Source organism: Crocodylus siamensis, chromosome 1, assembly GCF_052110815.1.
Source record: "Crocodylus siamensis isolate JL-2025a chromosome 1, ASM5211081v1, whole genome shotgun sequence".
Lineage (NCBI taxonomy): Eukaryota > Metazoa > Chordata > Crocodylia > Crocodylidae > Crocodylus > Crocodylus siamensis.
The window spans coordinates 341,606,612-341,678,700 of NC_143395.1; the positions used below are offsets into that span (position 1 = coordinate 341,606,612).

Consider the following 72,089-nt stretch of genomic DNA (forward strand, 5'->3'; position numbering starts at 1 on the left):
GAAGATGTTGAACAGTATGGGTCCCAGGACAGAGCCTTGAGGGACCCCACTGGTCACAGGGCACCACGATAAGTGACTGCCATCAATCACAACCCTCTGGGTCCGACCAGAGAGCCAATTTCCCAGCCAGTGCATCATGGTGGAGCCAAGGCCACAACTGGCCAGTTTGGCCAAGAGGTGATCATGGGATACCAGATCAAAAGCTTTTGATATGACATCAACCTCTTCTCCCTTGTCCAGGTGATAGGTCACCTGGTCATAGAAGGAAATGAGATTGGTCAAACAAGACCTACCCGCAACAAACCCATGCTGGCTATCCCTTAGAATGCTAGCCTGGGCCAGTCCCTCAAGGATGGCCTCCTTAATAAACTTTTCTAAGATATTCCCCAGGATAGAAGTCAGGCTAATGGGCCTGTAGTTAGCCGGATCCACTCTCCTCCCTTTCTTGAAGATTGGCACCACATTGGCCTTCTTCCAGTCTTCGGGCACTACACCAGAGCGCCAGGAGTTTTCAAAGATCCATGCCAGGGGCTGGGCTATGACGCTCGCCAGCTCCTTGAGTACCCTGGGGTGCAGATTGTCAGGGCTGGCTGACTTGAAGGTATCCAGCTTCTCAAGGTGTTCCTTCACGAGGTCAGCATTGATGGAGGGTAGGGGATCCCCCTTACCCAGATTTCCCTGTCCCATAGCAGGCATGGGCATCCCATGTGACTGATGAAAGACTGACGCAAAGTACCTATTTAATAGGTTGGCTTTTTCCTGGGCGTCAGTTGTCAGTTGCCCCATCTGGTTTAGCAGGGGTCCAACGTTGCCCTTGCTTTTCCTCCGGCTCCCCACATATCTGAAAAAGGACTTTTTGTTGTCCTTGATGCCTGTAGCTAGTTGGAGTTCAGTTGCAGCCTTAGCTTTCCTGGTTTGGTCCCTGCAGGACCGGACCAGCGCGGAGTAATCCTCCTTGGAGGTGAATCCCGTCCTCCATCCTTTGTAGGCTTTCCTTTTTAGCCACAGGAGGTCCGCTAGGTCCCTGGAGAGCCAGGGGGGCTGCTGTGCCTTTTTGCTGCCTTTCCTCTGTGTTGGGATAGATTTAGCTTGTGCATTGAGGATCGCTTCCTTGAGAAGCAACCACTCTTCTTGAACTCCCATCTCCCTGGGGTCATGGTCCCTGAGGGCCTGACTGACTAGTCTCTTGAGCTTGTCAAAGTCAGCTTTTCTGAAGTCAAGGACTTCTGTGTTGCTGACTGACTTGCCAGCTTTACGGCGGATGGTGAAGGTGATCAGCTCGTGGTCACTGTCACCCAGCTTCCCATCGATCACTAGGTCGCTGATTAGGTCGTCCCCCGTAGCCAGTACCAGGTCGAGCAGCGCTTTGCCTCTCGTTGGCCCATAGACTTCTTGAGTCAGGTGCATCTCTGACCTGCCTTCTGCTTGATTTCAGACTAACATGGCCAACTACCTGTCTCTGCTCACAGATTATGCTAGCAATATATCATGCATTAATGATATAATTAGCAACATACTTGACTTATTATATAATATCAGTTGCTGAGACAATGATTTTCATCTGTTTTACAAAGGGGTAGGCCCAAGCTGCAGTTTCACTTTAGATCATATCTATACTTCTCCTAAGGTCAGGGCTGCTGGGGTTGTAGACATGGGATCATCTCTAATTGTGGTATTTTCTTGTGTGTGTAAAAATTACAGCCTGGCCTGTCTCTCCACTACCTACTACTCAGAGAACCCAAATGTTTTCCCGGAAAATTGTGGTAATCAATAGCTCGCTACTACTTAATTGCAATATAGTAGGTATAGAAATGACTCTGTATGTTGTGCTGGCTTGTTATGAGCCTGAGAAAGATGTGAATAAGAATGCCCTTCATTCAAAAGCTTGTCTAGCTCTACCCCAACTACATAGTTGGTCCAATAAATATTTGGAATCCAATAAATCTAAGAATTCTTGCTCTTTGCATAATTTTTTGGACCATCATGGCTACAGCATCACTTTTACACTACTGTATGTATTTCTTAGATAATTGTGCTATGGGAACCTTTACATTCCTATCAGTGCAACTAGAGAGGTACGATTTCTTTTGACAAAATTTTATGTCATGAGTCACAGCAAGGTTACTGAATAATAATTCCCTTTCTACATACTCTTACTTCCCCAGACCATAACTGGAAGTTCTGGATCATTTCCTCTGAAGAGGCTGTTTTTTCTCTGTGAGATTCAGAATCAGGACTCTGATCCAATACTCCTTGAAGACAATGGGACTTTTTTCATTCAGTAGAATGAGGACTGGTGTGGATCCTAAGGATGGTATTAATCCTTGCAGGATTTGGTGAGTGACTGTTTTCTTTCTTAACATGAATCTTTCTCTTTCACAGCCATACCAACACTGGGGCTCCTCTGTGATCTCCAGACTTTTCCCTCTCCCCAGTAGCTCTCAGAGCACTTGTTTATTTTAAATATATTCCCTGGTATTGGTTGGAAAAAAAGGAGGAGTTGCAAAAGCAAGCTGAGGAAACCTTTGGAAACATTTAATTTTAAATAAAAAGGAGAAAGTTTCTATAATAGCTACTTGGAACATCAGAGTAATTTGCTGATTTCCGTGTTTTTAGAGTAGTATAGAATAAATTGTTAGGAGTTATAATAGTTAAAGAACAGCGTTACCAGTCATCTTAGATTTCAGGACTGAGCACATATGAGTCAACTTTCTGTGTTAGGGTTGGGAAAGAGCCAGCATGGTGAGAAAGGGAGGCAGAAGTGGAGGGGAAAGCAGGGTGGGAGTGGGAGAGGGAATGGCAATCAGGAGCTGGCAATTGCTTGAACAGCTTTAGGTAAATTGAAAGTAAGATATTAATATAACTTATCCTTTTAAAGTTGTGTGGTCAAATAGTCCACTATTTATGTGAACATATATGATTGATTTGATCAAATCCAAGCTCTAGGACTAAGGCCAGAATTAAATCCAGAATCCATAACATTCCTGGAAGTTAGCACAATCAACCTGAGAATTACAGGATCAATTGATGACAGGGCTCACTTAAGTTTTGGGAGGCTTAAATCAATTATCCTTTCAGAAATACTTGGTTTATGTTCTCATTTCTACCAAGCCAGCAAGTCACCTATAGTTATGACAAATGATTGTATTTGCAAATAACAAGCAAATTGGAATAAATGATTTGAGAATCTGTAGAAAGGTCTCCTGCCAAAAGGTGTTAATTATTTGTTTGTCATTACAGCAGAGTAACTAATATATGTTACAAATCCTGTAACAGATACTGAGTGGAGATGAAGGCACTAGTTTTATGTTAAGGGAAATTTGCTGCCACAGACCTCGCCCAGTTGCCTCATATCTTAAAACTACAGTACCTTGCCTCCACTAGATTTTTCTGAAGGACAGTTACTGCATAATAGTTATTTTAAAGTAAAAAAACATACCTTTCTTGCTGGATATATGTACAGCTTGTTCCTGTAAATATCAGACTGTCCTAACAATCTTCCATTTTCATCATCAGTGTAGTGAATGTCAGGAGAATATTTGCAGTTATTGCAAACTTTCTGTGGAGATGGTAAACAGTGACCAATTTCTTTTACATGCCTGACACCCTAATTGCATGTGAAAAATTAGCAGTTTGCTACCCACAGAACTGTAGCATTTTCTAAAGGTCGCTTTTGGCAGGGAGTGTTAGTAAAGAAATAGAAAACAAGAAGAAAAAACATTAGCAGGCATTGATACCCAAGCACCTTGGAGAGGTTTGGTTGATCATTTAAGTGCACCCAATTCCTCTGCACTGAAGAGGTGAGAAACAAACAAGGAGATATACTAGAAAAAGTTCACAAGAAAACAATGTTTAATTTGGAAATCTAAATAAAAAAAAATTAATAAGGTATTTCTATATATAACTAACTAGTGGATTTTTTAGGTTAGAGATTTGGAATATGGGCTAACCTGCTTTGACTGTATCATTAAAGTTTGTGTATCACCTTTGCAAAGGGCAGGTCCAACAGAATTAATGACCAGTTGGGTCTAATGGCCCTTGCCTGTGCCTCAGGCCATCAGCTCTCCCAGCTATCCACTAATCTTGAAGAAATGTCCTGTGCTTTGATTGTTACTATTTTAAAAAAGGACATTGGCTTTGACAGTTTAAGCATATTATATTCTATTTATTGCAGGTCTTTTATACTGTCCTGTTCTGTATCACTTTTTGTTGGCATTTCCTGTTTGACATGATGGACAGCATGGCAGAGATTGACCCAACAAAAACTAATGCAATCGAACATGCTGGAAATAAGCACATATGTGCTTTTTGTCCATTCCCCACTTGGAAAAAATGATAATGAACAACAGTTGACTTAAAGTGCCAGCAGATTTCAAGCCTAACACAGTAGAAAATACTTCGGCTGTGAGTTGGTACGTGTCTGCAAGTAGCACCACGTTTCAGCAAGTTTGGTGCATGTCTGGCCATCTCTTCCATGAGATGAAGCACTAAAAATACACATCCCCCATATTATTGTCCTGTCTAACAGTTGTGACATGCATGAAGAGAGGCTAGTCCTTTCTATACTTTCCTGCAGGGAATTGATTCCAGTGGTTCTTGACCCTTTTCAGATTGAAGGCTTGTCAGGGGCTCTAATAGGAAGCCAGCAGGGCTAGTGGCTTAGTTGGCCAAACCCTCCAGGGTCTGTAAATGGCAGCCCCATGTTAGATAATGAACTAGATGAGCACTGTAAGGGCCTCCTGACTGTCTGCTGATGATAGAAATCTCCTTATTTAAGCCCACCTGTAGGAACAGGCTACAGGCCAGCAAACAGTTCTATCTGAAAGTCTGCTGTAGTAAGCCTCCTCGGATCTTGTGCTTTTTGATCTTTCTTGCTTCTGACCCTGCTTGGCTCCACTTCTGGACTCTGACTTTTGGAAATTCCTTTCTCCTGTGACTCCTGAACCATGACTTAGCCTGTGACTTGGATTTTGCTTCTGGAATTCCAGCTAGGGGAGTCCTCAGAGGAGCAGCTATGGGATGCTGATATGGGCATAGGGCACCAGGCAAGGGAGTTAGTGCTTACCTCCTCACAGAGTGGCCAGGCACTGTAGCACCCTTAAGAGCATCTCATAGCGTCTCATAGGGTGCTGCACCATGGTTGTGATTTGTTGCAGTATTAAAATAGTTCTGCAGATTTGAACAACTTCGTTGTTTATTGCACTCTTGTCTTCCTTTTCTGTGTTAAAGTCAACAAGCAAGGGAAGGATCTTTGAGAACAGTATTATTTTTATAGTGCCTATGTGGGCAGGAGGTATTTTAGCATGAGCAGTGCTGTCTTCACTCTGTGGAAAAGTGATACGTTTTGCGGTTATCTGGGTAATGGCTATGGATTTGAAACTGAGTTATAGGTTTAAAACCCCTTGCAGCATTAGATATTTTCTGACACCAGTTATGATGTCTATGGTGAACAGCTACTTTTGTTCTATAGAATTCAAAGTATAGATTTGCAGGCATTCTGGTATTATTTTTTATTATTTACTTGCTTGATTCTATTGCAATACAATCGTAGACTGGAGACTTTGCCTAGCCAATATTATTCTTACAGCATTGCTATGTAACAGCTTATAAAAGAATTGTTTCTAAGAATATAGGATGCTGGTTTCATAGTAGTTTGGGGTCAGAAGGAACCTGAACAGATCATCTAGTCTGACCCCCCGCTACTGGCAGGAGCGCATGCTGGGATCACATGACCCCAGACAGGTGTTCATCCAACCTCTTTCTGAATTTACCTAAGGTAGGAGTGAGGACTGCTTCCCTAGGAAGTTGGTTCCAGATCCTAACCACCCTAACAGTGGAATAGTGCCTCCTATCTCTAACCTGAATCTATTCTCCAGCAGCTTCTGAACATTGTTCCTCATCACCCCAGGTGCTGCTGGGGGGAATAGGGCCCTTCCTATTTGCTGCTGATCTCCCCTAACAAGTTTGAAGGCAGCCACCAAATCCCACCTCAGCCTCTGCTTGCTGAGGCTGAACAGGTTCAGGTCCCTCAGCCTCTCCTTATAGGGCCCGCCATATTGCCCTCCAACCAAGCGGGTGGCCCTTCTCTAGACCCTCTCCATGTTGTCCACTTCCTTCTTGAAGTGCAGTGCCCAGAACTGGACACAGTACTCCAGCTGCGACCTGACCAATGTCGCGTAGAGGGCAACTATCGCCTCTCCGGACTGGCTTGAGATGCATCTTTGGCTGCACGACAAGGTGTGGTTGGCTTTGCTGGCTGTGGTCTGGCATTGGCAGCTCATGTTCATCCTGGAGTCAATAATGACTCCAGGATCCCTTTCTGCCTCTGGGCTCAAAAGGGGGGAGCTCCCCAGCTTATATGTATGCTGTGGATTCCTTCTCCCAGGTGCAGCACCCTGCATTTATCTACATTGAGCCCCATCCTGTTACCATCTGCCCACTTCTGTAGTCTGTCTAAATCTTATTGCAGCCTCTCTTCCTTTGAGCATGCCTACCTCTCTCCACATCTTGGTGTCATTAGCAAACGTGGACAAAGTGTTTTCCAGCCTCTCATCCAAGTCGCTGGTAACTCCTGTAGTTTTGTTTTGTAAAAGTAATGTGGTTAGGCACAGCAATAGTTGACATTAAGTTTGAATATATGGAAAATGGTTCTAAATTGAAAGCATAGGGTAGGGGATTCATCTTTGTTTGAATTTCTGAGAAGCAGCAGCAGTACCAGGAAGAGTACTCTTTGATGCCGAATCACCTGAGAATGGACTGACCATCTGATGGAAAGAGTTGTTGATTAGCAGGGATCCTGGTTTTCTTTGATTAAAAAAAAAAGTCCCCAATCTTTGGATTTAAAAAAGTAACCCAAAATAGTGGTGTTTCATTTTGATCAAGGAAAAATGTGGATTTTGGGTTACTTTTTATAATTAAAAATTGGGGATTTTTTTTTATCAGAGAAAATCAGGATCTCTGTTGATTAGTCAGGGTAATCATGTAGATCATTTAGTTATCTAGATCCCACGCTCACTCAGGTAGTAAGAGAGTAGTTGTATAAACCAAGAAGGTTGAACTTAAACCCATATGGGACAGCAATAAAAGAGATGGTCCAGGATCCAATCACAGTAAAGCTAGGGACAGACATTACATATAAACCAGATTAAGCGATCAGAAACTGGTTTAAACCTGTAACAGAACAGAAGTTCAGTGCACATAAACCAGTTTGAGAATGGGTGAAACTGGTTTGAGACAAACTTGGTTGAATGTAGTAGTGTACGACTTAACTGATATGGCTCAAACCAGCTTATGCAATGTCTGCCCCAGACCCCTTGCTGGATTATGATAAACCAGACACTCCCAACATCCTGGCATGCTGTCTAGGCTGGCTGGCGCTCTCTGCTCCACAGCAGGGCTGGCCCCTTCCCTCTGCTCCCTTGCTGCAGCTCCAGAGACTGCTGGCTGCTTCTCCCTCCCCTTTGCCTTGCTGAGGAGGTGTATGTGTAATAGCTAGCAGACCACATCCTGGCTATGGTCCGTGTTGAATCAACAGGTAGAATCTACAAGTAGCTGGTAATGTCCCTCTGTTGTTCTTTTAATTGGGTGATGAACACTGTTATCAATTCCCTGTTGGGCTAATCACAGCATCCTGCTGGAGCCTGAGCACACCCCCCTCATCTCCGTGCTGCGGAAGGAAGGGTGGGCTGCTCTAGTGCCCCCCAGCTTCTATCCTGAGCCACTGCAGGCACGTGCCTGTATTTCTGGGATGTCTGTCTTTTACAAAACTGATTTAGTCTAACCACATTAGACTAACCTGCAAAGATTAAATCACTTCAGGATTAGGCTTTTTGAATGTCCCTAGCCTAGCCTAAGTGCTATTCAAATACAGAAGTAAAAGATGTTCTTATCTTAAGAAGCCTGCTTTATAATATTTGGGTACCTCTAGCAAACAGAGTAAAGATTTTGCAAAACATATAGGATAAAGCTTAGTGTCATTCACTTTCCAAAAATATATCTGAAGAACAGATTTGTCAGGGAAGGTATCTCAACAGTTTTTTCAGCAGTGGTATAAGCTTGTTTCTCATAGTATGGCAGTTTTAGATCTAGATCTAGAATGTCATAAATATTCTAAATCATCATAACAGTTGGTCCTGTGTTCAACAAGCCTGAGTGTAATGACACGTGTTGCATAGGCTGTTTGGTGAGGCACTTGATTTGGTCCAGTGTTTTGTCTGAATAGAAATTGGCAATAGACATGCCATATCCTCAAGGCAAATAAGAGAAGGACCTTTAAAAAAAGAGGGGAAAAATGAAAAGAAAACCTCATTTAAAATATTACTAAATCACTTGTTGAGTGAGGACAAAATATTTCTTTATCCTACTGTCTCTTCTGTGTTATACAATAGAAAACAAACTAAAAATACAAACAGAAATCCCCCCCAAACAAAACAAAAACCCATTGGTTTTGTATATGTCAACAGTATAATAAAGCTGAATTTATTTCAAATGACCTTTTTTCCTCAAAGGGATTTTTTTACAGCCACTACTGAAGACTGTAAAATACTATAGTTCACTTGCCCCTTTTGACTCAAGTGGCTAATCAGAATTTGGGGACTTTTGGTTATTTTAGTTAGGAGGGGGAGTGGAGTTGGTGATGGAGTCAGGTTTGTTAATGCAGTTTTGTTTACACTCAAGAACACACTGGACACATGTACCCAAAATGTTTACTGCAGAGTTTTCTAGTTAGTTCCACAGTAAATGTCTTGGCGTCTACACATGTGGCCCTATTAGGCCACAGGAAACTAATAAACTCTGTAGCACATTAATACTTGTAAATACAAGTACTATCTGCTGCAGAGATTTTTCATGCACTGCAATGCATGTATACGCTGTTGGAGCTGAGTGGGGCACAAGCACCCTCTTACCCCAGCCAAGCCCTCTGCAGCACATTGAGCCAAGTTGGAGTAGCCCCAAGCTGGCAGGCTGACTCCCTGGGCCCACTGCCAGCTGTGGCTACTCTGTGGTCCCAGGCACCCATAAAGACACAGTGCCTGAAGCAATAAAGTCCAGTGTAATACATGCCAAAGTTAATTGCTGTGCATTAATATACATGCACCCACTGTGTCCTGTATTCTTGAGAACAGGAACAATCAAACAACCAGGGATGATTTCCCTGCATATTGGTCCAAGCTTAATTCAGTGGTCACCCTGGGTCAAGGGCGAAACCCAGATCAGAGGGGGGGAAATGGGGGTGGTCAGGGTTCAGAAGCCAAAGCTGAGGGTCACAGTACCAGATATCAGTACCAGATGTCAGTATGAGATATTGCACCAGGGGTTAAAATGGGTCTGTAGTCAAGGCCAGGCCAGAGGTGAGAAGTCAGGGATTGCATGCAACAGGGAAGTGCAGGAGCAAGGCACAAGGGTCAAAAGCTGGAGCACAAGGCAGGAATGTCCAAGGCAAGAACAAGGCTGGAGCAAGGCAGGAATATTCAAGGCAGAGGTAAGACAGGAGCAAGACAAGTGGGTCCCAAGTAACAAGGCTACAAACACTATTTTCAGGACAAGACCCCATTGGAAGTGGAAGGGTTACCAAATGCTTGATCAGCCTTTAAAATCTGTGTCCTATTTTGATCACCTCATGTATCTAAGCACTTCACTTTGGTTAAATTATTTGTCTTTAAAGCTAATTGGCTTATTCTTTTGTTGCAAGATGCCCTACATCTTCTACCAGTAAGTCCCCACTCCTCTGTTGCACTGTACTTGAAACATAACTGTAGTCTTGATAAAATACGAACAGCAGCTGCTAAATCAAAGCCAGTAAGAGACTCCTTGGTATATTAGAAGCCCTCTGGTTGTGACTTCTGAATATCATCCTGACTGCTTGCTGCACAGATTACATTACCTGTGTTATTAATGAGATTGCACACAGGTATACTACCTCTTCCCAGGCTTGAAGGCTGAATTTCATTTGAGGCACCAATCTCCACAGTAGACAGGAGATCCATTTTGCCGGCTTCTTCCAGGGCTGATACTGCTGTTCAGCCTGTGTAGATCTCTTTATGCTCTATTTCAAAATACTGTCTTTACCTCTCTAAACTGAATGGTCTTTCCTGCATGCAAGTGTTGTGTTATGTGTACCCACCTTCACCTTTTTTGGGGATGGAGACTTGTGCCCATGTTGGGTTGGGGGTTGGTATTAATTGAACTGCTTGCTTCCATAAAGGAACATAATAGCCTTTAGCAAGTATCTCAGATGAACGGCTGTAGTTAACTTGGCTAGTTTGAGCAAGGTGCAACCCAATTCACAACAGTGTTTTCTTAGGACCCAATTTTACATTTCCTTCTCTTAGTGAAGTTATGGACTTGTCCCAATCCCTGTGTAAAGGGTAGAATGTAATTGTTGCAGAAACAGACCAGGGGCAGCCTTCATAGATTCATAGATGTTAGGGTCTGGGAGGGACCTTACACGGTCATCAGGTCCAGCCCCTCTGCCCTTGGGCAGAAAAGACTGCTGGGGTCAGATGATCCCAGCAGGGTGGGCATCAAGACACTTTTTGAAAATCTGCAGGGTAGGTGACTGTACCACCTCTGAGGGGAGACTGTTCTAGACCCTTGGCACTCGAATTGTAAAGAAGTTTTTCCTAATATCCAATCTGAAGCAATCTTCAATCAGTTTGTGCTCATTGTTTCTTGTCTTCCCCTGGGGTGCCTTGGTGAACAGATGTTCCCCCAGGCCCTGATGTACACCCCTAATATACTAATAGGCTGCCACCAAGTCTCCTCCAAGTCTTCTCTTCTCCAGGCTGAACAGTCCCATGTCTTTCAGCCTCTCCTTGTATGACCTGCTCTCCAGACCTCTAATCATGTGTGTGGCCCTCCCTTAGACTCTCTGAAGCTTTTCCACATCCTTCCTGCAGTGCAGTGCCCAGAACTGGACACAGCATTCCAACTGAGGTCTCACCAAGGTTGAGTAGAGTTGGGAGTATGACATCCTTAGTCTTGCTTGAAATGCATCAGTAGATGCATGCTAGTGTTTGATTTGCTCTGCCAGCTACAGCATTGCATTGGTGGCTCATGTTCATTCTGTGGTCTGTCACAACCCCCAGGTTTCTCTCGGTTGTGATGCTGGCAAGTGTAGCACTGCCAAGCCTGTAAGTGTGTTGCGGATTATTTCTCCTCAGATGGAGCACTTTACATTTCTCTGTGTTTAACATCATCAGGTTATGATCTGTCCACCTTGGAAGCCTGTCCAGCTCAGCCTGTATTGCTAACCTGTCCTTGAGCGTGACTGCACTCCCCCATAATTTGGTGCCATCCGCAAACTTTGCCAGTACACTTTTAATACCCAAATTCAAATAATTGATGAACATGTTGAAAAGCATTGGTCCAAGTACTGAACTGAGGGAAGCCACTGATTACCTTCTGACATGTTGATTCATTTCTGTCTATTCATACTCTCAGCTCAGTCCTTGTAGAGCAGAGGAGGGAAAATATCTTTGTCAGCCCTATAAATGGTGTAGTACCTTCCACTGGTATGTTGGTGGAGCTGTGATAACTTTCCCCTGAGATGATCAGAACATTGGTTATGTTAGCAGACACAGTTCAAGGGCTGCTTAGCCATATGCTGCTAGCCAGAATGCACTCTGACAATGTTAGGATAAGAACCTGGCCAATTGGTTGGTAACTTATTTTATACCCGCTCGTTGAAATCACATGGTGTACTGCTTAGTATAAAAATTGACTCACAGCCCTTAGATTTTTTTCACTTGATAATTAATATAAGATGGTTAATTAATCTCTCCCCACCCCATATATATCAGTTTAGGTGTCAGCAAACTCCTCGTAGCTACAGGACAAAGCTAACAAATACAATAAGGACAAGGCGACTCAGTAACAGTAAGAATGCCAAAAGAAGAAAGTTTCATTACCATTGCATACAATTTACTGTCTACATTTTATCATCCTTCTGTGTGATCCATGGATGTAAGATAAGTTCCTAAGATAAATGACATTGGCAGTCAAAGTGCTAATATTTAAACAAAACCAGAGATATCCAAATGTTTGAGAGAATCAAGGTTCTCTGGAAATTGCTGTTTGATTTTTGGCAAGCATTCTTGAAATTCATGTTGGATCCATAGCATTCACGTTGGATCCATAGCATTCTGAATTCATTGTATGTATTCACCGTAGTCCTAAGGTAACATTTCCAAAAGCACCTATCATTTATCTCTGGAAAAAAGCTTAGGTGTAGCAACACTTAGCAGCTCCACACCAAACTTTTAGTTGTCCATCTTGGAGAGGAATACAAAAATCCAAGTTTGCTCTAAAATGTTCAGGGGTATTTAGTCATATAGAATGAAGCTTTACAACTGCCCATACACTGAGCTTTACATGTAAAATGGCCAGTAGGATATGCAAAATAAATGTTGGTTTTTTTTTTCTGAAATACTGCTTCTCTTACAGATGTGACACTGGGATTGAGACAATCCCCCCTTGGGTGGGGGTGAATCTAGGCGACTGCCCTGGGTCCCATTCTTTGGGGGGCCCAGCATACAGTATTGTATAGGCCCTGGCGACAGAGCCATTGGCACATGCCAGGGGTGCCACCAGTCCGTGTGGCCACCGTGAACCACAAGTTTTGCTCTTTGGCCACTGCCCCCCTGCCCCGGTCTGCATGCCCCAGTCTGCATGCCCCGGTTTTGCTCTTTGGCCACTGCCCCCCTGCCCCGGTTCACACCCCCCCACCCCTGCACAGGCTGGTATGCCCTGGGCCCCGCACACCCCCAGGGTTGGCTCTGCATTCGGATATCTGAAATCCACTCCTGCATTCAGGTTCCAAAGTGTCATTCCTTTGGGTATAGAAAACAGGCTTTCTCTTTTCCTTTAAAACACAACTGGAGGCGATGTCTCGTTTGCCCACCTTTTATGTAATAGTCTTAGTAAGTGATTAGAACCTTACCAAGGAAGTGGGAGAGCTGGGTTGTAAGTCCTTCTCAGCCTCAGGGAATTCAAATCCGTATATTCCACCTCTCCTGTCAGTCCATGGATGGATGCACTCCTTTCCCCTGCCTGTTGAAGTTGGGCCATTGGGAAGCAGAAAGTGCAAAATTCATGGGGTCATGGAGACAACAAGCAAGAGGAAACCTGACTGAAGCCCAGTGATGAGAGCACTCCCTGCAGATAAGTCCCAGGTTTTTCCCAACACTTTTATACATTTCATCCAGTGACTCTTTAATGCAAAACATATAAGGAGTCTTGGAAGCAGCTACTAGTCTCTCCTGTTGGAACTATTTCACTGTGTATCAATCATAAAATATATTATTATTATTTATATTTCCAGGGAAGTGTGGGTAAAAAGCCCCAACTTCTATCAGTTTTAGCACTTTTGAATGTTTCCTCCAGATTGTAAATTCTGCTTTTCCTGTGTGAGTATCTATATGAAAACTGAACTTCCATTCCCCCTTCTGAATAATTAAAATCACAATTTTAGTTCAGAATTAAAGCAAATATTACCCATTCATTCATGCATTTTCATAATAGATCCAAGAATGTAGTTCTAGCTACACTGCTGGCTTTAACAGCATACTGGCCAGGGTTGGATAGGGAAGCTGTTTTGGCCTGTGTCTCAGTGACCTCCCATGATGAGATATTGGAATGCCTCTTTTTAGCCAGTGCACACAGCAGTGCCAGATTCAAATGAGACAAAGTGTCTGTATAAAATGGGAAAAGTAGAAGTGTGTGTCAAAATCTGTGGGAAGGCAATTTCATGATGTATAACAGAAAATAGAGCCAGGAGACAAATGTATAGGAAGCAGCTAGACTGATATACTATAATGCTTTTCAACCTAGACTCTCTACAGATTGCACAGAGGGATCACTGAACTTACTGATGTAATTCAAGTAATCTTGGAACACAAGGTGGTAGCTGTTAAATTGGCCCAGTAATATATACAGGGCAGGATGTTAGAATGAATAAGTTGGTTCAACAACAGCAACAAAAACAGCCTGAGAGTCAGTAAGCATTCCTGCTCAAGGATTTTTTCTTGTGATTTTAAAATACACTGGTTTTAACAAGCTTAATCCTTCCTTTTAAAAAGGAATTCAAAAAAGCATTTTATATAAATAGAAAATGAACCGGAAGAAAAAAAGAAAGGAACAGCCATTTGAAACAAAGTTTGACTATTGGGTCCTAAAAGCATTCCTTAATTGTCTAGCTTCCATGGAGGTTTTCTCTAAAAGCCTGACCAAAGTTTTAACATGTGGGCTCAAGCAACTACCACGGTAAAGCTAAGATCCAGGCTGGGGCCTGTGAATACTATTTTAAAATTAATAATACATAATAATAACAACAGCCCTGCTTCATTACTATGCCTCATGCATGATACAGCCCTCAGAGTCAACTCCATCATGCTTGAAAACCAGATAGGGTACTTTTGTCTTTTTGCACACATTTCAGCACAAGAAATAAATATCATATTTAGCTATAGATATGGAGAAGAAAATCAATTAGGTTGAATTCTTCCTTAGCCTGTGCTATGGTATTGGGCTCAGTGTTAGATTAGAAAGAATAGTCCTAACTATTTAACCAGCAGTCCAACTTATTCCAGTACCCCTAGTCTTCTTTAGGGATTCTCCTATGCACATGTTACAAAGCCTGACCACGTTTAGCTAAGGGGAACTGACTGTTGGCGTCAACTGCAAAATTTTCACTGGAACTTCCTTTATCAAAACATGCCATTTTGATAAAGCTGACTTATTTCACAGAAATTTATCCACTTTGACAAAGTTTTCCTGAAGTCCAGAATAAAATTTCTGGTCAGAACAGAAAGAACAAAATCTGCAGAACAGATCAGTCTTGTGAGAGGCTTAGGTTCTTATCACTGCTTTGCATGAGTTAAGGTCTAGAATGCCACCAGATTTTGCCACATCCTATATGAATGGCTTAACCACCAGATTAAAGAATCAGTTTCTGTTTCGGAATAACTCCACTAGGAGAGATTGGAAGAGAAAAGTAAACATCTATACCCTTCTGGGGTCTTCAAAATGAATAAAGATTTGAAACCCCCTTTTCTTCCTTGCCAAGTAGAACTCTTATTTTTTATCCAGCCATAGTGATACACATCTGAAGGGATGGCAAGCCTGGAGACGGGTCTGTCAACCGATAAATATCAGTAGACAGATAAATCTTGTACACATGCCCTCTGTATGTGCCACCACATGGAGAGGTCTTATCTTTGTTGTCAACTAAAGGCAGGGTGCACGCAAAGCTTAATTGGCTCATAAAGGAGATTACTTCTAATGAAGGGATGGAGATTGGAACAAACTTAGTGTCTGTGTACTTAGACAGCCCAGTATCAAACTAGTGATTAATTCTTACTACTAAATAGTTCTTTTTTTTCTCTCCTGCATTTGATTTGGGCTGGTCAGTTCAGTGACTTCTGGAAAAGAATTGTGCAACATAGGTGTCCAAAAAACAGGGCCATTTGACATTAATTGAAAGATGCTTTGAGGTGATGGCTGCATTAGAAATGCCTGTTTAGCTCAGATCACATGCAGGCCTCAACCTTTAGGTCTGGCATTACCCAGCAGTTAGTGGCTGTGGGTGCAGACAGAAGTCACAATTTTCTCTTGATCTGTTCACAGAAAGTGGTCTATAGCCATGACCAAACACAAGTGCATGGCTGCAAACAGCTTTAAAAATGGCTGATTGCATGAAAATCTGGACCCTCACTGCATGAGGGGTCAAATGAAGATGTTTCATAGCATCTTCTCTAACTTCTGTCTGTGCTGCCACTCAGCTTTGATCTGTTTTCAGAATGGGAGAGGGGAAAGGGAGTGGAGGAAATTTGGTCTGGGACTTTTTTATCCCTTGTTAGAGGGTGAGATGGGTGAAATGGAGCCCCTCAGCGTGGCTCCACTTCACCCACCCCACCCTCAAATGCTGTCTGGGGAACCCCTAGAATGAGCTCTCTCTTCTCCCTTTCCCCATCCTGCTTTGAAAGAGGGACAGGCTGGGAGAGAGGAGGAGCCATTGCTTGGGGAAACTGGCTGCAAGCTGGCAGCCAGCAGCTAGGTTCCCCTCCCCCCAGGACCAACATTGAACTTCTGTTTGGTCCAGAGGATCATTGTAATTTAGAACGCTTCCTGCAAAGCATTCTCAGTTACAGCAGGTAACTGCACTTCTGTCTGTGCCCTGTGTATTAACACGTGCTGTTAATGTGCAGCAATAAACTACAGTGCATATTGTGCTGGAGTTTATTGCTCCTGGACACTGTGTTTGAACATGTGCCTGGGGACAGCAGCACGTTGAGCTGGGTCAGAGCAGTCCTGGCTGGCAGGAGGCATAGGGGGTCAGCCCGCCAGCCTGGGGCTGCTCCACCCTGGCTTAGAGTGTTGTGGAGGTGCTGGCTGGGGCATGAGAGTGCTTCAGTATGGGGCTAGGTGGCAGGCAGCCCCTGTATTAAAGTACCCTTATGTCTCAGCTAACCCCATCAGCATCCATATGTGCAGTGCTGTGGAGTAAAAAATTCTGCTATAGGATAGTACGTGTATTTACCAGTACTAACCTGTGATGGAGTTAATTAGTTTACTCCATCCTAATAACACTTCATGTGAAGATTCTGAGATGTTTCCTGAAGAATTAATTAAACATCTCTTCAGTAAATGTCTCATGTAGACATGCCCAGGGAGTCTTAAATTTGCTATTGGCCTGCAACCATCACTTCATTAATTATGAAGAAATACTCTCCTTATTAATTAACAGTTAAGTAATTACTCCTGTTTTTAATTTTGACTTAGGAAGTATCTTAACTAAAGCAGATTTCTTATGTCTCTTGTATCTCATTTGAAAGCTGAGCTATGATTCTGCTGGAAGAGTGAGTCAGATCATTGTAAAAAGGACATCAGTTTAATAGACATCTGTAACAAAACTAATGTTGTCTAAAAACCATTGTACCTGCAGGTTATTTTTCTTCTGTTTTTGGTGTAAAATATGTTAAGCAGGCACAGAAAGGCTCACTGTCAGTGGAAAGTAAAATGGAAATGTTAGGCAAAAGATAAAAAAGGCCTGACCCTTTATTAGTTTCATTTAGTGATGCTACACTGTAGCAATTCTTTTCCAATTTGCATTCATTTCCCAATTCAAGTTGCAATCCTTCTGCATGCAGTGTATGATTGTTCTTTATAATAGGTACCACACTGGAACAGCCCATAAACCTTAAGAAAAGTGAAATCTGATTGTTTTGTAGGAAGCTAAAACCATGTCATTATTTCAGATACTTTTTTTTCCTTCTGCTGAAGTCATTATATATACCAAAGCATCATTTTATCTCATCTCACCAATCAGATAGCTGCTGCACTGGCAACACTTTGACTATGAAAAAGAAGAGGAGAACATTTTTTAAGATTCAGTAAGCAACATGTATAATCTAATCACAGAAAAAGAAAATGATATTAAACCTTGAAAAAATGCAGGCCAATGTGTCTGTGAGAAAATAGTATTTACCATGTATAACCATCAGAATCTTATGAGGAAGGAAAAAACATTTATTCACAACATAATTAGTTCCAAGAGCATCTTCAAAAAGGCATTAAGGTAATATTGTCCAGTTGACAGGCTTCTTGACCGTATGTCAATAGACCTAGTTTCTATTCCTAACTCTGTTACTTACCTAGTCCATGACGTTGAGCTAATCACTCCACTTTTCTGTGCCTTTTTTATTTGTATCGTTTATTTGCCTTTTGTTTGCAGGGGTAGATCCTCAGGTGGCGTAAAGTGTGACAGCACCTTGAAATTCATAAGCTTTTTGGGGGGTGATTCCACTTCACTATATTTGGGATCAAGACCATCCCAAATCAATACAAATAGTAGTATAAAGGAGAAAAAATATGAGAAATAAGACCTTTGAAATTAGTTAGCGAGAAAAATAATGTATTTGTTTTTAGTCTGTAAAAGCAGATACTGTACTGTGTTGTTAAATTACCAGATTCTCTGGGTTGTAATAGGGTGGTTCAGCATAGGATATTTGGGGAGGAAATACTCCATGAAAGAGTCATATTCTTGTAACCCTCTGGTAGATGTGTGTTAGAGGCCCTTACCTGTCCTTATGTATAGGGATATGGTTTGTTTGAGTCTCCCACTTCGAAGCTGGATGCTGAAGCCATACACAGCCATTTTTTGGGTTCTGGGGTCTCCCATGTTCAGTGCTGATGTGTCATCCAGGAGGCAGCTATCACACTATGATAATGTTTGAAACGCTGTTCTAGGAAATGGTTGGGAAGGTAGTTCAGCATGGAAATAGTGAAACCCCTTTTTCCCAGATGTGGCCCTAAAATGAGTGACAGAATACAGTACCACAGAAATAGAAATCAACAGAAAAGCTGATCTGTCCTCATCTTTGAAGTGTATAAATAACTATCAAACTTCATCAGAAATTACTTGGAGGAAAAAAACCTACTTTAGGGTGTGGATTTCACAGACAAATGCCACTTTGAGAATACATTTCATGTTGTACTGTTGATTGTAATGTGGCTTGAGTAGAAACTGAATAATAGTCAATTAGACCAAGGGATGTAATACATTTTTTAATTGAAAAACCTACCAATAATGTAGCAGCTTTTAAAAGAAAAGATTCTAGGATTGTCTATGCTACCTTAGCAGGAAATAAGATTAGAAGGACTATCACATTATGTATGAATATATTTTAAATAATCAAATGATATGTGAGCAGCAGTTATTTTTCTTAGCATGTTTCCTGAGGAAAAATCCTACATTTTCTGTACAGTATGGTTTACAGACTCTTTTGATCTTTATTACTGTTTGGACAGGATGGTTCAACAACTTGTGGAGGAGGCAGGTCTAAGAATAGCTCAATATAAAGGCAGATTCTAATGACAAAGTAGGCTGTTCTGGGAATACCAGAGAAGGTGGATGTTGAACAAACTACATAATGTTGAATCTTTTTCGGTGTACTGTCATACCATCTCTGACTTTGCCACTGGATCTCACAAGCAAAGCAAACAAGTGTGGGAGATCAGATTTTGTTGGCTTTGAAACAGGGATTATTCATATCAGGGATTAGAAACTACCAGGTAAAAACCTGGGTTGTGCAGAATTGGTTCTGGTGATTCAGTAGGTGCCACTTTTCTCTTGTGGCTCATTATTAAAACCTTTGCTTTTCTAAAGTGTTAACAAACATGTGACATCAGAAGAATCGTCTCTGCTCAGCTGTAAAACTGAGCTCCTGACTACTTTGGTTCTGATGTCCTTGATTAATTTCCATTTGGGTAACTACTTTCTGCTAGCCTACAATATATTCCCCTCAGTATCAAATGGATTCTTTATGCCTTAGTATAAATACGTTTTTTCTTTGAATTGTCTGTTTTGTGACAGTGTACTTTAAACAGCCATATTAGGAGAGCATTCACTAGTGTGACCAGATGTCCTTGTAATTAAACACAACAACAACAAAAAAGTAAAAATATATTAAGAGGTGTGCCCCTAAGCTCTGGATGTACTGATATATATGGGTAGTATTACATGCTAATAAGAATGAAAAATGTAGGTTGACAGTCACAACACTGATGACGTTCAAAGTATTAAAGTAAATGGTTAATGATGCACTGTGCATTAAAGTTAATGTTTGGTTCAGTATGGTATATATTGTTAGGCATTTATTTCAACTCTATGAACTTACACAGCAAGAAGAATAGAATTTATCAGAGGTAGTAATTAATCAACCTTGTCTAAATCTTAATATGTAGCCCATAGGGTTACAGTACTGTATGTATAAATAATAGACATGATTTATAATGTCCCTTTTACATTAGTGCCCTAAAGCACTTTGCAACAACCTATCTTCATTTTTTACAGTGCATGTTACAGTCATCCATTATCATATCTAAAACTAAATATAAACTATTAATACTAATTGAAACACCTACCCTACCCCATCTTTAATGCAGAGTCAGTAATGCAAGATGAAGCACTGAAAACACAAAGAACTTCAGATTGATGGGCACAAGTCAGAGCCCTACATTTCCTTGGGTGATAGAAACAAATGTAGAACATTTTGGCTTGCTTCTTACTGATGATATAGATACTTTGTAAAGGAAATCAGTCTTCCAAAGTAGACAGTAGTCTGCCAGTTCTTGCTAGCAACCCATGTCATATTTTCTCTTCTTAGGCAAGGTAATCAAGAAGGTAATAGCAGACCAATTCCAGCAGCCACCAAGATCCCACACTTGTTTCATTTAGCTTTAGAGTTAGCTACTGTTGCCATGCTTGTTTACTATTTTAAAGGCATTAGGTGTTTCATGAATACTAGTGTGCACAGATATTAGCTTATGGAACTTGCAGTCTGAAATCAGATATGAAAAAACAAGAGAAGGCCATCAAAAAACAGTAAAAAAAGGAAGAAAGGGAGGATTTAGGATAACATTTACAATAATAAAATCATATACACCTCAGTAAAACCACACTTTCTGATTATTGTATCATATCGCTTTGTTGTTATGTTAAGTAGAGTCTCACTGAGTCTCACTGAGTTAGGACAACTCTGGTCACGCTGATCTTTTTATACTACAGATAGTGATAAAACATCTATTCACATTATTTTTGATCTGGATGCCTTTAACAGAGTCTTCCTAATGGTTTCATGTTTTAAACCATTTTGGGAACACATGGCTCTCAGATGACTTGTTCTTTTCATATACAATTACTCTCAGCAGGTTCCACTTAGTAGATCTTCCTTCTTAGCAATATCCTTCATTAGTGAAGTCCTATAAAGACTGTCTTTCCTCCTGTCCCATTCAACACAAATGTAGGACCCTTAGGAGACATGAGATTTAGATGTAGAAGTAAGCAAACTACTGTTTTAATTCAAAATTATCATCATTGCCTTCCACCTACCCTCATGTCTGGATAAAGCCTTATACATATGCTCTGAGAGTGAGGGTCAGAGTGGAGGTGCTTTTATTAGAATGGCCCCGAGAGCTACTCTAATTAAAGCACTCAGATTGTATTGTGTATCAGTGTCCCCATGCTTAAAAATGGCAGTAGGGCCACTTTAACTAACGCTTGTTTGATGAACTTTAGTTAAAGCACCCCTGCTGCCATTTTTAAGCATTGGGATGCTGATACACAAAGCGCTGAACTCTGCTGGAGAACAGTAACTATCACATTCCAGCAGACCCAATTAATCAAGCCTGCTCCAATACATTGTAATTACAACACATTGGAGCAGCCTCACTGTTCGTGTTCAGGTGTCCCTTGATGTCTCATACATAGCCCAAGTAAAAAGAAATTATTCAAGAGAAGATCAGTTTGAAGTCATAGCTGAATCTACGCATGACTCTACCCTCACCATGGGTATCAGTTCAGCAGTTACCAAGGAAGTTAATTTTGGAAGAAAAATTGAATTGGTGCTATAGTTGGAAACTTCAGCCTATAGCAGTGACCTGAAATATTTTCTTGCACCATCAGTTAGTAAGGATGGAGAATGGATGACAGACCCAACCCCAACCTGGACCCACTTGTACCCCAGATTTGCCTTGTCTGGAGCAGACCAGCTAGAACATGTGCGAACAGCCCTGACCCCAGCCCACCCCACACCTGCTCCAAACTCACCTGCCCACACTGAGCAGCAGCCAGGCAGAAGTAGAACGGGGGAAAAACAACCACCTCCCCCTCACCACTGCCGAGCCCTTCTTGCTGCAGCCACCCAGAGGCTGCACCTGGGCTGCCCTGTGGCTCCTCTGCACTGCCACTGCTGCCCCACTGGGCAGTCTGGAAGTGGTGGTGACAGCCACAGAGAGGAGTCACAGGGCAGCCTGGGTGCAGGCTCCAGGCAGCTGCAGCAAGAAGAGCCTGGTAGCAGTGAGAGAGAGGGGCCACTTTTCTGTTATGCCAAGTAGCAGCTTCTGCCCGGCAGCTGTTGCTGCTGCTGCTGGGTGAGTCTGGAGCAGGCACAGGGTGGGATCAGGTTTAACACAATTAAAAACAATTAACATGTTAATTTTGTTTTGCATTAATTGTGTAAGTTAACTGTGGTTAACTGACAGTCCTAGTAAAAATAAACAGGAAAATACTTTCCCTCTTACCTCACATCCAAACTGACAATTTTTTTTCCTTTTTTTTCTGAAAAATAGGACATTAAGTTACTCCTGCAGCATCAACAGATTCAAGCTATTTCAAATCAAAAAGGAATGAAGATGAGTTCCTGTTCTGAAGTTTCATCATGGAGAATGTGTGGCCAGCAACCCCTTCCTATAAATTAAGAGGCTCCAAGATGATTAGCTCTTTTTATTTGCATGTGTGGTCAGTCTGTCATGTAAGTGGCCCTAAGCTACTTATTTATTTTTAGTCTATGTAAATCTTTTTGAAGGGTGGTTATTACAACAGCTTCTTGACCCCTTGGATACATTAACACAAATACCTCCTCCCCAAAACACTCTATAAGCCAGGGAAATATTATTCCCATTTCATGAATGGGAAGCCAAGGTTCAGAGATTACCTTCCCTTGCCCAGAGTTAAGTCAACAGGAAGGAATTTTCGGTGCTGATCAAGAGGGCAGGTTGCCTTAAGTTTGGGGATGAACACTAGACTCCATTTATAGATATTTAGGGATAAGATACATGACTTTATAGGCTGAAGGTTTAAAAAAGGGGCCCAAGACTAAAAAAAATGCTTTAATACAGAGGTTCTCAAACTGTGGTTTGCGGACCGCCCCAGGTCCGTGAGCTCCATTCAGATGGTCTGCAGAAGGGTTGTGGAACAATTGAGAATATCTGTACTCGTAAAGTAAGACTACTGATATTAAAATATGAGTTGTGTGCTTTGGTTTGGAGAACAAAAAAAAGTTTAAGTGGTCTGCCGAGACCCTCAGCAATTCTCAAGTGGTCCATGAAAAAAAAAATTGAGAACCACTGTTTCAATATATCCGTACAATAGGCTTCCTACAACATATGAAGCAGATATGGAGTTAATGATGCTGTGGGGTAGTATAAAAGTTTTATTAATAGTCGTTTGAGATGATCTGCTTAATTCAATCATAGCTTTGCCATTCTTGATCAATGACCCATGCCAAACTCATGTAGATAAAATCTCAATAACACAGAGGCAGCATATATTTGAAGTGTCTTATTACTGGAAAATGGGATTGAATACTTACAAGTGTACAAGGTGAGTCAGGAGTCATACCCAGGGTTCAAATGATACAGGATTTTCAAAGCAAAGGTGATAGAATGTGTATTGGAAAAGTGCCTTTCTTTACTTATTTTTTAATGAATAATTATAATCTGCCTCTTATCAGAACCACTGATCTGTCCCAGCCCTAATGTTAAATATGAACCTGAACAATTTAACTGCTTTATCCAAATTCTTCATGTCTTGTCTTTTAAGGAAGAACTTGAAAAGACAAAACTGCTTGTTGACCTATTCACAAGTTTCAAGCTCTGATGAGCAAGCTATCAGAAGCTTATATATCTATGCTGTTCATCCCCAAGGCTTGGCCTCCCTGAGGGTCAATTCTGAGAAACTGCTGTTGCTGAAACTGATGGCTCCGGTTTGGTAGCCTGCAACTCCCAGGCTGGAGTCATCCCCTGAAGTCAACACGGAGTGACAATCAGCCAGGCTTGGAAGAAGCACTGAGAAGGGATTGTTTTCCCCTTGCATATGTATCAAAGGCCCAATTCAGCTCTTACTGAAGTAAATAACAAAAATATTTATGATATCATTGGGAAAGGACCAGGCATATATGTTAACTGAAGGAAACTTTGGATCAGTTGAAGAGGGAAATAACTATGTTTAAATTAAGGCTTAAAATGAGGCCAGGGTAGGAAGGGAGTATACAGCTGAACAAAAGAATGGATGTCACTCTTTTCTTAGTGCTTTGAATGGGAAATGGGGAAAATATTTCAGGGCAGAATTAAATGATGCAGATTATTTGTATAATCTGCTAGTTTAAAATAAATTGCATTTATTTAGATCAGTGCCTTTAGCCTTGTCTACTTCCAGCATGGCTGCCTGCAAATGCTCTGGGAGTCCCAACTCTGAGAGTTGTTATGAACTTGCTGTCAGAAAACCCTGTGTCTGACATACCATGATACAATCCATGCATGACTGTAAACTCTATGCATGCCACCTTTCTCACACCTGATTCTTTCTGGGGTCAGGAAGAGCGGGTTTTCTCTAACTTCTCCAAACTTTCTTCAGGCTCTGGAAGCTGAGTCCCTGAACTCAGTTTTATTTCCCACCAAAACCTGTCTGTGGACCTCCTTTGTCAGTCTTAGGTTCCTACTACATATGCAGGTAAAGGCATGATAGGATCTAATGCGTGTTTTACACAATCGTGCCTCCTGCCATGCTACACATACATGGCAGGCAGTGTGATGCTGGGATTGCACACTAGATCCCACTGTGCCTTATTGCCAACGCGGGGGGGGACCCAATCCCAGGCTTGCCCTGCGTTGGCAAGAAGCAAGCTCCTGTGTCTGGGAGCCCCACATAACCCGACTGGGGGCATTCCCAGTGCGGGGAGATTGTTCCTTTGGCAGTTCTCTGGCCCCAGGTGTTTCCTCACACCCTGGAGCCCTAAGGATTGCAGCATCTGGGATTCTTAGGGTGCAAGAGCTTTTATACAACCCTTGGGATGGTGACTGCCTCGATCCCCAAGACCCAGGGGTTTTATGCGGGACATGGTGTACCCCTGCAGTTGGGAGTCCTGTCAGTTAGTGAGGCTCCCAGTCTCCGGGGAGACCCTGTTTCATGTGCAAATAAAAGGCCACTAGGAATCAGCTATAAAGTTAGCACACATTTTCAAGGTCTAACTTTATAGCTGGTTGGAGCTTTTTATTGTGTGATAGTTACTTTGCACATGTAGCTGGTCTTCAGGTAACTGGGCAATTACCCAGTTACTTGTATATTAATAATACAGTAATACCTGTAACATGCAGAGGATGCATGTATTTATGGGGGCCATAAATACACGGATTAACTTTTATTTTTAATAAGAACTGTTAAATATTTTTCAAAATTGTTCACAAACAAGATTGAAATGTATTGTGTTTAGAGACACTTGTGGCATTTTAGTCCCCAGTCTTACAGGAAGTTGCTGGGACAGATATTTCATGAAGGGCCTATGTGTTGTGACACAGTTTTTACAATTCAGTAGAATTTTTCTTTCGGAATAAGATATACAAGTGTTACCAAAGCATAAGGAAAAAGGAAACCTCCTCAGGGATCTGTCAGAGGAAGATAAAATCCTCCCAGGCTAGAGCATACATGTTCTGTTTGGGGTTTTTACCCCTGTAGCTTTTTGTCAGCAGGGTCTATTCCTGATCCACGAGTCAGTGCTGTTAATACAGATGTGGTGCAGTGATAATGAGCAGAGATCTGTTCAAACAGCAAGACAGGCCTACTATTATGAATATACCCAACAGGTAGTTACTTCCTTTAAAATATGCCGTTTCTCACTGTGAGTTTTTTAAATAGCAGCAGTTTAATATTTCAGGGTGTACTGCTTTTGCTAGAAAGTTGTAGGTCACATCTGGTGACTTTTGAACATACCTTATTCTGCTTTGTTTTCCCTAGATATGTCAGCTGTATTGGAAATAATACAATATGTTCTTGGAAACAATGAAGAAATTCAATAAGCAGTTCTTGGCTTATCTTTTCCTCCAAAAAATTCTCAGTGTCCAATGAGACCACTTAGGTGAGTGACACAAGCAGAATTTGCTTTATTCCTGTTCAGATCCCACCTCCACAGCCATCCAAGAAGAAAATGAAAATATCTCTTGAAGTAGATAAATGATCTGTAGAATAGAGACGTGATTACATTACTGGGGATGACTCTTGTAGACATGAGGAGATACAAATTGTTTTGCACTTGTTCATGTGATCCTGCTCATTTTGAGGTCAGTGTCAAAATTCTTATTGACCTGTATGGGACGTCCTGCTACCCATTTTGTGCTGGTAATGGAAACCTAAATCCTTCAGTCCTTACAAGACCAGAAATTGTTTTGATGTACTTATGTCTGAGAATGAAGTACAATGGTTTGTAAAACCTACTGCAGATTTGCAGCTCTGGACATCTTAAAGTCTAATCTGGGATCTGTACTAGTTTACTTGCATGTTGCCTTGGGTAGATCACTTCCTGCTCTACCTCAGTTTCTTCATATGTAAAGTGAGCACAAAAGCACTTGTTTACCTGTCCTTCAGGAGTATTGTAAGGATTAATTTGATCATATTTGTACACAGCTTGGAATACATAATAAGCACTATGGCTTATTATTATAGTAATAGACTTTTATGTGCTTGAAGTTTATGACCCTGAATATATTGAATTCTATCATTACTATTTTTATGGTGGTGAATTGCCACTGAAATTCTTCATAATATATTGGAGTACCCACAACACAACATTGACATTTCAGGTCTATTGACAGTAGGCAAATCACCTTCTTTCCAAAAATCAAGCCCTTTCTCCCTCTTTCCAAAAGATTTTCATTATGATTCCTGGGAAAAGATAAACGCTCAGGCTGATTTTCTTTGTCTCTGTTTTTCCCTCTTCCTGCAATGAAGGCCATAAGTTCACATTTTAAGAGAGATCCTTTGAAATTTGTGTGTGTGATAGTTTCCACAAAGCAGCTGGAAGTACATTTTTTTATGACAATATCTGACTTTGTTTACAAAGGCTGAGCTCAATTCTCTTGTGAATCTCTAGGGGAATGCTTTTAAGTTTTATTCAGTTAATTCAAAATACTGAACCAGTAAAAGTGGCTTGCTTAGATATACACTGTAAAAATGGTGATTTATGGTGTCAGCAACTCTAATGATAGCTTTATTGGATTAAATTATTTATTGCTAGGAATTCAAGCAAACTCAGACCCAAAGCAAAATGAGTAAAGTTGCTATTTATGTTTTCTTGAAAAAAGGAATTTTTTTAGTTTTCTTTCTGCATTTTTTCTGACCAAACAAATGAACTGTATGTATTTGAAATATACATCGAAAATTGATGATTACCCACAATTGTCCAAAACCCTCTGAAAGGAGAGAAGCATTAACAGACTCTTTTTTGTTTGCTAGTATTCTACTTTTCACAAACTAATGAGCGTATAAGTTAAAATGTCTCCAGCCTTGCAACTGCATTTTTTATTTAGCACAGGGCAGACTGGGCTTGGGAGACATAAGCTTGCTTCTATTTAAGGGCACTGACAGATGTGCAAGCCCCTGCTTGAACTCATGGTGCTTTACATAAAGTGCCATGAGTTAGAGTGCCCCGATCCAACAGATGTTCACCTGTTAGGTGGGATGGATCAAGCCTGCCTGAGGTGGGGGAACCATCCATCCCCTCCCTCTTCCAGCTCTGTTGCTGTCTGCAGGAAGGAAGGGGGAGAGAGGAGAAGGGAGTGAGCTACTGCTGGGGTTTGTCTGGCCTGAGCTGGAGAGAGAGGCCTGGGGGGCAGGGGGAGGTCACAAGTTGAGGGGGCTCCAATCTACCTGTCCCCCTCTAGCTCAGGTCAGGTAAACCCTAGACTGCAGCTTGCTTTCCTGTCTCTCTCCCTTCTCTCTTCCTGCAGACAACCCCAATCACATAACGGATTAAATCTAGGGAACACAAGTTCCCTAAGATGCTCCAAAGTGGAGCACCTTCATTTGATCCCTCATTTTATGAGGGTTAATTGTCATGTGATCAGCCACTTTAAAAACACTTTGCAGCCATGCATTTGTGTAAGAGCACAGCTGTAGAGCACTTTCAGAGGGCTGATTGCGGGACAAATGTAACTTCAGTTCGCACCCCAAGTCAATAGCAAAACTCTCATTAACTCCAGTGGAACCAGGATCAGCCTCAAACTCTCATTTTACTTATCTGATTTCCAAGTCTTGTGTGATGTGATGCCACGCCTTACCTAATTCTTCATATTACATTTGCTTGTCTCTTGTTGCCAAAGTTGTTTTTTTAAATGTGGCTTTTTATTTAATTACTCTGAATTTGTGCAGTTGCCAGCATAAGAGGACTTCTATGTTGGTGGATCCTTTACTAAACATAGTTGATAGTATCATATTCATATCCAGGTATCTTATATACATAATGAACTAATGATGTACATTTCTGAGGGGCATTCAGCATACACATCCATTGGAGCTTTTTAGTTCTCATTGATTTGAATCCTCTCAGTAGGTAAAACAAATCACATTTTGTACAGTGAGGAAGTCCTGTAATATCTTGCTTGGGTCCTCTTCTCTCCACAGGTGGTTAGGGTGTGTGACCTTCTGTATAATGCCATACAAGATACTACCTCTGTGCTTCTGTTTGCACTGCTGGTTTTTGTCTGGTTAGGTTATAAGTGCTCTGTGAAGACAATCTGTCTCCTACTATATGCTTATGCAGCAACTTGCATAATGGATCCCAATCTTAATGAGCAAGTTTAGGTCCTCTTACATGTTTTTCATTTTTTAATTTGTATCACATAGGGAAAAAAAATACCTCACTCCTTTCTTACCAGTTTTTGTGTGCTCTACCAATACCTCACTCCTTTCTTACCAGTTTTTGTGTGCTCTACCAGTTTTTGTGTGGACTATGTGGTGGAAGATAAGTCCTCTCTGCCCCTTTGCAAAACTCTGTCTAGGAGACCAAGCTACCTCAGTAATACAGGTTTCCGTTGCTTTATGCGGTTCATGTTTTCACAGGAAACTGCTCATAGCTCAAATTTGTATGAAGGGAACCCAGTTTATAAGGTAACAAATAGGGATATGTTCCCATGGTGGTAAGAAAGGGAGGGAGTGAGGCTGGGGCTAGGGAAAGAGTAGGGGGGAGGGGTGCATCACAGCCCAACGGTGGCAGGCAGGTGGTGTCAGCCACTCCCAGGGTGGCAGCAAGGAGCAAAGTGGAGAGAACTGTCAGTGGGCACAGGGCAGGGTGGTGGGACACAGCTCTTGCTGCTTTGTACACCTTGGGAGGGCTGTGGGCTGCACCAGGCTCTTCCCAGGGGGCACATGTCCCCAGATCTGTGCACAGGATGAGAGCAGGCTGCTGCTGAAGGCAGCACTGGGCTCTTCCCGGTGCTCAGGGCAGGTGGTGGCAGCACTGGGAGGGCAGGTTGGGGGGCTGCCACTACCCACCCTGAGTGCCTAGAAAAGTCCGGTGCTACTGCTGGCCCCAGCCTGCAGTGACAGCCTGCTTTCATCCTGCATGCAGATCCAGGGATATGCACCCCCTGGGAAGAGCATGGCACAGTCTCCAACATGCAGCCCTCCTGGGGTGTACATAGCAACAAGAGTCGTGTTCTCCCACGCCACATCCACTGACAGTTCTCTCCACTTTGCTCCCTAGTGCAGCCCTAAGAGCAGCTGATACCACCTGCCTGCAGCTGCTGGGCTGATCCATGCCCCTCCCCCCACCACTTCCCCTACAGGCTTACCTTGCATATAATGAACTTTCCTAATATAACAAATTTTAGGTATAAAAAGGGTAATTGCATAAAAGTGAATTTGTATATATAAAGCAAGGGAAACCTTTACAAGTAGTGTACAAAACAGCACAGGAGGAGGTAGTGTTAAGGAAAAAGGCTATGTTCTGCATAGCTTTCAGACAGCTATATGTATTTCAAGATAACTCTTGTTTATAACAGAAATCGTTGAAATACCCGTATTTACTCTCATGCCACACACGCCGTTTCTCCCAAAACTAGCTTTCCAAAATTGGAATGTGTGTCTTTAGAAGGGAGGCTGAATTTTGTACCTGTAATAGAAGCACAAAGATGCTGTAAAATGCTGCTGCTTTTTCTTCTCTTCCCTATAGAGCCACATAGTGGGGAAGATGAATCCAGCAGGGATCTAAGGGGGCGGGGCGGGCACTGGTACAGTCATCCCACTCCTACACTTTAATTCCTGCTTCTCCCACACTTTAAAACCAACCACCTCATGGCAGCAGGAGTGGTTCTTCTATTCAGGCAGTGCTGATGGAGTTATCTGACTTCTTTATACATTTGTAATCTACCTTAGTTATATTAACCTCTCTCCACTCAACATGTTTTAACAAGCCTCTCTCTTTTTTTAAAGGTCTTTGTTCCACTAGTCAAGCTATCCTTTGTTCAGCAATGTTGCTCTCTGTTGCAGACTGCTTTTAGCTGTTAACAACATCCTAGATCTTCCCATGGACTCACATATTCTGTGGCAGCTGCAGTTTCAGGTAAGAATCCAAAAGCTGCTCACAGTTCATCTGTGAAAAGTTGAAAACTGTATTTTTTGCCTGAGCAGGAAAGCGAGGGGGAGGGGGAAGTGAATTGAAGATTAGGCTCTGCCTCTACTCTACGTGGCCATGACTCTGGAAAAAAAAATCTTCATTATGCCTTCTCCAGAGCAAGGTGTATCTCTGAGTTGGGGATGTGTGTGGTATGAGAGAAAATACAGTACATTATTTGTGAATAAAAGCAGTAAGTTTGTTTCAGTGTTGCTTTCAGGAGTCATAACTCATGGACATTTCAATATTTGCATTAATTTTAGCATTTATGATTATTCACTCAAACCTTCTTACCACAAGTGCATGCTGATCTGTATGTTTTTTTGAGAATGTGGCTCTCTAGTCGCTGAATGGAAAGAGGAGCCACATAAAGGCATTACATTTCTATCAGGAGAATTGTTGCTCCCTTGATAGAAATGACAAGTGGACAGGGGTTCATCAAGTTTCTGCCACAGGAAAATGTTTCCTGTGGGAGAAAGATCTTCCTCATTCAATGAGGAGACCCTCCTACAGGAAAAAACACCTGTACACTTCTAGTATTATGTCACTAAAATTCCATTCACACTGTGAATAGCTGATATGAGAAAATTATTGGTTGAAATGAATTAATTACATACAATGAATGCATTTTGAGATCTCAGAATTGGCTCATTAGCCATTTGCTGCCAGGAAAAGACTAAATTCAAAGCATTTATTTGTAATAAATAATTGTGTTGGCTTTAATAACAGTTTAATTTTGGGTTTAGATTTCACTGAATAACAAGATGGGATAGTGCATCCCAGACTGATAATGCATTATCCCCACAATACCATGCAAAGTCTGAATGCACTAAAATGAGAATGTCAGAAACTAAACAGACAGAACTACATTGAATAATATAACTCCTAAACTGATTCCAGTTTGCAAAACACAGTCATAAATAAAGCTGCTGCAGAGTTTTGGAAACAAGAGTGATCAACACATCTGATTATCCTGCACTTTTCAAGGGTTTTTAGATGAGTTATACTTTAAATGCCACTGTCAAGATCAGTTTCCTCAGTACATCAGGTGAAAGAGGAGCCAGGATTTATAAAGCTTCTAGTTTCAGCTATTCCTGGAAAGCTCCAAAAGAGCTTGGCGAAGAATGACATTGCAGATATTCTCTGTAGAAATAGAGAAAACAGATAATGCAATCCCGGTCTTAGAAGAAAATGGCATCCATGCTACATTATTGTTTATGCCAAAATTAGAAGAGAAAACATCTGTTGCATTACTGATGAAAGGTAAGCAGCTTTCCCTGTTTGAAAAGACTTAGCACTTGAAAATTAGGTTATTGTAAAATGATGCATTTTATTTATTTAAATGTATCAGTTACATTAACAACTTTCTGACTAGGACTCCAAGCACTTTTGCCATTCACTTCTGATGCACTTGCCCTTTTGTGTAATTAATTAAATATACCCTGTGTCTTCCTCTGTCTTCATTGGCTGCTTTATTGCTTTGTATAAGGTAGCTCTGTAAGTGCTGGTTTACATGTGCAGTTTGTAGCCATTTAGTCAATCCATTTCTAAAATGTTTATAATTAAATCAGTACAGAAATAACTGTGCAGAACAATTCTGATTATTTTAAAGCAAAATCTAATATGGACGTGTCTTAGAAACCAACTTGGATCAAACTTATTTTTGCATTTCAGCTGTAAGAAAATTACTCGGGAAAGATAGCAAATGAACTTAAGTTTTATATAAAATCTTTTCAAGTACTGGGGGGAGGGGGGGAGCCGCAAACTTGTCCCAGCCTTATCTGGTTCTAACAATGACCTTGGTGAGTCAGGGACTTCCTTGTCTCTAAAATGTAAGTATCCTAAAACCCTTTAATTTAAACATATATGACCATTTTCTACCACAAAAAAAAATAATGGATGGTTTTGAGTATAGCAGATTAAAGAAAGGGAAGCATTAAAGGTCAGATTTTGATATTCATAATAGCTTACTGTACCAGGGCTTCCACTAAAATCAGTGTGAGCATCAGACTCCAGCTACTAATATATATCCACAAGAAAGGTCTGAGTTCAGTGCGGTTAACCAGGGAAAATGTCTCAACACTAAGATTGGCAGACAAGGTTCTTTGGGTAAATCTGATGTATTCTATTAGACCAATTCAGATAGTTGGAAAAATTCTTCTTTGCAAGCTTTCAGGTATAAATACGCTTCATCAGGCTGAGGAAACGTCTGCAGTTGATGTGTCTGTGTGCTTTTCCTGGATGGAATGAATAGTAAAGAAGCCAGAGGCTGGTATGCATGCAAGAAAGTCAGTCAGTGAAGACATAAATTGAGGAGTCAGTGGGTGAGAGAAAGGCAGGAGGTGGAAGGTGGGGAGGGGAATGAATGTATCTGGTAAGTAGTGGAGAGGTACCTGGTGAGCCTGATGTTAGGCAGGTTACAATGTGTCATAAATCCAATGTCTATATTAAGTCCATGATTTTTTGTATCCAGGAAGTTAATGAAGTGAAGTTCACAGGCTCATCTGTGAAAGGTGTTTTGTAAATTCCCTTTGATGATTAGAATTTAGAGATTGGAGAGAGAGTGGTTTTCTTGTGAGAAATGTGCTCCTGCAGCTATTCTTATCTCTGATAGATTTCCAGTATGTGTTCATTCTGGTGCGCAGTTGTTTGGTCTCTCCTACACATTTTCCATTAGGGCATTTGGTGCACTGGATGAGATTACATTTATTACATTTCTGGAGGTGCAGCTGTAAGATCCAGGAATGGTGATGATTCTCTTGGGGTGTGTAGTAATTGTGGGGGTAGTGGAGATATGTTGTCAGGCTTGATATGTTGTACATTTCTTGTCATGGCATGGTCTGGATCCATCTGGTGTTTTGGGCTGTAGGAAGTTTGCTTCTGGTGATGAGGTTAGCAAGGGTTTGGTGCTTGTTTGAAGTCTAGGATAGGTGGTTCTTGGAAAATCTCTTTAAGAATTGAGTCTTCTTCTAGCATGGGTTGCAATTGTTTGAGGATTTTCCATATAGGTTTGAGGGAGGGGTGATATGTCATAACTAGCAGTGTGCAATTTGTGCGGGTTTTCCTTCTGTACTGCAGCAATTCTTCACATGGTATCCAAGTGGCTCTTTCAAAAGTGCAATTTGTCTCTCTGGAGGAGTATCCTAGTTGAGCGAAAGCCCTTTTGAGATTTGTGAGGTGGCAATCCCGGTATTTTGCTCAGTGCAAATTCAGTGGTATCTGTAGTGCTTGGCTGTATATTACAGCTTTCTTGGTGTGTTTATGGTGATTGCTAGTTCTGTGCAGATATGTATGTTGGCCTATGGGTTTCTTGTATATTGTGGTCTGTATTTTACCATTCTGGGTAGTGATCATCATGTCTAAAAAGGAGATGTTGGTGCTGGGGTATGCAAGAGATTGTTGGACGGAGGGGTCATGATTGTTGAATTTCTGATGAAACTCAATCAGAGAGTGCAGGTTTTCAGTCCAAATAATAAAGATGTAATAACTATATCATAAGTATAGCAAGGGTTTGATGGTGCAATGTTTAAGCAATTCTTCTTCCTGGTGGCTTATAAAAAGGCTAGCATACTCTGGGGCCATTTTGGTGCCCATCATGTGCCCGTGGTCTGGAGGAAGCGTGAGTTATTAAAAGCGAAGGTGTGTGTAAGAATGATCTTGCTATTGTAGGTGTGTAACTACCATACTATCCTGGTGTGGGATGTTGGTATATAAACTGGTAATGTCCATGGTGGCTAGGAGGATGTTGCTGGGAAGGTGGTCTATGTTTTTAAGCTTTTGTAGAAATCTGTAGGGTCTTGGACAGAACTCGCTCTTTGGGTGACAAGCGGTTTTAGGATTGATTCAGTGAAACCTATATTTCTTCAGTTAGGGTTTCATGGTTGGGTATGATAGGTCTGCCAGGGTTCCCTTGTTTGTGGATTTTAGGAAGCATGTAAAAAGTCCCTGGGTTAGGTGCGGGGTGGGGAATCAGGGTCTGTAGTTTTGTAGTTCTGATGGAAATGATTTTGATGGTAGTTTTGAGTTCCAGGGTGAAAAAGGGAGTAGGATCTTCCTGTAGTTCTTTGTAGTAGGTGGTATCAGAGAGTTGTCTTTTGGCTTCTTTTATGTAGTCTTTACAGTTAAGGATGACTATAGCTCCTCCTTTATCTGCTGGTTTTATTACTATTTGGTGGTTAGAGATTCTATGGCCCTTCTCTCTGATATGGGGAGGTTCTTGATACAAAAAATCATGGATTAAAAATAGACATTGGATTTATGATGTAACCTGGCTAACGTCTGGCTCTCCAGGTGCCTCTCCACTATTTACCAGCTACATTCATTCCCCTTCCCCCTCTCCTTTTCCCCTTCCCCCCACTCCAGCCTGACTCTCTCCCACTGCCTCTTCAGTTTACATCTTCACTGACTGGCTTTCTTGCATGCATACCAGCCTCTGGCTTTTTTACTGATCATTCTATCCAGGAAGAGCACACATCAACTGCAGATGTTTCCTCAGCCTGATGAAGGGAATTTATACCCAAAAACTTGCAAAGAAGAATTTTTTAAACTATATGAGTTGGTCGAATAAAATATATCAGATTTACCCAAAGAACCTTGTCTGCCTATGTCCTAAGACCAAAAATGGCTACAACCAATACCCCTGAACACTGAGATTCAAATGTGATAGTCAATTTGCAAAGGAGTTTGTAAGGGAGACTCTTTAATCTGAGTTTCTGAACAGGTGGATTGTTGGCATTTTTTTCCCTCCTTTAACTTGCTACCAGAAGAATTCATACATCTTTAGGAGGATAACTTTGTGTTGCGAGAGATCAGTAAAGCTTTTGGAGGGGATACAATTACAGTAGGATTGGCATAAATTGAACTAACCTTTAAAAAAAAACAACCCACAAAAATCAGGAGTAGTGACATCTTTAATTTTTAATGGTACCCTCTTTAATTTTCCCTAAGCCTGAGGAAGGGCACGTGACCCCGAACACTTGCAAAGAAAGATAAAGTTTTTTTGCGATTTCTTAGTTGGTCGAATAAAAGGTATCATCTCTGAACCAAGAATCTTAGAGTTTTTCATTTCTTTTTGTCTCAGATCAACACGGCTGCCAAATACATCTCTGAAACATGGAAGATGCTGAATTTTAGCCAATTTTGGAATTATAAGCTTCATTGCTAAACAACAAAGAAATATTTCTACATCTCCCTGCCTATCTGCTATCTGACATCAGCAGAGGAGAAATCCTACCTTAAATGCACATCAAAGAACACCTCACACAAAGGAACTCTCATAGATGCAGAGGAACAGACATGCATCTTCAGCTTCCTCTGTGCAAAATGAAGTTTATTTTTATGACTATGGGGACTTGTACCATCTTTAATTTTTCCTAAGCCTGAGGAAGGGCACATGGTCCCAAAAGCTTGCAAAGAAAGATATTTTTTTCACAATTTCTTAGTTGGTCTTGTGGTGGGACAGTAGGGGATACTAATATAGTGAGACACCCACATCAGTGTGCCTAGTTCAAAACCACTCTTTGTGAGTCTCCCCTTGGGCCGCCTGCATCTGGCTATCCTGGAGCCCTCCCACAAGCCTAGGGTAATGCTGCTACCACCTGGGTACTGGTCTCTGTTAGGGCACACAGATCCACCCAGTCTTGATCCACCCAGTGCTTTACCTCCTGGAAGTATTTCTGGGTGTTCCTTATAGCGTGGAACCCTCTCCCCCGCCAAGATTTTCTTAGATAGGACTGAATTGGTTAATAAACAGCCAAACTCCCCTCAGCTCAGGCAAGCAAAGAGAGCAAAAAGACTTGTCTCTCCCCCCTTCCCTCAAAAGTACACAGGCAGGCGAGCTGTAACAGAAAGCTTTATTGATCAGAGAGGGAGAGGATGGGTAGGGGTACAGGACCAAGGAATATTGAAAGAAAATACCTCAAGCAAAACAGCATAAATTGAGCCTTTCAGATATGGGCTTGTGGCCCTTTTAACACACAGCTGAAAATTTAGTTCTAGAGTAGTAGCTAAATTCTTCATTTCTACTTACAAATCTTCCAGAGGGTCTGTCTGCCAATTTTCACAATCTGAGGTCATATGATTAGACAGGCACATTTGGCAGTGATGATGGGCTCTGGCAGACATTACATTTCTTGCTTTATTAACATGTTGATTGTGCAGTAAATTGGTACATAACATGTTTTGTGCATGTATGGCACCATAAAATGGCAAACTAGCCAAAAATGGTAAAACAGCTAGAAAACCACTTGATTGTCTAGATCAGGCACTCTGATGCCTGTCCCTGGCATCTGGGACATGGATGCCCCTTGCCTGATCTCTGGGCAGGTTTAGCTTTGGCATTCACATGATTGGGATCTGATGGATTTTATGCCTCATCCCCCAAATCATGTACCCTGCCATGCTAGACACACATGGCAGGGTACATTATTTTGGGATAAGGCATAAAATTCCCCAGATCCCAATCCTACCATTATATTAACATCTGTCAAGAGCCTAATTGTACTATTATGGCTTTTGTATAAGGAACTTCCCATAATTTATAAATACTAGTGAATTTATTGTCACAGTGTGTCCTTAACATCTGATGAAGTAGGTCACTGATGGCTATAAACCGGTATTTAGAGGTTTGCTTTTGGGAATTGGCTTGTAAGTAAAGTAGATATGCATGAGAACAATGGTCCAGGACAATGGCAAGGGTTAACTCATTTCCAAAAGCCTGTTTGTGCCTTCAAAGTCCACTGTGTCCAACACAGGCAAGCAGAAAGCAGACACAGGCTGGGAAATTGAAGACATGTACCACTCTGTTTTATAATATGAGATAAGAAACTCTGCTGCTTTGGTTAGGTCACAGTGCCCTACTGCAGGGCCCTTGGGATTTCTGGCTTTGGAAGACAGATCAAATTAAGAGAAACCAGAAAGAACCAAATAGGATGTGTGCATGTGATGGGTTTGTGAAACAAACCAATATGCTGACAGGACAGAACATGGACAGTATGATGACCGCAGGAAGGCCACTCAGTGATGCTCGGAGATGAAGAGTTATCACATAGGGAAAAAGAATACAAAAGGAGGGATTTCAGAGCAGCAAAGGGTCCTCAAGAGGGGAACCCAAGGCCACCATGGACAGAGGGCATACCACCAATGCATCTCACCCACTCCCTGGGTTGGGGGTGGGCCTCGGCCTTCGACCTCCAGGCTGACGTTCAAGAGAGAACCTCAGAGTGTAGCTCACATACTGGCCTGACTCTGTGAACCCTGGGGCTGGTAGACATACAAAATTTTTTTCATTATTTTTATCTGCTATCACTGTATCAATGACATTTGCCTATTATTGAATGGAAAGGTTGTGGTCAGTGTGAGGGTTTTGGGGCCACCTGGAACAAGGTATCTGGGTCTTAAATCCAGTGCTAACAGTCATTACCTGCAAAAGCTCTTGCTTCTCCGAACCAGTTGGTCTCCAATAGACCGCCCTGCCCTACTTTCTGCCTAACTTCAGACTAACATGATATAATGCCTCTGTACAATAGCCTCCCTAATACACTAAGTAAACATTTTACTTCCAATTTTCCAATAAGGAAACTAAGGCACAGGAAGAAGCAGATCCAGAGATGATTGTGGTGACATTGTTGCATGCCACCCCGCTTTTAATTCATTCAGCAGGTGTGGGAAGGGTGGCTCCTCATTGGTGGTGGGAGGGGAAAGAGCTGGTGCAGCTGCTCTAGGCTGTCTTTGACGCTGGCAGTCAGACCTGTTGCAATGGTGCCAGCAGTGACTGTAGCAGGGGGTCACAGCAGAGACATAGGGCACTCTGGGTAAGGAGGAGTGAAGGGGAAAAATTATGCTGAGCGGTAGTGGTGTTATCTGCTTTGGTTTGTGCTCCCTGAACTCCAGGTGCTGCTGTATTAGTGATGTCAGTGTGAGCAGGGTTTAGGCTCTATCTTTGGCTGCTGTAGCTGAGGGACAGGCTTCCCAGTTCCTGGCTGCAGCATTTCCTGGTCCCTGGGGCCAGCAGTCTGGTGCCCAGTGCTTATGCTTTACTTGGCCCCTACCCTCCAAGATGTAGTACTGCCTGTCCTCCAGCCACAGCAGCACTTGCACCCACACCCATAGTCATGCCACTGTAGCAGCAGCTGGAGCATGGAGAGCCCAAGCCATGGCAGCCATGGCACACTGCTATGGCCACTGCAACTCTCCAGTGGTCAGTATAATATACTCTCTCACCACCACCCCATTTTGCCCAGGGTGCTGAAGCCCACATGTGTGAGGAAAAAAGGGACTGGCAGGGGTACACAGAGCTGTGGATATATGGGGCCTTGTAATCTCCCATTGAAGGTAGAAAAAGAGCTGTTCTCTGCTCCCTCACCCATTGCCCCCAGTGCTGTGGAATTCCCTGGAGTGGCTGAGGCTGGGGCTCAGTCTGGCCTAGGGAAGGGTCCCGGCTTCCCGTTCAGTAGGCTGTTCTCTCTCCCATCTCTATCCCGCGCTGGTACACCTTACCTCCCAATTATCAAAGGACAATGTGGGGTCACAACCTGCTTTTCAAATTCCTAGATCTGCTCATGAGCGTAGAATGGGTAAATGGAGGCCATGGCAGAGCTGACGCAAGAACCCAGCATTTCTCTCTTTCTGTCTTGTTCCCTGACAACAGGACTCTTTCCTCTCTGAAAACAGAAATTCAGTTAAATATAAATGGAGGTAAAGAGATACATGGCATAGAACATCATTATTCGATATAGAAATAATATAATGATTATAAAACTAACTACCCATTGATAGGTGGAAAGTCTACATAAATAAAAGAAAAACAGAGAAAAGAGGAGCAGTTTGAGTTTGTAACAGGTATGCTCTTTAAGAATGTCCGTTTTGCTAATCAAATAGTGAGGTAAATTGTACTGAAATTTTCAGTAAAACCAAGTGAGCATCAGGGATGAACCAAGCTTTTGTCAGCAAATATTGGCAATTGTTGCAGATTTATCAAAGCAATTATGACACCTTAGATAAATAAACTCCCACCTTCCTTCAGCAATGAGAAAAGTTTTTACTGTGTGTCAGTAGTGATAAGAGAGAAAATTACTACTGTTTACGTGAGAAAAAACTGAAAATACAGCAGTGGATCTTCAAATTTCCAAGTTACCTTAGATAAATGTTTATCATAATAGAAACAGCCCCCCACCCAACCCCTATACCAGAAGTATACATTACAGAATATAAATGTATAGTAGGGTCAATTACAAGAATATTCTATAGCAAACTCATCTATAAATCAGTAAGCAAAACCAGTTAGGTTTCAGTGGGCCAAAAACATGACTAACTCCAAAAGGCCACAGATGGAGTTTTATTTAAAAAAGAAAATGGATACAAGTAAATATTGATAGAATATATTGCATAGAGGAGGAAAGTGAGACATCCAGTTTACATAATCTAATTTAAGTAGGTGGATGTCATACAAATTACTGCATGCCTATTTAGAATGTAAAATCTAAGTACAACAAACTAATGAACAGAAGATGGCTAACAAGAAAATAGAAATTAATCTTGGGCAAATTATACAAAACAATGTATCACTGCGAGTTGAAGGAATGTCAGTCAAATAGAACCCAGTATTTCATTAATAAGAGAGAGAATCAAGTTCACCATGCTTGGACTTGATAATAAGTAATATTAGAAGGCTTATTGTAGTCAGTGACAGTTATACAAGAAAAGAATGATACTGATGAAGAAATAATTGAAGAAAGTAGTTGCCTGACATCCAATGAGAAAGCATTACTTCCAATAAAGTTGAATATGCAATCAATCAACTCAAGCAAGGACAATTTTATGAAAAGGATGGAAAGACCTCAGTAAGTGGCATACTCTAACTAATGACCTATCGCATAATATAGGTCACTGGATAAATGTTTAAACAAACTGAAATGAAGCTTCATGTACACTTGGTAGTCCAGTAGAATAATTCTGTGAAACACAACGCCACACTGTGTGAAAGGGTGCCACAAGACACTCCATTCCCCCAGTCTGTCATGTGATATGGTAGAGCCATGTAATCCCAAGAGTAATTAAAAAATCAATTCCAAGCACACAAACATAGGGCTTCGGTGATGTTATGGTCACTTAAGAGCTGCCTGCTGACTTTCAAGTTAATTTTATTTCTAGTCAAGTAGGGATGCATGGATTGGTAAGGATTGGAAACTTGCCTTGGAAAATCTCAGTCTGAGTGGTGGGAGCACTGTACTCATTTTCAGATAGACTATTAAGAAAATTTTTACTGATCATATAGCTTATTGGCCTTGTGGTAATGATTGGATTATTAGCCTTATGCCATGGCCAGAGTTAGTTTATGCAAATTGAAATTCTTTTTTAATCCAATCCACTCTTTACACCTTCAGGAGCAAAAGGCAGAGAGTAGCTATTGGTCCAGTTCATTGACTTTGTTCAAATAGTTGAGCAGAAAGTTTCTGCATCAGCCATTGTTGTTCTGTGTAGCTGGGCTAAGCCAATCTCTCTTCTTTTTAGGGAGCCTGTTGTTTGGGACCAAACTGCAGCAGTGAAGATAAAAAATGAACTAAGTGATTTCATCCAAATTAAGAGAAGTGTGAGGCAAGGCTGTGTTTTTTCACCGGCCTTGTTCAACTTGTACAGTGAGAAAATGCTGAGGAAGATTGAGGATTTACCAGAGCTGATCATTGGTGGACAGTCTTTGAACAACTTGCATTATGCCCATGACACAGTCTTAATAGCTGATTCAGAAGAGAAGCTGCAAGGAATTTTAGATAAAATTGTTAGTGAAAGTGAGAAGAAGGGCCTAAGTAGTAACTGTAGGAAAACAGAATGCATGGTAATTACAAAGAATGAGATCATTCTGGTATGCAACATTGAAGTGGAAAAGGAACAGATAAGGGAGGTCAATAAATTTAACTACTTGGGAAGCTGAATAACATCAGTTGGTAAATGTGATCATGAAATAAAGGGGGAAGAATAGGGATGGCACAGGAGAGGAAGGAAGGAGAGATCATGGAAGACAGAAGCTCACTTTTGTTAAGAGTCTGTCTAAATGGATGAATGTATCGACACTGGAAATTCTGTATGCCTCAAAGAGAAGAGATTTGTGGAAAATCATGGTCACCAATGTCCTGTTTGGATAAGAGAGAGAGAAAGAAAGAGAGGGAGAGAGAGAGTGTTGTTTGGCATCTCAAAATATGGTAAGTCCATCTTCTCATCCATACTACAATCTGTACAACTGTTGGTAGTTGTGCCTGCTCCAAGATCTCAGCATTTTCTATTCTTGTAGGGGTATGTGTACCACATTGCTACTAAAGATTCATAGCCAAGATGATGCTGATGAAGCTAGACTTCCAAGCTCTATCATTGATTCAGTCACAACTCCTATGAAAGATGCTTCATGAATAGGGAAACTCATCAGCAATTATCTAAGCTTCTTCTAGAAATATTGATATTTCTTGTCATGGCAGGGGCTGCTCATGCATCTCTGTGACCTAGTTAGTTGCTGGTAGGAGTGCTTCTCACAGGCCCATCTCTGCTGGACAAACAACCTCCCCTCATAAAAACATGTTCTTATCCAGTCATGGAAGAAGGGCATTCTTCTAGAAGAAAGAGAGAAGAAACCATATCAGATGACTGTATATTGTTTTAATATTTTTTTTGCAGTCATGAGATATTGAAAACTTTGATTATATGCTTATGTGATCTCTTAGGGTATAAGTAGATGTTGTCAAATAAGGCTTATCAGATGTACTGGGATGTGTCCTGGCATAGCTAATCTGCTTTATTGGGCAAAATACAAGTCTCCCATTATCCCGCCAATTTGTCCTGTGGGAAAATGGGTGGCTCTTTTCCTGGTTGCAGACATGCTCCAGGGAATCTCCAGGGTGGGTCTGTAAGTGAAAGCCAGGGTGGGGATCTCTGTAAGTGAGGAAAACAGGTTCCAGTACGGTCCCAGAGCTGAGATTGACAATCAGCTGATTGGTGGTCCCAACTCTGGGAACTCACTGGAGTGACAACGCACTCCTGGGTAATACTAAATGGGGAAACCGAGGCAGGTGCTCCTAGGGCTTGAGAGGCTTGATTCACCATGTTCCAGAAAGCCCCTGGAGCTCCTGCTTGGGCAGCTGAGAAGTACGGAGAGCTTCAGGCTGCTTGCATTCTTCCATCTTAAAGAGCAGACAGATGTCAGCCACCAAATAGCAGCATAAAATCATACCATCTATGTCGCAGCCACAAATGTTGAGCATCTGTGGTATAACAAGGGACATGGCCTTTGCTTGGTCTTTGTGCTGCCATAAAAATAATGTTATGGTTACACCACGGCATGTCTGTTTATACTTTTATATGACTGTTTGACAATAGAATTAAGGCCAATCCACTGGTGCAATTACTTTGCACAGTTCCTACTGAAGTCAGTGGAGCATCCTCCTCCCCCGCATCATTCACAACTGAGGATCTGGCCTCTGGCATCTATATTGAAACAAGAGGAAGCCTTCTCGCTGAACATCTTGGGTATCTGACTCGAACGCATTAAAATGTGTCTTGTATTACACTGAATATTAAAGATGCAGTATGGAGATTTCATCCTCAGTAGAAGAAACCTTGTGGGAATTAATTTAGATAGTCTTGAAAACAAAATATTTTAAAAAGTAGGTTTCATATTTATAATGCTTGCCTCTCTGAAATATTAGAATATTTTAAAAACATGTATTGATTCATCTGACTGTAGTAACACACAGTATAGCATTTAATTGTAGTAAATGTAGTCAGTTGTTTGGCCCTCTAGTCCAAAGGTGGGTCAGAGTGCAAGGTAGAATGAAAATTATTGAATAGCCAGTGGTTTCATCCTTCAAATGATTCCCCAAACTGCACTAAATTCCCACGCGAGAGATGGGCATGCATTATCAGTTTGTGTGAGTGGTTAAGCTTGTTACTTGCTTCTCTGTGACTGACTGGTGAGCTATGAATTCCTTGAAATGGTTGGTCTCCTGACAGGAGAAAAATAAAGGTTTAAGATAAATGAATGCATCTAGCATTTATTATGTGATCCTCCACAGGCAGAAAAGGAATTGCATTCTTCTTGCAACAAATGAGGTGGAAGTCTTAAGAGAGGCAAAGCAGGCAGCAAATTATGTCACAATTATCACCATTACATCATGGAAACCAGGAGAACTCACTGAATATTAGTAGCTCTTTGATTTGTAAAGATTATTTTACTTTGTGCTTGTCAAATATAAATACTAAAAGGGTGTGCATTAAGAAAAAGTGTGTTCTGGCTGAGGAGCAATTTTAACTCTTATCCAACTTCACAGCATTGTTGAATTCTCAGGAATTCCACACCCAGTCCTAAAGTTTCTATGCAAACTTCTGAATGCAGTGCTATATTTAGACTGAAAGACTAAGTCCCTGTGACCAAAGAAATTAATATCAATAATTGAAAACATATTTTTTTCATTGCCAAGTTTTATATGCATTAAGTTTGTCACAAAAAGCACAGTTTTGTTCTCATTCACACTAATTTAAATTATGAGCAAATCTGCTGAAGACTGGGATAGAGGAAATCAGAATCAGGCTTATAACATTATTAATATTGTTTTTATTTATATCTGAGCTATGTGATCCACAGCATAATACACATTTATTATGTATCATAAAACAGTCATCTGTATGTTTTAAGAATAAAACTTTCAACAATGAGGGAATTCAGTTCAGGTTATCAATCTAGATAGCATGTCTTGGCTTAATTCACTCACACAAAATTTACTTCTTTCATTTGGCAGATGAAACAAGAAATAATGAGGTACTTACAAAAATTAGATTTCTACATCATAATATAATAAGATTTTAATGATACAAGTAACATATACCACTCAGACTATTTTGGAGTGTGGGAAACCTTGCTGGATTAATACAAGGCTTTTGGTTGCCAGAAAGAACTCGAGTGATTTATTGCTCGATGTAACAATGTTGTCCTATCTGTGTAAAATCTATTACAACATTATATACAGCTTTTATTAATTCTCTACTGTTGGATAATTGGAAGTCTACAGTATTATTTAAAATGACAAAGTAGAGACCTCAGCACATTTTACACTTTTTAATTTCATGCTTGTCTTCTACAAAATCTTTTCCATAAATTTAATTTCAACAAAACATGGATGCAGCACAAAGTGCAAAACTTAGAAAATGTATTGATTAGAGTTCTATCCTGAACTGAATGAAGCTAGAACCAGATTTCTTTTACTTAAATCTGTGTTACCAGTCAGTATAAAGTTTATTTGTTAGATGTACTCTAATTGTCATGAGAGAGAGCCAATTTAGGAAAGAGAGTATGCAATGTAAAGGTAAGTGCCAAAATATTTGTATTAGTTATCCTGGGCTGACTTTAATGGAGTTATTCTTAATTTACATTGGCCCATGATACCTACAAAAATAAACAATGCCCATATGCCCAGCACTCTCAGGGCGTGCACCTGCACCCCAGTGCACCCCTTATGCATTGCCACTGCAGGAAAGGAAATAAATTACTACTAATATGCAATTATTCCTGTCTGATTATTCTTCCTATAGGTCTGCAAAACAAGCAAGGTGCAGAGTGAGTAGAGAAGAGGGCCCAGATAGTTATGTCAAAATAGGTACTTGTGCCCTCAAAATAATGAAGAATTAGCCAAAATCACTCAAACGGGCAAGCCAATTATAATGGAGAATATTGATCTATTGTTTTTTTTATGCAGAGCTACCTAAATGAAATCCATCCTAATAAAAAATGTATAGTGCAGTTTTACAAATTGTGTGTTGAATTTTGTACCAAACTTTGCACCTGCTAGCTTTTAAATACAAATAAAGACCAAATAGAGCATCTCACATAATATTTTAACAGGAAGGTTTCTGTAGGAATGAAGCAAGATGAGATTGTCAATACAACCCACAAATTTTAATGCTCCCAAAAACCTAATTCAGCTAACCTACATTTTCTAGAGCTGGCAACAGGGAGCCCATCTGTTTAGTTTCACATTCCCATAGCTTTTGCCTCAAACCACCGCCACCTAAAATCAAACCACTGGTGCCTATTATAAACCAAATGGAAGCCTATTACAAGATTATATTAGTCCTAAAATTTCTATAAGCCTAAGGGGTATAGGAAAGAAAAAAAATTGTATTTACCATAATCAGTATTTTGTAGACTCTAACATCTCTTTGCTTTTTCACTCCCTGGACAGTATTAGATTGCAAGTCAAATATATATGATCAAATGGGCCCTTCTACCTTTAAATTCTATGAATTTGTAAAAAGGAGCTGAAATTTCATGAGACCAGGCTTTTCCATAGGATTTTTATCATTTCCCTGTTAGATGGGAAGCAACACAGAGCAGACCTTTCTATAGAGTTAGGCAGTGATGCTGTAATCACATGGATTGATGTCAATGACTGGTGATTTAAGTAATGCATCAACAGTGTGGAATTAGACATTCACAGCTGGCCTCTAGCATCCTGGCTTGTAAATTCCTGGTATTGAGAATGGCGAATATGCCATAAAAGTGAACACTTCATAAGAGACATCTGTGAAAATGTCTGTCAGACCAAGCAAGAGAGGGCAGAAGGGTAATCAGGATAACACAGAAACTAGACAAGGAAACACAGGCCATGGACAATTCTCTATATGGTAACAATAAGTTCCAGTCTACCCTAGCACACAGTAACTATGATTTGAGTCAAGGCTACAGGTGACTTTTGAAGAACTGTGAGACAGAACATTGTTTATAAACCTCTTTCTTCTTTCTTAAGAGGACTGTGATTTCCCTGTGATTTCCCTGTTTAGCCAGGAGGGTTTCCCAGCACTTCTGTTACCTTTTCTCCACATGGGAATGGACTTCCTTTGTGCTTCAAGGATTGTGTCCTTAAGGAAAAACCACTCTTTGTGCACCCCTTTCACCTTTGGTCCCTGGTCCCACAGCACTTCCCCTACTAGTGACCTAAGCTTGTTGAAATTTGAATTTTTGAAGTCCAAGACTTCAATCCTGCTATCAGATTTGTCTGCCTTATGTCAGACAGTGAACATAATGGTTTCAAGATGGACAAGAATGAATCTTGTCAAGGCTTTCAAAGTGTAATTGGAGTTGCAGCTAGTAACAGACATGAAGGGTAACAAGAAGGGTTTTTACAAGTATGCCAGTAACAAGAGGAGAATCAGGGAAAGTGTGGGTCCATTAGTGAATGAGGGAGGCAACCTAGAGACAGAGGATGCAGAAAAGGCTAAATACGCAATGCCTTTTTCACCTCAGTCTTCACAAGCAAGGTCAGCTCCCAGAGTACTGCATCTGGCAGCACAGTTTGGGGTAGGAGATGAGCAGCCAACTGTGGCAAAATAATAGGTTTGGGACTATTTAGAAAAGTTGTACATCTATAAGTTCATGGGTCTGAGGATACTGAGGGAGTTGGCTGATGTGATTACAGAGCTGCTGACCATTATCTTTGAAAACTCATGGTGATCAGGAGAGGTCCTGGACAATTAGAAAAGGGATAATATAGCACTCATCTTTAAGAATGGGAAAAAGGAGGATCCAGGGAACTACAGACTAGTTATCCTTACCTCAATCCTTGGAAAAATTATGGAGCAGGTCTTTAAGGAATCCATTTCTAAGCACCTGGAGGAGAAAGTGATTAGCAGGGATCCTGGGTGAATGGGACCCCAGGGCCAGGGCAGGTCATGGGATGGAGCCATAGTTGGCTCACCCAAGGGTGCAGGGGGGCTGCACGCACTCCCAGGGCAGGCATGGGATATACATCCCCCCCCCCAATTTGTGTGCAGGATGGAGACGGGCTGCTTTGGGGTAGGGCTCTAAGCCCCGCTGCCTTTGCCCTAAGAGTCATGCACTGGCTGCACTGCATCTCCTGCCCACCTGGTGGTGGGAGTCACAGCATGGCGTTTCATGACCTGGGGGTTATAGTGGACAATAAGCTGAATATGAACCCTTGTTGCCAAGAAGAATAATGGCATACTGGGCTGCATTGGTAGGAGTGTTGGCAGAATATCAAGGAAGTGATTATTTCCTCTATTCATCACTGGTGAGGCCACATCTGGGGTACTGTTACAGTTCTGCACCCTCCCCCACCCAGATGTGGATGAATTGGAGAGAGTCCAATGAAGGGTAACATAAATGATTAGGGGGCTGGGGGACATGATTTATGAGGAGAGGCTGAGGAAAATGGGCTTATTTAGTCTAGAGAAGACTAAACTAAGGGGAGATTTAATAGCAGCTGTCAACTACCTGAGGTGGGGTTCCACAGAGGATGGAACTAGACTGTTCTCAGTGATGTGTGATAGCCAGAACCAGAGGGGTTACTATCATGAGCAATAAATATATGCTCTTGGAGATATCCAGGCAATTGTTTAGCAGTTAAGATTAGCTAATGCAAAGCTTGCAAGTTTGCAACCTGCAAGTGGAATCTGTCTGTCACAATTTAACCAAAGTGTTGAATCTAGCTGTTTGCACTGATCACAGGCCCCAAAAATAAGCAAACTACAAGATTAGCTGATCTAACAGGCTTTTTAAAGGTCAGCTGTAACAAGATCTGACCACCTAATATAATAAGCACATTCCTAGGAATCCAAGGAATAAAAAAAACAGGGGTTGAGCTTGGGCAGGTAATACTAATTTCAAACCTCAAAGTAATGTGTAATTTGCTTATTGGATGAACCCGAGTTCGGGCGGTGACCTTTTGTGATAATTTCTAACACCTTTTAATCCCAGTGACAGCTTTAGGGCAAGATTGTGAGTGGCTCTAAAGCCAACAGATTAGCATAAGATAAGGTATAAAGAAGCACATATGTCAGGTGACCAGTTAGAAGGCTGGGACAGAAGGACCATCACTGTACCAAACCTGAACCCCAGGCTCCCAGTGTGAGTGGGGACCGGATCCTGACCAAGGGACCTTCCCAGTGACCCCTCAGACAGTATTGATTGGGGATGCCTGACTTTGCTGGAACAACTTGGCGTGCACCTGGCATAGAGAGACTGCCGATAAGTTGCCAACCCCATGTGGGAACTCTGTCATTCTGTATTTCTGTTGTTATTATTCACTATTAGGTCTTTATTACTGTACTATCTGTTTGTCACATTAACCTTTCTGTTAACTGTTGTATGCTAAGCTATAAGTAAATTTGCCTTTACTTCACTCCTGACTCGCCTTCTTGATCCCGAACACAGCAGCCTAATGGCTGATACACTCACAGCACCTAGCCAGCCTGTGACAGTGATGACAGATGACAGAACAAGGAGCAATGGTTTCAAGTTGCAGCAAGGGAATTTCATGTTAGATATTAGGAAAAACTCTTACACTAGGAGGGTAGTAAAACACTGGAGCAGGTTATGCAGAAAGGTTGAGGAATCTCCATCTTTGGAGGTTTTTAAGACCTGACTAGACAAAGCCTTGGTTGGGATAATATAGTTAGGCATGGTTCTGCTTTGATCAGGGGGTTAGACTAGATCAGCATTTCTCAACCAAGGGGTCATGACCAAAAAGTGGGTCACAGAAGTATATGAAAGGCTTATGAACAAACTTAAAAAACGGATCAACAAACTTTAAAAATTGTTTCTCCTTTAAAGGAGGATAACGTGGGAAACTATGGCTTTCCCTTGCAAGCTGTTAGAGTTCCAGCCTGCAAGGGCTGCCTGGGGCCCCCTATGCCCTCGCTGCCCCACACACTGGGGATTTGGGGTCTGGGAATGGCAGGCAGTGAGTCAGGAGTGAGGGACTCTGGATCAGGACTGGCCACTGATGTTTACAAATGGGTCCTGGTCTAAAAAAGGTTGAGAACCACTGGACTAGATGACCTCCTGAGGTCCCTTCAACCCAAATTTTCTGTGATTCCATAATTCTAAGACGGTACAGTCAGATAGCAGAGAAACATTTAAAACAGTGACAAAAAGGATCAACAACAATACTTAGAGTTCTTATGCCATATGTAGCAAGAGTTAATGCAATAGATTTTTCAGTACAAAATGTCAATGCTAGTTGCAGCTTTGGAGACAGACTATATATGTTACTCACTTTAAGCCTCCCAGCTAGGGGAACTGCTGAGAAGGGGAATCACCTCATCCCTCCCCCTCTCTTCATCTAACTTTACCAGCTAGGACTACCCCTTTGGCTGTGAAACAAATAATAATGCTGGATACAACATGAACAAATTGTGACAGTGACTGTTCAAATTCAAGGTAGTATTGCCATCCAAGACTAAGAGATAATAAGTGAGAAACTGAAGTCAGTGTAACAAGGCAAAACATGTAATGTAGCTTTCTTTTGACAAGCAGCACAAAGCTACAGGTATAACAATATAAGAGCAAGGAGGCAATGATTAGGGATGACACTATGGAGTGGAAGCATCAAAAAGAGTGTTATCTACTTCTCTTTATGGGTGTATGTGAAGCAGGACATCTTTCCTGAGACTTATTTAGGGACTGACACAGAAAGAGATTACCTAACCTCAGGCAGATCATCATTGTGAACTGTGAGTTGTATTTGTCCATTATGTGACTTAAGGCCTATGACACACCAAATGCATGCTTAATGCAAAAGTATTGCAATAGATAAAAGTTGATGATGAAATTATGAATAGAAGGCTCAACCCTGGAATTGAGCCAGCTGGGCAAAGGAAGGGTGTAGTCAGTCCATCCTATGGCATTTAAGAACTATAGGAGGGAAACTCTGTGAGCCAGCACAATAGGCCTGGCTCTTTAATATCTTTTCAGCAATATCTTATGGGGATACTAGAGTCATGCTAGATGGCAATATAATTGGTGCCTATTGTATTACAACTCATGATGAAATAAGGATGCCATAAAATTCACTATGGTCAGCCATGGCCAGAACTATATACTAGGTGACAGGCTCCTATGAGGGTTTTTTTTTAAATAACTCTGTGGTCATTTTGCTTCCAATATTATACCCTTACCTTAGTAATTCCTGCAACATAGAAGATAAAATCTGCTCTCATCTCAGCATTTAAAGGCATTTCCACCAAAACTGGGTTTTCCCTATATTTCACAACCTAAATACATAAAATATCACTGAAAGTTTTCCTGTTATCACATGTAAATAACTCAGCTGTGATTTGTCTGTATTTCCCTAGTTCTCCCTAAATACCTGATAGAAATTAAACCAAAAAGCACCCTAAAGATCAAATATCCCTTCTCAAGACAATAGATGCTTCATAATAAGATAAAACAAATCATAAGGCAGGTAGCTATGAAATAACCCATATAGTAGGAAAGTTTCTTTCTAACCCCTATTAGTTAGCAGTTGGCTTTCTACTTTGAAGCATGAGAGTTTATAAACCCTTACTTTTTATAGGGTTTTTTATTTCTATAGTTGTTCTTGTTATCAATATGTGTGTTCAATCCTTTCTGAATTCTATTAACTTTTCACTTTTATAGTCTCATGGCAATGGATTTGACAAAGATAATTTGTGATATGTGAAAGTAAACAGTCCAAAACCTCTCGGTTTTTCTTTATATGAAAAATTTCAAGGTCTCTGATAATTTTCATTGCCCTATTTCTGCTATATCCTTTTTGAAGTAAGGTGACTCAAAATATTCCATCCAAAAGTGCATGGGTGTTTGGTTCCCCAGGGACAAGTAGTAGCAGCACACCTTGCAGGAAAGCTCATGCCATGCATACTTTGGCACATGGAAAGTTGCCCTGGGTGGGGTAAGGGAGGCTATGGTCCCAGCAGCTTTACCTGGAGTCCTGGAGGCCTCCCGGAGCTGCAGCCATGGTGATTTTGCTGCATAGAGCCTGACTGGCAGCAGAACGTGGCTTTGGGTGGCCTGGCTCCACTTTTCAGCAGCGTGCGCTGGCCAAGTGTGCATTGCTCTGTTTTTTTTCCAAATTTTTTTTTACCCTTGGGGATACATCTAGATGAGCGTAGTCATACAGTATGTGGTGCTGCAAACACATTTGCAGCACCACATACTGCACAGTCTGGTGTTTTCCATGCTGCAAAGGCGCACTGCCTGAGTGTGCACTGCACTGTTCCTTTTCCCCCGCAGGTTTTTTTTACCCCTGTATATCCAGAAGGCAAAAAAAATTCAGCACGGAAAATGCAAAGTCCTGTACTTGAACCTGAATAATTGCATGCATAAATATGGACTGTGGACCGACCAATTGGCTAGGTTGCAGTATTGCAGAAAAGAAACTGGGAGTTACAGTGGACTATAAGATGGGTATGAGCCAGTAGTGTGCATTTGTTGTAAAAAAGCCACAGCTTACTGAGTTGTGTTAACAGAGTGCTACTTGCAAATCAAAGGAAGTGATTATGCCTTATTCATTACTGGTGAGGTCTCACCTGAAGTGTTATGTCCAGTTTTGGGCCCTGCACTCCAAGAAAAGTCTAGACAAATTGGAAAGTGTCTGGCAAAGAGAGACAAAAATTATTAGAGGCCAGAAAAACATTATTTACAAGAAATAGCTGAAAGAACTAGAATTATTTAGTCTAGACAAAAGAAGACTGAAGGGATTTGATAAAAGTTTTCAAATACCTGACAGGCAATTTTATATAGGCTGAAAACAGACTTTTCTGTGGAGTGGCCAGGAACAATTGCCTCACACTACAGCAGAAGAAATTTAGGTTGTAAGTTGGGAAGAAAGTTCTGGCTATGAGGGTGGTCAAGAATTGGAACAGACTATCTAGATAGGCTGCATAATCTCCATCATTGGAAACTTTCAAGAGCAGGTTGGACAGATACTTGGCTGGGATGGTTTAGTTTGGGATCATCCCATCTTGAACAGGGGACTGGACTAGATGACTTAGTGGGGTCCTTTTCAGTCTTACTTTCCTATGGTACTCTGGCTTTTTTAATGGCACTTAATATGTTCAGCCTTAGTCTCCATCACATTCTTCATGAATCCAAACCTGTGATTTTTTGCCTATGTTGAGCAGAAGTCTTTAGTAATATGTTGACCATAGATATATACAGACATTACGTTTCCACTAGGAGAATCACCATTCTCCCAGTAGAAACCAAAAGTGTGCAGACATTCAAGCTTGTTTTTTGAAGCAAAAATGGCTGTTGTTAGAAAAAAAAAACCCTGACTACAACAAGGTAGAAATCTCTCCTGCAGGAATAAACATCTGCATGCATTCCCCCAGCTTAAATCCTCCTGAGGGCAGAAGGAGTTGAGCAGTAGGGAAGGACTCCCAGGCCTTCCAGAGACTGGGGTCATCTTGGTCTGGAGAAGCGGAAGACGGCAGGGGGAGTGAAACCAGGAGGAAAGGCCCCTGTGTCTTCCAGAGACAGGGATCATTCCTGTCTGGAGATGGTACAGTTGGCAGCTGCTCCTGCCCCTCCTGCAGACCACCTGTTCCTCAGTCAGGAGTTCCTGGTATACGAAACAAGTAGAAGCTTTACCACGCTGCTGCATCTGCTTGGCTGCCAGGCACTAGGAGCTGATCTCAGAGAACAGCACAGCCCCCCTGCCTGCTTCTCAGATGGGGGGCTCTCGTGTGAAAACAGGGACTAGGCTATGCCCTGCCACTCCTGCTTGGATTCTGGACATCAGCAGCTGAGTACAGGGAGCAGCACAACCCCTTGGCCTGCTTCTCACTTCAGAGCCCCTGACCTTAGCACTGGAGTCCACATTGGAGCAGCCAACACTTCTGACAGACTGGGATCACCCTGGTCCCGGGAAGGCAGGAAGAATAGGGAAGAGAGTATGGTTGCAGACTGAACATCTGTACAGCCAGATGTTCCTTCTTCCTCTCCTGGAATTGTTTGCAGCAGAGGAAATTTTCCACTGTTACAGCTGAATGTTAGTATGTATCCCATGATGACCATTTCCCTGCCCCTCCCCAAAACTCTCCATTTACCAACTGAATTTGTGAAACCTCTATCAAAAAGACTTCATCTTATTTCTGAATATCTTTATGATGTCCAAGATGTGCTCAACATTGTCTGGATCTGGTGGCTTTTGATATTAAGTGTCTCCGACCTTGTTGTATCTAACTCCAGTGTTATCTGCACATTTTCTAAACACTTGTTTCTTATCCTTCTAAATCCAATTTTCAGTTAGACAAATCTCCACCCTCTTCATTTCTTAAAATACATCCTAAATGGTTATTTCATGTTCAAATTCTACTTTTTATCTAATTTTCCACTATTATGCCTAAGAGGATAAATTGTTTCTTTCACCCTTGCCTGCTGCTTTCATATTTAAAATTTGTCATTAGTCTTCTTTGCTCCACTGATAATTTTTTTTTACTTGCTATAGTAGCTGTTTTCTTCAAATCAGTGAATCTTTTAGTTCTTCACAATCTTTAATTATCATAAATGCTTTGTGTTTACCCTTGCTGTTGTTCTTTACATCTTTATTTTAACCACATTAGCTTCCACCACACTGGATATGAAGATTTTGTAAAGCACTTTTTTGTAAGCAGACAGTATCTACATTTCACAGTGGTGTAGAAAAACAAAGATAAAGGGTAAAATTCAGCTTTATTTTTATTTTATGTCATTCAAGATGAAGGGTTTAACTAGCTTTGTGGAAGGTTTAACTAGCATATCCAGTGTGGCGGAAGTTAATGTGGAAAGAGGAGGTAACTAGCATACTTTTTCAGTAGAGGTTGGTCACCATGGAACCCTAAAGACAAAATGAACAAAAATATTCCAGAAAACCTGTTTCTAGATGTCGGGGATCACTGAGCCGAATGAATCGGGCCCCAAGGTCACGGTGGGCAGGGGGTGGTGATCGGAACGCGAACAGGTGGGATTAGCGGCTGCGGAGTCTGAGAGGCACCCAAGCGTACGGTTTTAACTGAGAATGATTTATTTACTCAGGCTTTGAAGCGGAAGCACAAGGTTGCTTTCTTCAGTTACAGTTGCAGAAACACAAACAATTAACAACAGAGGGGTCTGTTGGCCCACGAGGTTCACAACGAGCGGCTGCCCATTGTTAGTCCCAGGGCTGGTCAACAGCTCATAAACGGGAGTAAATGAACGGAACAAAAGTCGAAGAGCCGGGTAAACAAGGAAGCCGAAGTCGAAGTTGCAGCAATAAGGATGATCTGGAACCGAGGTCAAGGTAAAAGCCGTAAACAGTCCAGTAACAAAAGGAATCAGTCCGAGGAAACGAAGGAGTAGATCGCTGTGTGAAGTATGGAAGAACCGAGGGGATCGGATCCCAGCCTCTCAATCTGCCTCACAGTCCCTGCCTAGGCAGCCTCTGCTTGCAGACCGAGCACGGTCTCTCCAAGACTCTTACACCAACGAACAGTACTACCTCCAAATACCCACACACTCCACCAACAACCCACACCGAGGGAGGGGGTCTCCAGTCTTTTATCTGAATTTAGTGGCCAATCAGAACGCTCTCCGCAGAGAAATTTCTAGTCAGATTACCTCATGTCAGGTTCTGACTGGGCATGCTCTCAGTCAGAAGCTGACACAGTCTGAGCATGCGTCTGTGGGGAAAGTAGGTCAACAATGATTGACAGGCCCGCAGGTCACCCAGGGGGCAAGGACTGGGTGAGCCTTGGAACTTTCCACTCACAGGGTCAAATGCGCATGTCAGTTTAACCTCTTCTGTGTTGTCAGCATACACTTAAGATTTTTCCATGACATTAGATTTTGGCATAAGTGGTCCAAATGAGTATTGCACTTCTGTAGTAATAACTTTAGTGACAGGTACTTATATTACATGGCAGTTAAACTATAATGATATCGGTTTTCCACTTTTCTGCCTGTACTATTGATCTCATTTATCAGCAGTTCTACAACATAATACCTTGCTATTTAATCTGTTATTGTCTCCCATTAGGTAAATCTCATTAGTGTCATGTATACCAGTACATTATCTGTCTTAGAACTTGTAATATTTGACCTCAGTCTGAAAACTTGGTTAAAGCAGTTAAACAAGGTATTATTACAAAAAAATATAACTCCTTACTCTTTTCTTTCTTTCACAAAATAGAGAAAGAGTCCTTTTTTCTCAGAGTGATTTTCTGGATTTAAAGAATTTACTGCTGTTGTTAACTTTCCATTGCAACTAAGCAAAGGAAACCTAAGCAAAGGTCCTCCCATGGGTAATAGTTGACTGGGAGGGTACGGTGTGGCTCCCTCAGCAGTCAATCGCCAAGCCAGCAGTGAAACTAGAAGTGCGCTTCTGCCAGTACTTCCAGGGGGTGCACAGCTGATGTCAGGGGGTGCATATGCACCTGCATGCACCCCCTATGCATTGCCAATGATAGGCTCTGATTGTCCCATGACCTGGCTGGGGCCCCATTCACCATGAATAGGGCCCCAACTGGGCCAGCTCATGGAGCAATCAGAGCCCAGTGGCTCATCCAGGGGTGCAGCACAGTGGTGCAAGGGGAAAGGGAATGTGCCCCCTTTGCCAGCTCCCCTGTGGTATGGACTTGGTCATGGGGCAATCCCCACAGTGCAGCAGGGAGTGAGGCGGAGGCAGGAGTGAATGATTTACCCCTGCCCCTACTTAGCTCCCTCCTGTTCTGTAGGGGGTCTTGATCTGCCTCCCCCCAAGCCCAGGCGCTCAAAAGAAACTTACCGGCATGCTGTACTGAGCCAGCTGTGATCCCAGTGCATCCCTCCCCCTGCTGCAGCCTGCAGCTGGACTCCCCTGGCATTTGGGGGGCTGAGTCGCATTAGCCCCCCCTCTTCTGCTGCCTGTGAAACAAGGAATCTCACTAACATGAAATCAGGTACTCTATAAAAAGGAACAAGACTCACACCCATTAAACAGCTTGACTGTGGTGTACCATTACAAATTGGGTCATCCCCTTATTTGAATATATGAAGGAAAAGAATACATAAATTTATTTTTGTATTTGAATATGTAGGAGAGTATCAGAGAAACTGTATTTTGCATAGATCATGCCTGATCTTACTTCCCTAAATATCATTTTTATGCAAAAATGAAACTCTAGCCTCCGTCATATTTTTAATTTTTTCCCCAAACTCAATTTGCCACTAATGATTTTTCCCTTTATCATGTATAGAACAAGAAGTTAAGATTTCCACATTCCTACTTCTGCCTTTGCTGCCAATCTCATGTGAGTTACAGCCAAATTTTCCCTATGCTTGCCTTCATTCTTCATAAAATGGGGCCTATTAGCTTAGAGGTCTGCTGTGTTTAATTGCAATTCGTAAAGTGTTCTGAGCTCCTCCACTTAAAGGTGCCATGGAAGTATGGAGAATCTTGTTTGTGTTGGATGCAATTTTAAGAGTAAAGAGGCTTTCTACTAATCTAGGGTCGGGAATAGAAGTTCGGATGTTTTGATTGCAAATGTATTACTGAAACCCTTGCTCACCCTAAGCTTAACTGTATCTTTTAGGTCCAAACTATAGAAACAGACAGTGCAGAATAGTACCATCCCAGAGGGAGCACTTTGAAGCCCAGAAAATATGCCTCATATAACTAAAGTTCTGCTTCCTTTAGAACATTTTGTCCCCTTGCCAAAAAGTAGGGAGCATCCACTAGCTGCTTGTGCACAAAGGATGAACTCCTCCCTGGCCCTTGAGTGAGTAACAGAAGTGCCAAGAAGCTGTCTCTCTTTGCCTGTCTGTTCATCAAACCCAGATAATAGATAAACTAGTTATGGAACATCATACTGGAGTGGGCAAGCAGGGACAGCAAAGTCAGTTGACTTTGCAAGTCAGTTCACAGTTCAGTTTGCCACCCACCTTTTTGAAGGGGAGGATTTGAAGTTCTTTAATTAAGAGAAACCTACATATATTTAGTGTACATTGCTAAAATTCAGCAATTAAACCAATGATTAAGCCTCTTGTTTAACTAGAGTCCAGAGCAAGGGAGAGTTCACTAGGGAGTTTGCCTGGAAAATCTCTCTCACCTTCCTTCACTGTAAGCTTGGCAAGCGGAAGCAGGTTAGCAGGGAAAAGGGAACCTTTTGGGACCAAGGAGCAGTGAACAGGCCTGCTTACAGGGGAGTTTGCTAGGGAAGGTCTGCTTGGAAAAAGGGGCAGGAAGAGAGAAGCGGCAGATTAAGAGACCCAGAGAAATGTCTAGAGAACAACACAATTCCAGAGCCACTTCCACTATCAACTCTTTCTTTGCTTGCATCTGTGAGGTGTCTGTCCAGGCAGAGCCACTTACCATCAAAGCTTCCACCCAGCTCCTGGTTTGGCCCAGGAGACTGTGGCTTGCAGGTACCTTCCAGTGACAGCCAGGTGGGGGAGTGGCTGTGATGTGAGTGGTGCCTCCTAGTGGTGTCCCTCAGGAAGCTGGCAAGAGAGCTATAGAAGGAAGTAGTGAGGCTCTGAAGCAGCCTCCTCCATGAGGATTTAATTGATTAGTTGCTGGAGACCTCTAGGACTGCAGTGAAGGACTGCCAGAGGCAGCATTAGAAATGGAAGAGGATATGGACCCCAAGGAAGGTAGAAGCTGGAAATTTGTGACCTCTGGCAGCAAGCAGAAGTCTTCATCCCCACCTGCAGGTGTTGCCTGGAGAACAGATATGAGCCCCACCAACAGAGGAGAAGGAGCATGTTGTGTCAGCTAAAGAGGCCAGGCCAGGCTTCCCCGAGGTTGGAAGGGTTGAGACCACTGCCACCAAGAGGAAGAGACGCATAGTGGTGGTTGGAGATTCCTTTCTGTGGGGGATCAAGGCATCCATCTGCGGGCCTGACCTGTTGTCTCAGGAGATCTGCTGCTTATCCACCATCTGGATTACTCAGACTCATCTGGACCTCTGAAAGCTATCCCATGGTGCTCCTTCATGCAGGCACTAATGATAATGTCAGGAGCAACCAGGACTCTGGGTGCAAGGGTGAAGGAGACAGGGGCTCGGGTGGTGTTCTACTCAAATTTTATGGTCAAGGGGAAGGGATCAGGCAGGAGCAACACATCCTGTGGATCAATGCATAGCTGCATAAATTGTGTAGCCAGCAGGGCTTTCTCAACCTCAGGAAGTTGTTCCAAGAACAAAAACTTCTAGGAAGAGGTGGGATCCACCTGATGAAGAGAGGGAAGAGTATATTTGCAGACAGGCTCATTAACTTAGTGAGGAGTGCTTTAAACTAGGGTCACCAGGGGATGGAGAACAAAGTCCTGAGGTAAGTGGGGAAGTGGGTGATCTGGAGGAAGCAGAAGCAGGAGATGGCAACAGGAAAGGCCTTCTCATTATTCCAGAGAAATAAGAGCAATCAGCTAGTTACCTCTGGTGTCTGTATACAAATGCATGGAGCCTGGTAAACAGGCAAGGAAGAATATTGGAAGTCCTCACCCAGTCACACAACTGTGACCTGATTGGAATAAGAAAAACTTGGTAGGATAGCTTGCATGTCTGGAGTACTGTCATGAATGAGTATAAACTGTTCAGGAAGGACAGGCAGGGGAGAAGATGAGGAGGCATTGTACTCCATGTAAAAAAGCTGTATGGCTATGACCACAGGAGCATGGACATTTGTTTCCCCAGGGACAAGAAGCAGTGGCACACCTTTTGCCCCTGCTACTTCTCCCCGGGGAACGCCTGTGCCGCATGACCTCCAGTATGCAACAGGTTACCCTGGGTGGGATAGGGGAGGCTGGGTCCAGCATTGGGAAGGCCCCAGCAACCTTACCTGGAGCCCCGGGCCTTCTGGGACTGTAGCAGTGGAAATCCTACCACTTGGAGCCTGGCCAGCAGCTGGAGTATGGCTTTGGCTGGCTAGGCTCTGGTTTGGGGTGGTGTACACTGTCCACACACATGCTGCTCCACTTTTTTTTGTGTGTGTGTGTTTTTGGACCCTGAGATCTCCCAGGGCCAACCCCCTACCCCCTCCACATGACTACCTTGCAGCACAGAGAATATTTGAATGTTCAGTATGTGGCACCATAGATGTGTCTGTGGTGCCACATACTGCATGGCTGCGCTCATTTGAACACAACCTATGATTTCTCAGAGCTCAAGTATGACACTGTAGACAGGCCTGTTGAAAGTCTCTGGGCTAAGGTCAGAGAGTAGAGCAACAAGGTGATGTTGTGGTGGGTGTGTGCTATGGGCCACCAGAGCAGGAGGATGAGCTGGATGAGGCTTTACCCAAACAGCTAATGAAAGTTTCCAGACCATAGACCCTGGTTCTTGTGGGGGATTTCAATCACCCTGACATCTGCTGGGAGGGTAATACAGCAGTGCACAGGAAATCCAGGAAGTTTTTGCAGAGTGTTGGGGACAACTTCCTGGTGCAAGTGTTTGAGAGGCCAACTAGAAGCTGTGCTTCTTGACCTGCTGCTCACAAATGGAAGAATTGCTGGGGAATGTAGAAGCAGGTGGCAACTTAGGCAGCAGTGAGATGATTGAGCATGAGATGATTGAGCTTAGCATCCTGAGGAAAGAAAGGAAGGAGAGCAGCAGAGTAAGGATCCATAGACTTCAGAAAAGCAGACTTTGACTTACTCAGGAAACTGATAGCCAGGAGCCCCTGGGAGGGCAGTCTGAGGGGGAAAGGAATCCAGGAGAGCTGCCTGTATGTCAAAGAAAACTTACTGAGGGCTCAGGAACAAACCATCACAGTGTGCAGTAAGATTAGCAAATATGGCAGAAGACCAGCTTGGCTTATCAGGAAACTCTTCAGTGAGCTAAAACACAAAAAGGAAGTTTACAAAAAGTGGAAATGGACAAATGATTTCTCATGCATATAGGGATGAACTCAGGAAGGCCAAAGTGCAATTGGAGTTGCAGCTAGCAAGGGACATAAAAGGTAACAAGGGTTTCTACAAGAGGAGCATCAGGGAAAGTATTGGGCCCCTTAGTGAATGGAGGAGGCAACCTAGTGACAGATGATGTGGAAAAGGCTAAAGTACTCCATCCCTTTTTTACCACAGTCTTCACACACAAGGTCATCTCCCAGACTGCTACACCTGGCAGCAGTTTGGAGAGGAGATGAGCAGCTAAAAGTGGTGAAAGAGTAGCTTGGGGACTAGTTAGAAGTGATGGGTGTGTACAAGTCCATGGAGCCAAACGTGGTACACTGGAGTTGTCTGAAATGACTGCAGAGCAACTGGCCATATCTTTGAAAACTCATGGCTATCTGGAGAGGTCTGGGATGACTGAAAGGACAAATATAGTGTGCATCTTTAAGAAAGGGAAGAAGGAGAATCCAGGTAATTACAGACCAGTCAGCCTTACTTCCGTCCATGAGAAATCATGGAATAGGACCGCAAGGAATCCATTTCTAAGCACGTTGAGGAGAAGAAATCAGCATGGATTCACCCAGGGCAAGTCATGCCTGACCAATTTGATTGCTTTTTATGATGAGATGACAGTCTCTGGGGATGCGGGGAGAGCAGTGGACATGATAAATCTTGATCTTAACAGGGCTTTTGATATGGTCTTGCACAACAATTCTTGCAAGCTAAGGAAGTGTGGGTTCAATGAGTGGACTGAAAGCTGGAGAGAAAACTGTCTGGATCATTGGGCGTCACCGGTAGTCCTAGGGCTGGTTTTATTCAATAGGTTCCGCAACAACCTGGAAATGAACCCTCGGCAAGTCTGAGGATAATAACAAGCTGGGGCTGGTAGTAAATATGCTTGAGGGCAGGGCTAGGATTCAGAGAGACCTAGATAAATTATAGGACTGAACCAAAAGAAATCTCATGAAGTTCAGTAAGGACTAATGCAAAGTCCTGCACTTAAGATGGAAAAATTCCATGCACTGGTGCAGGTTGGGGACCAAGTAGCTCTGCAGAAAAGGACCTGGGGGTTACAATGGACAGGAAGCTGAAGATGAGCCAACATTGTGGCCATGTTTCAAAGAAGGCTAACAGCATACTGGGCTGGATTCATAAGACTGTTGCCAGCATACTGAGGGAAGTGATTACTCCCTTGGAGAGACACTGGTGAGAGCACATCCAGAGTACTGTGTCCAGTTTTGGGCCTCCCACTACAAAAAGAATGTAGACAAATTGGAGAGAGTCCAGCGAAGGGCAACATAAATGATTAGGGGGCTTGGGCATATGACTTCTGAGGAGATACTAGAGGAACTGGGCTTATTTAGTCTGCAGAAGAGAAGACATGGGGTGATTTAATAGCAACTTTCAACTACCTGAAGAGTGGTGGTTCCAAAGGGGATGGAGCCAGACTTTTCTTAGTGGTGGCAGATGACAGAACAAGGAGCAATTGTCTCAAGTTGCAGCAAGATAAGTTTAGATAAGATATTATGAAAAACTTTTTCACAAGGAGGATAGTAAAGCACTAGAATAGACTACTGAGAGAGGTTGTAGAATCTGCATCCTTCGGAGGTTTTTAAGACCTGGGTAGACAAAGCCTTGACTGGGATAATATAGTTAGGGATTGGCTCTCAGCAGGGGGTTGGACTAGACCTCCTAAAGTCCTTTCCAATCCAAATTTTCTCTGATTCTATGAATACATAGTATCTATTGCAGTGATATATTTCACTCAATTTTAATACAAAATTTAAGATGAAAATAGCAATCTAGCCATTCATCTTTCACACAGATAACTTCACTGGACAGAGATGAATCTTAGTAATTGCCATTAGATCATTTCATTAATGATTTCATTGTAATTAGTATAACTACTGTTTCAAATAATATTGGAATTTACTGTGCAATGGGAAAGTTTAGAATGATGTGCTTTTGTGCTTATGTATTTTTTATCATAACATTTAATTGCCCATTAATAATGTATTGCATTTGACATACACAAAATAAATCCTGGAAAATAAACATGACAAGCAATTGTGTGCATGTGTGTGTATATCTGAATGAATGTAGAGCATGATACAAAAATATTTTTCATAAAAATATTTTTCATCTTGGTAAGAGTCTAGGTAGATTTCTTCAGTCATGCTCCTTTGTAAAGCAGTAAGAAATGTTAGCTTGTCTTGGGTTTCTGGGACATGATCTATTATCATTGACCATGTGTAGAAGAAATGAGGGGCATGTGCGCACGATACTTTAAAACAGGTTAAATGTTTTTGCACTGCTTTGATGGTGTTGGTGTTTGCACGCATCAGTGGTGTATTGCGCAGTAATTCCAGCCACTGTAGCAAATCCAGCAGTGTAATGCGCCATAAATGACAGCTGTGGAGTAATGCACCGGGCTCCATGCAGCTCCCTGGCTCTGCAGGAAGCCCATGCAGGCAGCCTGGCAACAGCCAGGGAGGAAGGCAGAGACAAAAGAAATGGAGAGACTGCTCTAAGTGCTGGGGTACATTCGACCTCCTGGATGCTATTGCAGCTTAGACCTCGGTGTTTGGTCCCTGGGCTGTAGGGAGCCAGGTACTTGTGGGTGGGTGCTGCCTGGAGGGTGGGGGGCCGCCACTGGCACAGAGGGAAGCACCAGCCCCCACAACCTTCACAGCCCAGGGACTGCTCTGCCCACTGGCAGCTCGCCCTCCCTTCCCCACTGCCTGAGAGGCAGGTAAGTGGGAGTGTGCACAACATAGGGGTTTAAAGGGCCTGAAATTGAAGTGGTGTTTTTAAAAACCCACCGATTCAATTTAGGGCCTCTGTTTCATCTACATGCACCTACTAGTTTACTCTAAGCTGCATGATCCTAGATTGTGTCCCATTTAGGTAGACATTCTCCAGTGTTGCAGGATGGTTGTCCACCTAGGGGTGGGGGGCTAAAAATAGCCCAATCAAGGTTGGATGTGGGGTAGGAAAAGTGCAGCCCTGGGGCTGGGGTGAGTGGCTGGAACTATCCCAGTTCCAGGGCTGTGCTCTGAATGTATACAGATCTCTGGTAGATGGGGCTAACTGGTGCCCAGTCTGACTTAGTCAAGTGAACTAAGTTAAACTGGGCCTGCCTTTTTCTCTGCCTGATCTAACTTCTCTGAATGTATGCACAGATTGGCACTTAGATCAGCCTAACCCTAGTAAGCCAATTTAAGTTTGCTCATACCCTTAGTCACTTCTCTTGCAAACTCGTAAGGCTTGTCTATGGTAGAAAATCCTTCAGCTCTGCACACGTGAATGCAGTTGTATCACTTCAAAGGGACTAATATACAGTAGTGTAACTAGGGGTGTGTGAGAGGGGCACCAACTCTGGGCACTAAGTTAGCTGGAAAGTTGGAATCACCACCCACCACTGAGGTGTCTGCACCTCGGCAGTAAGAGCAGCCCAACATCTTACCCTCGCTGGGAACTCCCTGCTGCTGCTCCTGCCACCAGAGCAACTGCTGGAGCAGGCAGAGCGCATGGCAGCAGCAGCAGCAGCTCAGCTTGTGTGTGTGTGTGTATGTGTATGTGTATGCTGTCCCACCTGGCCCTGCTCCTGGGAACTTCAGGGTCAGGGCTGTGTGCATGCACTGCCCCCACACCCCAGTGCCTTCCCATCTCATATTTCCTTACCCCATCCCAGATTTCCCTCAAATTCTTATGGTCCCCCTTCTTATGCATGAGCTGAAGATATGGGATCATAGGAAAGTAGGGCTGCAAGGAACCTCACAAGCATATCTAGTCTAGCTGCTTGCTCAAGGCCGGCTCATCTCTGACTAACTCATCTGAGCCGAGTGTCTGTCCAACCTGCTCTTGTAAGTTTTCAGGGGTAGAAATTCCACAATTTCTCTAGCTAGGCTGTCCCAATGCCTGTCTACCGTCATAGTTAGAAAGTTCCTCTTAATCTCCCATCTAAATTTCCCCTATTGCAGCTTCAGGCATTTGGTTCTAGTACATCCCTTATAACCACAGAGAAAAGCCTATTTCCATCTTCTCTATAACCAGCCTTCATGTATTTGGTAAGCTGCTGCTTGGACAATTCAAGGTAAAATTTATTTTAAAGTACTGATTTTTTTTTTTACTGCTGTTTGTTTAAACTGGGTACATTTTGGTTTATGGGAGGTTCCACCAGGATGAAACCTCAGAATTTGGTCTTTCCTGGCCTATGGGTTTTCTTCCCTGTGAACATCCATTTTTGTTGATTGCTGGAGCAAAGAGCAGAACAGTAATAGATTAAACAGATGAAATGCATAACTAGAAAAGATTTCTTTATATCATCCTTGTCTATTGAGCAACCACTAGTTAGGAAGGCTAAGAACAGGGGTCCCAAATGCTAAAAGGCTATATTCCAGGTACTCTATAATTAGGTATTTCACTACTTTGAACAACTATTTATAGATTTAGGATTTTTTTTCTCTCTACATGACAGTCTGCCACAGAAAGAGAGTTGACTTTCAAAAATCCTCTCTCTAGAAAGGCTCAGCTGTTAGACATTCTTCTCTCAAAATATGATAGGCTGAGCACTACATGTCGGTTCACTAAACTGGTAGCTACATTTTTGGGTGATTATTGCATCCAATGAAATTTGGCACCTCTTTTCCTTGTCATGAAGAAACTGTTCATAGAGCCAGAAGGAAAAATGAGCCTTCAAACAAGTTCTTATCCTGTCAAAAAGGAGCCATCTCCTATTTGATATAATAAATATGGCTTGTTATAAAAAAGAAGCCTTTTCCTGGAGACCACTGGGTGCTCCATGAACGAACAGCAACTTCAAAGGAGAATGACAAGTACTCTGATTTGAACAAGAAAAATGACAAATTTTAATGACTTCAGACATAGTAGGATCCTTAGCTCACAAATGTTTCCAATTCATATTCATTGCTTTCAGCAACTGCAATAGTCTCAAACAAAATGATAGTAGGAAAAAATCTCTATATATTTTCCCTTTCCTCTTGAGTTGTACTGTTTATCCTTACTATCATTTCTTATGGAGCAGTATAACCTGCAAGGAGATCTGTGAGTTGCATCTCAGTACTAAGGATTGGTGCAGCCAGTGGATTTCACTGGAGCTCTGCATGCGCTGCCTATTGCAGAACTGACACAGCCACATATTTTTAGTAAAATCTTCATCTTCATTTGTGCAGATCCCTAAAAAGCCTTCTCTCTCAAGGAGATGACATATGTTCAGGAAACACTTTTCAGACTCCTCTCAGAAGAGCCCTTCTTCCTCCCCATGTCATTTCAGCCTGTTCGGCCATGCAGTACATAAGGCATCATTTTGTGGAGAATTCTTAGAATGCATAATTTAAAACTCTTTTACCTAAAGGATAATGCAGAGTTGTATGCTTTTGCTCTGTAAATCTGATCCTCTGCTTTCTTGTTAAACAAGATTATTTATTTATTTGTGTATTATTATTATTTTTTACTTTTGAGAGCAGAACACTTGGAAAAGAGCTCCCTCTAAGAAATCAAAATGCTTGGGAGGCTGATTTCATTTTAAATGACTGCACTTAACCCATGTGAATTACAATAGCAGCTCATTAAGACACATCTTTCTATGCCACTCTCATTGCCTGCTCTTCAGAACAGTCTCAACTGGTCATGATTGGGATTGATGAGCCTTTAGTTAACCAAAAAACCTCTGAGGTATGAGATGTTAAATGCTGCTACAAATATTCATTCATCTCATTCTGTCTTTAGTGCCAGATTCTTACAATATACAGGTTTCTCTTTTCTTTTTTCTCTTGGGTCACATCTTGTTTGGAGCCTTTCCCTGAAGGATAAATGTTTCAGGAGCAGAAATAAATGTTTAATACCTCATCTTGCACTTTAAGGCTAATTTACCCAGGCATTATTGATTCCTGAACTGAATCCAGTATGGCTTAGAGGAGCAAATTCAGATATCTACATTTAAGCCTATAGGCTTGATTTGAACCCCGTGCAACCTTTCTGGACCGTATGCAACTCTTAATTATATCTGTGTAAAATTAGATTGACTCTATGGAAGTTAGCTAAGAATCTAACTGAATATTTGTCCTCTGTGCCCAGGAAGTTTCCTCTCTGTTTTGCTTCTTTTGCATTTACTGTAGATTCAGGGTACCTCTTGGAAAATGCCAGCTCTTAACTTTCACTTGTTTGTCTGACTATGGAAAAATAGTACAACAACTTTCCTGTTGCAAATAATTCAAAGACAATGACAGGTCAGAATGCTTTTGACATTGTGGATTCCTTTTTGAAAACCCTGGGCATTTCCAGACAAGCATGCACATGCAGTTTGTGGTGCCACAAACCCATCTGCAGTGCTGCAAACTGCATGTACCACACATGCATGCATCTGGTGCACTATTAATTTGCAACACAGTAGTTTTTTGACACTGATAGATCTTAGTGTTAAAAATAAAAAGTGTCAATAAAAAGTGTGGTAGTGCATGTGGCAGCAGCATGTGCTGCTCAAAACTGGACCCTGGCCTGCCAGAGCCACACTCTGACTTCTAGCCAGGCTCCATGCACCTGGATCACCACTGCTACAGCCCCAGAAGGCCCCAGGACCCTAGGTAAAGCTGCTGGGGCCTAGCCTCCCTTCCCCTACTCTACCCAAAGCAACTTGCTGCATGCTGGAGCACGTGTGCAGGGGCATTCCCCAGGAACACCTAGCAGTGGCACAAATATATGCCACTGATAGTTGTCCTTGGGGAAAAGCACATTCTTGTTCATGCAGGTGCATCCCCTGGGTTTATCGTGTAAATCCTATCTAGGTATTTCCATACTGAACAAGTGCTACTAATATTGGATGACACCCCCTAACACCTTTTAAAGGATCTCACAGCACCCTGGGGTGCCATGCCACTCTCACTGAAATTCACTGGCTTGGATTCTAAGTACTAATAAACTGTTGTCTTGTTCTGTGTTTTCTACAGTGCCTAGCATAAATTGGGAACTGGTCCATGACTAAGGCTCATAAGCACTATGATAATGCAAATCATGAATACAAATAATAATATGAATATCAACTGAGACAAGAAGATAAAAGATATAGTAGAAATACAATAGAGAAAATAATTGAGTTTTATTGAAACAAAATAAATGTATTCTTCTGCTTGTATTTACTGATCATCAAGGAAGATATTTAATGGAAGAATTTTTCTAAGCAACCAGTTCATACAAGCTTGTTGACATTGTGTTTCATGCTGCCCATTTATATAATGTCGCCTCAAAAACACTTACTCACATCACTACTTTTGTAATTGTTTAGTGTTCCATTTAATTTCTTCAGTGATTCTAAGAGACTCAGGAAAAGTTGGGCCAACTAATTTCTGAAGAGCTGGCCACAGAATCTGATCTGGCTAATCTGAGCACCAAACTGAATGGACGTACAATTTAACAAGAAGTGATGGAAGTCTAGCTCAAGGTGGAATCAATCCAGCAAGAAATGAAGTCCAGCAGATCTAAACAAAAGATGAAGGACTTCGTAAAGGCAATGAATCAAGCCAAAAACAATCTGCAGATTGTCGAATGAGAGATGACGGAGGTACATCACAACGTCTGGCAAAAGGGGAACTGTGCAATTCTTTTAAAGAAAGTGAAAAGTGCCCATGATAAGTAGAGCAGAAGGAAAGAGAGTCAGTAGAGGTCCTCTGTTCATAATGAACTACTGTAACAGGCAGCTGTACTTGAGGCTGCATGGGGACTCATCAACAATGATACTAGGACAAGAAATGTTAATTACAGCTGAAAAGCCTCCTGGTTTGGCAGCAGTCCCGGGACAAAGTGGTGGCACTTGGGCTGCAGATGCAATATTTTATACAGTTCCTGCTGTTAAATACACAGTGGTTTCCTCATTTTCATATATTGGTTACAGAGGAATTGGAAATGAATTTTGTTCTTTTGAATCTCCTGTTTTTAGAAATAGGCTCATAGACAAGGAAATGGGCAACTTTTTTTTCATCCAAGTTCATATATCAAATTATTTTCTTCAGATCCTCTAAGCAAAAATAAATATGGTGGTTATCACACTGGAAACATGCAGATGCAAGGGAATCTGTAGATTTATTGACATGAATTTATCACAGTCCAGAATATGTTAGCAGCCTAAACAAGTTGACTGTGGGCACATCTACACAAGACATTCACTGCGCAGTTGCCTAATTAATTGTGCAGTAATCATCTCAGTGTCTACACATGCAACCCTATTAGGACACACACAACTAATGAACTCTGCAGCCAGTTAGGACTTGTAAATACAAGCATGCACAGCAGCATATGTGTACAGCACATGTGGCTTGGTCAAAGGGTGCTTCAACATGGGGCTAGCCAGCAGACCTCACTAAAGCACCATCGTGTTCCAGCTAGCCACTCCACAGTACATGGAGGCCTGTTGGAGAAGCTCTGGGCTGCCAGGCTGAATCCTCAGGTCCTCTGCCAGCCTGGGCTGCTCAGACCAGACTCTATATACTGTGCATGAATAAACGCCAGAGCAATATGCTCCAAAGTTTATACATGTGCATTAATTGCATGTGTAGATGCTCCCTGTGTACCCAGTCAGCAAGTAAACTCCCAGTGAGCCAGAAATCTGGATCCAAATATGGCCTTTGGTCTAAACTCCTGCAGTCATTAGGGTGTCTTGATAATTTCCAAGGAGGCCACATAGTGGCCTTGAGATGTTGCACAGGTAACATTAGAATATTTATATTGTTAAATTTGAATATGTTCTGAAAAGTGCCCATAGGCATCTACTACACACCACCACACCAGGAAGAGGAGCTGGATCTGGTATTTTCCAGAGAACTGATGGAGGCAGCGTGTTCAATAAGGGACAATAAGAAGTCCCTCTATAGGTATACCTCTTTAGGTATATAGGGAGCAGGAAGAAGACCAGGGGAATGTGGGGCTCTTGCAGAATGGGATGGTACAGCTGATAACAAAGTCAAGAGAAAGCTGAACTCTAATGAATACTTTGTGTTGGTGTTCCTGCATGCAAATGACGGTCACCTACCTGGTCAGATATTGGATTGATGCAAGGGTGATGATTGCCAACCAATGGCCAGTGTCAAGCTAGTGAAGGAGAGAGTGGCTGAATGTCTTTAAGTCAGCAGGACCAGACATGTCTGACCTGCCCATAGTGTCTGTCATCTTGTCTTCCTGTCATGTCTGTCATCTTCTTCTATGATCAAATAACGAACCACTTAGATGTGGGAAACATGGTTGATGTCATTTACTTGGTGTAGCAGGGCACTAGGGTGCCCGCTACTGGATAACAGGAATATGGGCGCAGCTGCCACTCACTAGGGCAGCACAGGTGGGAGTTGCTAAGGCAACTGATTGGGTCAGCTGACCAGAAGGGTGCAGGGCCTGGCCTTTATAAACAGAGAAGGCTGAGGCCAGAGTCAGTTCCCCTCTGGGAGCCTGAGAAGCAGGAGCTCTGCTAGAGCAAGCAGAGCGGGCCCAGTAAGGAAGCCGGATGGCTTGAGCGGTGTTGGTGTGGCAATACGGGGTGGAGAGAACCCTGACAGGGATACGGACAGAGGATAGCCAGGTTGGCTTAAGGTTTGTGTTATGGCCAAGGGGCTTTGCGTTTTCTGTTTTGGTTGGTTGTTGTGATATAAGACCGGAGGACCGGGCGAGGCTGTAGGGGTGGAGGAGGCCTCAAGGGAGCTCCCCAGTAGAAGGGAGGGGTACCTAGTGTCGCAGAGGGTGCTGCATTTTGGGGTGTCCCGACCCCAGCCCCAGTGTGGGCGATTATTGGGAAGAGATCAGCATAAGACCCGAGAAGGCGGGTCTGTGGGGGCCAGGTAAGGCTAAAGTCATCTGAGCCCCAAGTGTGAGAAGCCCAGTGGTTATAGGACCCTAGAAGGGGTCTGGGGCCAGGTAAGGCCTAAGCCCCGATTGCGCGAGGAAGCATGAGCATAGGCCCAAGTGCGGGCGGGGAGCGCGAGCATAGGCCCCGGTTGGGGGCGGCGGTCTTGAGGCCCCGGTGTGGGCGAGAGCATAAGGCAAGGCCCAGGGAGGGCGATGGTACAAAGGCAGGCCCAGAGCAGGCGACGGTATCCAAGCAAGGCCTCGGTGCAGGCTATGAGAGCCGTGGGAGACAGACCCCAGTGTGGGCGAGAGCATGGGAGACAGGCCCCCGTGTGCTGAGGGAAGTGACAGGGCACCAGTGAGGGCGCAGGCGGCCTATCAGACAGAGCCCCGGTACAGCAAAGCAGGCACCGTGCCAAGGAGGGCAGGAAGGCAGCCTCCCTTTGATATTTACCAGCAAGACATGGCAGGCGAGATAGAGGGGGCATTTAAGACCCAATTTGGCATGGTAGGTGGGGGCACTAGGGGAGGTCACGGCACCCCTAAGGGCGTCCTGCCACACTTGGATTTTTAAAAGGCCTTCAATATGTTCTCCCATGACACTTTCATAAAAATAAACCTGCAGGATTGTGGCCTAGCAGAGCACATTCAGGTAGATTGGGAACTAAGGGGTCAAACTCAGAGAGTGTTAGTGGATGGGTTTGTATCGTCTTGGTGGGAGGTGGCCAGTGATGTCCTGCAGGGTTTGGTTCTTGGCCCCATGCTGCTTAACGTCTTTATCAACAATTTAGATGAGGATGCGGAAAGCACACTGGCAAAGTTTGCAGATGATACTAAGTTATGGGGAAAAGCAGTCACACTAGGGGATAGGATGCAGATCCAAGCAGACATGGACAAGCCAGAAAGGTGGGCGGAGCAGAACTGGATGCAGTTCAATAAGGATATATACAGAGTGTTTCATCTGGGGAGAAGTAACCTGCAACACAAATATAGGTTAGGAGGAGATGTCCTGGCCAGCAGAATGGCTGAAAAGAACCTTGGGATTATGGCTGATCACAGGATGAACATGAGTTGTCAGTATGATGCTGTAGTCAACAGAGCTAATAACATACTGGGATGTATTAGCTAATGCATCATGAACAGGGCTAAGGAAGTGATACTTCTCTACTTGGTGCTGGTACTACCCCAGCTGGAGTACTGTGTCCAGTTTTGGGTGCTGCACTTCAAAAACAATGTGGAGAATCTTGAAAGGGTCAAGAGAAGGGCAACAAGAATGATTAAGAGTCTGGAGGACAAACCTTATGAGGAAAGGCTAAGGGATCCGGGACTGTTCAGTCTGGGGAAGAAAAGACTGAGGGGGGACTTGGTGGCCATCTATAAGTATGTAAGGGGAGAATATTGGGACCTAGGAGAAAAACTGTTCATTAGAGTGCCCCAGGGGAGGACAAGGAGCAATGGCCATAAACTGTTAGAGGACAGTTTCAGGTTAGATGTAAGGAAGAACTTCTTTACAGTAAGGGTGACCAGAAGCCGGAATAGACTTCCCAAGGAGGTGATGCAGTCCCCAACCTTGGAATCCTGTAAGAGGAGATTGGACCAGACACCTTTCTGGGATCATTTGATCTCAGCAGTATTCCTGCCCAGAGTGGTAGGGGTGGGGGCATGATAGACTCGATGATCTTTCAAGGTCCCTTCCAGCCCTTAATTTCTATGATTCTATGAAATGTCAGCTGTAACTAACTGGACAGGAAAAAAATGTTAAACTCTGTGAAACTTCCAGGTACCGGTTACTTTCTTATTCTGTATCAGGACACAACTAAGTCCTTTATAAATGAAAGAGAGAAACACCAAACCCAACATAGCCCAGGGAAAAGGTACTTAGTTGGGGTTTATGAGACCTCTGTTCAGGTATCTACCTTTCTGGATCCAAATCAAAGACTAGAACCTGGGACTCCCACAACCCATCTGAGTGCCTTAACCATTAGCTTATAGAGTCAGTCTCTAGCTACAGACATTTTTCCCAGGATAAAGTACGATAGTTCAGACATCTATGTCCATTGTCCTGGGACATGCTTGAAAAATATTCATGAGATAAGCAGAGCTAACTGTTTGTACCTGGGACATTTCAAAGTGCTTCCGAATGATTGTCCAGGGATTACATCACTGAATCAATGGCAGAAGAGTAGCAGTGAATTCAGCCACTCAGTAAACCCTGATTGGAAGGGTGATGTGTATATATAAAGATATAGCTTGTCATGTTAGTCTGAAGTCAAGCAGAAGGCAGATTAGATTTGCACCTTATTGACTAACCTAAGTAGATATATATATAGCATAAGATTTCATGAACTGAAGCTCACTTCATCAGAAGCTGAGAAAAGATGTT

At 42.4% G+C, this 72,089-nt stretch overlaps 1 long non-coding RNA gene across 1 annotated transcript; it reads left to right on the forward strand.

Annotated features, from left to right (window-relative positions):
* The first annotated feature begins 2,215 nt into the window (after positions 1–2,215).
* LOC149874904 (uncharacterized) lies at positions 2,216–35,571 on the forward strand. Its single transcript, XR_016439979.1, has 5 exons — positions 2,216–2,336; positions 22,129–22,310; positions 25,571–25,691; positions 30,041–30,170; positions 35,302–35,571. It is a non-coding gene; the product is annotated as an uncharacterized LOC149874904 (long non-coding RNA).
* The last annotated feature ends 36,518 nt before the right edge of the window (positions 35,572–72,089 follow it).